A 72,089-nucleotide genomic window follows, 5' to 3' on the forward strand; every position below is an offset into this window, starting at 1 on the left:
GATTATGGAAAAGGAATGAAGGGATAGGATATAGAAACTTTAAACCTACTGACCACAATGACACATCATAAAGACAAAACCATCCTGGAGTAAAAAGCTCTTCCAGGGCTTCCCTGGTGTTTCAGTGGTTAAGGATCTACCTTGCAATGCAGGGGAAGCTGGTTTGATCCCTGGTCCAGGAAGATCCCACATACTGTAGGACAACTAAGCCCATGAGCCACAAGTACTGAAGCTCATGTGCCACAAGTACTGAGGCCTATGTACCAAAATGGGTGCCTCCTCCTAGGGCCTGGCAGAGTCCAGTTCTGAACAAAAGGCCTTTTGAGTGCTGGTAATGACCAAAGGGAAATGCAGAGATGGCAGAGTAGAAGGATGTGCACTCATCTTCTCCCATGAGAACTCCAATATTACAACTCACTGCTGAACAACCATCCACAGGAGAATGTTGGATCACACCAAAAGAAGATACCCCACACCCAAGAGCAAAGGAGAAGCCTGAGCAATATGATAGGAAAGGCAAAATAACATTTAGAATCAAACCCCATACCCGCCAGAGATGCTCAGAGGACTCAAGCAAACCTTGTGAAAACCAGAACCCAGAGACCCCACAAAGACTGAGCCAGAACTGTGTTTGAGTGTCTCCTGCAGAGGGATGGGGTATGCTGCAGGGGCAGGGGCTCTGGGTGCAGTAGATCTGGCTGTGGCATAAGCTCTCTTGGAGGAGGTTGCCATTAACCCCACTGTGGAGCCACCAGAACTTACACAGGACTGGGGAAACAGACTCTTGGAGGGCACAAACAAGAGACTGATGCAGACTTGCCCATGAGTGTCCAGGAGTCTCTGGCAGAGGTGTTGTTTGGCAGTGGCCTGCTGCAGAGCTGGGGGCACTGAGTGCAGCAGTGAGTGCATGGGACCTCAGGTCAAGTAACAGAAAATTGGGTTAAAGATTTACTGAGCATGGCGCCACCCATCAGAAGCAGACCCAGTTTGCCCCTCAGTCAGTCTCTCCCATCAGGAAGCTTCCATAAACCTCTTATGCTTCTCCATCAGAGGGCAGACAGACTGAAAACCACAATCACAGAAAACTGACCAATCTGATCACATGGACCACAACTTTGTCTAACTCAATGAAACTATGAGCCATGTCATGTAAGGCCACCCAAAACAGACTAGTCATGGTACAGAGTTCTGACAAAACATGGTCCACTGGAGAAGGGAATGGCAAACCACTTCAGAATTCTTGCCTTGAGAACCCTATGAACAGTATGAAAAGGCAAAAAGATAGGACACTGAAAGATGAACTCCCCACATCAATAGGTGCCCAATATGCTACTGGAGATCAGTGGAGAAATAACTCCAGAAAGAATGAAAAGACAGAGCTAAAGCAAAAACAACACCCAGTTGTGGATATGACTGGTGATGGAAGTGAAGTCTGATGCTGTAAAGAGCAATACTGCATAGGAACCTGGAATGTTAGGTTCATGAATTGAGGCAAATTGGACGTTGTTAAACAGGAGATGGCAAGAGCCAACATCAACATTTTAGGAATCAGTGAAATAAAATGGACAGGAATGGGTGAATTTAACTCAAATGACCATTATATCTACTACTGTGGGCAAGAATCCCTTAGAAGAAATGGAGTAGCCAACATGGTCAACAAAAGAGTCTGAAATGCTGTACTTGGGTGCAATCTCAAAAATGACAGAATGATCTCTGTTTGTTTCCAAAGCAAACCATTCAATATCACAGTACTCCAAGTCTATTACCCAACCAGTAATGCTGAAGAAGTTGAAGTTGAAAGGTTCTATGAAGACCTACAAGATCTTTTAGAACTAACACCCAAAAAAGATATCCTTTTCATTATAGGGGACTGGAATGCAAAAGTAGGAAGTAAAGAGATGCAGGAGTAACAGGAAAATTTGGCCTTGGAGTACAGAATGAAGCAAGTCAAAGGCTAACAGAGTTTTGCCAAGAGAATGCACTGGTCACAGCAAACATCCTTTTGAACAACAAAAGGGAAGACTCTACACATGAACATCACCAGATGGTCAATACCGAAATCAGATTGATTATATTCTTTGCAGCCAAAGATGGAGAAGCTCTACACACAAAGCAAAAACAGGATGAGGAGCTGACTGTATCTCAGATCATGAACTCCTTATTGCCAAATTCAGATTTATATTGAAGAAAGAGGGAAAACCACTAGACCATTCAGATATGACCTAAATCAAATCCCTTATGATTATACAGTAGAAATGACAGGTGGATTCAAGGGATTAGACTGGATAGACAGAGGACCTGAAAAACTATGGATGGAGGTTCATAACATTGTACAGGAGGCAGTGATCAAGACCATCCTCAAGAAAAAGAAATTCAAAAAGACAAAATGGTTGTCTGAGGAGACTTTACAAATAACTGAGAAAAGAAAAGATGCAAAAGGAAAAGAAAAGGAAAGTTATACCCATTTGAATGCAGAGTCCCAAAGAATAGCAAGGAGGGATAAGAAAGCCTTCCTCCATGATCAATGCAAAGAAATAGAAGTAAACAGTAAAATAGGAAAGACTAGAGATCTCTTCAAGAAAATTAGAGATACGGAGGGAATGTTTCATGCAAAGATGGGCACAATAAAGGACAGAAATGGTATGGACCTAACAGAAGAAGATGATATTAAAAAGAGGTGGCAAAATACATAGAAGAACTATACAAAAAAGATCTTCATGATCCAGATAACTACGATGTTGTGATCACTCACCTAGAGCCAGACATCCTGGAAAGAGAAGTCAAGTGGGCCTTGGGAAGTACCTCTATGAACAAAGTTAGTGGAGGTGATGGAATTCCAGTTGAGTTACCTCAAAACCTAAAAGATGATTCTGTGAAAGTACTGCACTCAATATGCCAGCAAATTTGGAAAACTCAGCAGTGGCCACAAGACTGGAAAAGGTCAATTTTCATTCCAATCCCAAAGAAAGGCAATGCCAGAGAATGCTCAAACTACAGCACAGTTGCACTCATCTCACACGCTAGTAAAGTAATGCTCAAAATTCTCCAAGCCTAACTTCAACTGTACGTGAACCATGAACTTCCAGATCGTCAAGCTGGATTTAGAAAAGGCAGAGGAACCAGAGGTCAAACTGCCAACATTCATTGGATCATAGAAAAAGCAAAAGAGTTCCAGAAAAACATCTACTTATGCTTTATTTACTATGCCAAAGTCTTTGACTGTGTGGATCACAACAAACTGTGAACAATTTTTCCAGAGATGGGAATATCAGACCACCTGACCTGCCTCTTGAGAAAACTGTATGCAGGTCAAGGGGCAACAGATAGAACTGGACCTGGAACAACAGACTGGTTCCAAATTGGGAAAGGAGTATGTCAAGGCTGAACATTGTCACCCTGCTTATTTAACTTACATGCAGGGTACATCATGAGAAATGCTGGGCTGAATGAAGCACAAGCTGGAATCAAGATTGCCAAGAGAAATATCAACAACCTCAAATAAGCAGATGACACCACCCTTTTTTTTTTCATTTATTTTTATTAGTTGGAGCCTAATTACTTTACAATATTGTAGTGATTTTTGCCATACATTGACATGAATCAGCCATGGATTTATAGGTGTTCCCCATCCCGATCCCCCCTCCTGCCTCCCTCCCCACGCCATCTGTCTGGGTCTTCCCAGTGCACCATCCCTGAGCACTTGTCTCATGCATCCAATCTGGGCTGGTGATCTGTTTCACGCTTGATAATATACATGTTTTGATGTTATTCTCTCAGAACATCCCACCCTCGCCTTCTCCCACAGAGTCCCAAAGTCTGTTCTGTACATCTGTGTCTCTTTTTCTGTTTTGCATATAGGGTTATCGTTACCATCTTTCTAAATTCCATATATATGCATTAGTATACTGTATTGGTCTTTATCTTTCTGGCTTACTTCACTCTGTATAATGGGCTCCAGTTTCATCCATCTCATTAGAACTGATTCAAATGAATTCTTTTTAACGGCTGAGTAATATTCCATAGTGTATATGTATCACAGCTTTCTTATCCCTTCATCTGCTGATGGGCATCTAGGTTGCTTCCATGTCCTGGCTATTATAAACAGTGCTGCGAAGAACATTGGGGTGCACGTGTCTCTTTCAGATCTGGTTTCTTTGGTGTGTACGCCCAGGAGTGGGATTGCTGGGTCATATGGCAGTTCTATTTCCAGTTTTTTAAGGAATCTCCACACTGTTCTCCATAGTGGCAGTACTAGTCTGCATTCCCACCAACAGTGTATGAGGGTTCCCTTTTCTCCACCACCCTTACAGCAGAAAGCGAAGAATTAAGAGCCTCTTAATGAAAATGAAAGAGGAACGTGAAAAAGTTGGCTTAAAACTCAACATTCAGAAAACTAAGATCATGGCATCCAGTCCCATCACATCATGACAAATAGATGGGGCAACAATAGAAAGAGTGAGAGACTTCATATTTCTGGGCTCCAAAATCATTCCAGATGGTGACAGCAGCCATGAAATTAAAAGATGCTTGCACCTTGGAAGAAAAGTTATAAGCAACCTAGGCAGCATATTAAAAAGCAGACATATTGCTTTGCCAACAAAGGTCCATCTAATCAAAGCTATGGTTTTTCCAGTAGTCATGTATGGATGTGATAGTTGGATTATAAAAAAAGCTGAGCTCCGAAGAGTTGATGCTTTTGAACTGTGGTGTTGGAGAAGACTCTTGAGAGTTCCTTGGACTGCAAGGAGATCCAAACAAGTCATCCTAAAGGAAATCTGTCCTGAATATTCATTAGAAGGACTGATGCTGAAGCTGAAACTCCAATACTTTGGCTACCTGATGCAAAGAATCGACTCATTGGAAAAGACCCTGATGCTGGGAAAGACAGAATGCAGGAGAATAGGGAGACAACACAGGATGAGATGGTTGAATGGCATCACTGACTCTATGGACATGAGTATGTGTAAGCTCCGGGAGTTGGTAATGGACAGGAAAGCCTGGCATGCTGCAGTCCAAGGTGTTGCAAAGAGTCAGACATGACTGAATGACTGAACTGAACTGATGTGCCCTTGAGCCTGGGCTCTGCAACAAGCGAAGCTACCACAATGAGAAACCCACACATCACTAGTGAGTAGCCCCCACTTGCAGTAACTAGAGGAAGCCCAGGCACAGCAACAAAGACCCAGCTCAGCCAAAAATAAATTAATTAATTAATTAATCCTTACCAAGGAGATGTTATTAACTTGTTCAGTCACTCAGTCATGTCTGACTATTTGCGACCCCATGGATTGCAGCACACCAGCCTTCTCTATTCTTCATTATCCCCTGGAGTTTACTCAAACTCTTGTCCATTGAGTCATTGATGCCATCCAACCATCTCATTCTCTGTCATCCCCTTCTCCTCCTGCCTTCAATCTTTCTCAGCATCAGAGTCTTTTCCAATGAGCCATTTCTTCACATCATGTGGCCAAAGTATTGGAGCTTCAGCTTCAGCATCTGTCCTTCCAATGAATATTCAGAGTTGATTTCCTTTAGGATTGACTGGTTTGATCTCCTTATTAACTAGGTCATGGCAAAAAAAGAATGCTGCCAGGCATGAGGAAGCTCAAATAGCTACTGAAGAAAGCAAGTAGCCGGTCAACTGCCCAGTATCTTAATAGACTTTAATGAAAGCAGGATCCACTGGTCAGAGATCAAACAGCAAGTTCCAGTAGCTTGACCGAGGGGAAAGAACCTCCACAATCAGCCATCAGCTGATTGTCTGTGCTTGACTCCAAAGACCCAGCTAGAGAACCGGTCTGAGGAAAGTTAAAAGGATACCTGATGTTCAACTCACCCAAAGTCAACATTTGGGGAAGAATTCTAGTCTTTCTCTTTTCTCTTGTGCTCCCCTTTCTTTCTAATACATCTGCTTCTTTTTTTTTTTTAATGCTTGTTCCAAACACTCCCATATACCACAGAGCAGACACACACACACACACTCTAAAAATAGCAAATACTTGCATATTGCTTACCACATGTTCAGCACAATTACAAGTGGTCTGTGACTATTAATTCATCTGGTTATCAGACCTTTGGAATAAGTACCATTTGTAGCCCTGTTTTTACCTAACAAAACTGAGGTACAGAGAGATTAATTAGCTTGCCTAAGATCACAGAGGTGATAAAATACAGTCACTACTTAAAGGTAGATGGTCTGACTCCAGAGTCTGTGATCTTAATATGACCACTCTGTTGGATGAAATACGAAGCAAATATTCATAACTCATTTAAAAAATATTCATTAAGGCCTGCAAAAGTTAGGTAAAAAACAGTCTTGAATCTCAAAATCTTAGAGTCTAATAAATATGATAACTGCATTCATAAATGACTTTTATTGCAAAGTCATAAGTGCTAAGTAATATGGAGTTTTGGGAAAGAGGAAATTGCTCCTGCTTCATGAAAAGGTCAAGATTTGAGTTGGGGATTGAGTTCAGTTCAGTCACTCAGTCGTGTCTGACTCTTTGTGACCCCATGGACCACAGCATGCCAGGCCTCCCTGTCCATCACCGACTCTCAGAGTTTACCCAAAATCATGTCCATTGAGTCAGGATGCCATCCAACCATCTCATCCTCTGTTGTCCCCTTCTCCACCTGCCTTCAATCTTTCCCAGCATCAGGGTATTTTCAAATGAGTCAGCTCTTCGCATCAGGTAGGCAAAGTATTGGAGTTTCAGCTTCAGCATCAGTCCTTCCAACGAACACTCAGGACTGATCTCCTTTAGGATGGACTGGTTGGATCTCCTTGCAGTCCCAGGGACTCTCAAAAGTCTTCTCCAACACCACAGTTCAAAAGCATCAATTCTTCAGTGCTCAGCTTTCTTTATATCCAACTCTCACATCCATACATGACTACTGGAAAAACCATTGCCTTGACTAGACGGACCTTTGTTGGCAAAGCAGTGTCTCTGCTTTTTAATATGCTGCCTAGGTTGGTCATGACTTCCCTGGTGGCTCAGACAGTAAAGCGTCTGCCTACAATACGGGAGACCCGGGTTCAATCCCTGGGTTGGGAAGATCTCCTGGAGAAGGAAATGGCAATCCACTCCAGTATTCTTGCCTGGAAAATCCTATGGATGGAGGAGCATGGTGGGCTACGGGTCTCAAAGAGTTGGACATGACTGAGCGACTTCACTTCACTTCTAGGTTGGTCATAACTTTCCTTCCAAGGAGTATGCGTCTTTTAATTTCATGACTGCAGTAACCATCTGCACTGATTTTGGAGCCCAAAAAGTAAAGTCAGTCACTGTTTCCACTGTTTCCCCATCTATTTGCCATGAAGGAATGGGACTGGATGCCATGATCTTAGTTTTCTGAATGTTGATCTTTAGGCCAACTTTTTCACTTTCCTCTTTCACTTTCATCAAGAGGCTCTTTAGTTCTTATTCATTTTCTGCCATAAGAGTGGTATCATCTGCATATCTGAGGTTACTGATATTTCTCTCAGCAATCTTGATTCCAGTTTGTCCTTCATCCGACCCAGAGTTTCTCATGATGTATTCTGCATATAAGTTAAATAAGCAAGGTGACAATATACAGCCTTGATGTACTTCTTTCCCAATTTGAAACCAGTCTGTTGTTCCATGTCCAGTTCTAACTATTGCTTCCTGACCTGCATACAGACTTCTCAAGAGGCAGGTCAGATTGTCTGGTGTTCCCATCTCTTGAAAAATTCTCCACAGTTTTTTGTAATCCACACAGTCAAAGACTTTGGCATAGTCAATAAAGCAGAAGTAGATGTTTTTCTGGAATTCTCTTGCTTTTTTGATGAGCCAACAAATGTTGGCAATTTGATCTCTGGCTCCTCCAGAGTTCTGACAAAATGTGGTCCACTGGAGAAGGAAATGGGGCTTGAAGTAATGGTCAAATTAAATACTGAGAGATATCATGAAAAGACAGTGTAACCATGTTATTTTTCTTCATAGCCAACATTAGAATCACCCAAGAATGTTTTTTTAAAGTATCAGTGCCTGAATTAATATTAATTAAAATACTTATGCCTGAAACAGTTCGTATCAGGGTGCCAAAATGTGAAAAAGATTCTACCAGCCATTGCTGGCTTTGAAGATGAAAGGAAGCCCAAATCAAGTCACGCAGGCAACCTCTAGAAGTCGAAAGGGCAAGGAAACATTCTTACCTAGCATCTCCTGACTAACATCTTGAGTTTAACCTGTGAGACCCATTTTGGACTTCTAGTCTCCAGGATTGTTGCAAATATTCCTGGGCATATTACTTATAATAACAAAATCACTGGAAACAGCTCAACTTTCTAACAACTGGTAAAAAGAGAATTAAAGTGTGACTTATCCCATACTATGGAATTCTACTCAGCAATAAAAAAGGTCAACATGAATGAGTCTCAAAAACATAAATATGTGATAAGTAGAAATGATCTCATCTCCATGAATATACACTCTATGATTCCACTTATGCGAAATTCTAGAAAAGACAAAAATTTAGTCACAGAAAGCAGATCAGTGTTTGCCTAGCATCAGGTATCAGGGGAGGGGACAAACCAGAAGAAGCACAAGGACACTTAGGAAGAGAGAACTGTTTTAAGTCTTGACTGTAGTGATGGTTACACCACTCTATATAGTTAACACACTTCATCAGGCTGTATAGTTAAATGGATGAATTTTATTGTACATAAATTACACTCCAATTAGCTGATATCACAACACAGACCAATTAAGTCAGAACCTCTGAAATTCAGGTCTGGGTGTTGGCATTTTCTTAAAGTTCCCAGGAAGTTATAGTATGCAATCATACTGAAAAGCTGCTGCTCTAAGAAAAAGCACCATTATGCTCAAATGTATGTACAAAAATAAACATTATTTTAAGTGTTTTTAGCTTTTAAAAAGAATAAAACTGGGTTTCTTTAGGGAACAAAGTAACTAATCACAGAGTCTACAAATGTGAATAGTGGAAGTTAGTCTATAAATATAACTTAGGGAAGATCATGGAAAGCCAAGTTTTTCATAGTGAAAGAGTGTTCCAGACTATCCATCTGAAGGCAATTTGTCCCTAAAAAGTTGTAGAGAAAATATTCTCAATTTTTAGAAGCAGAAATAGTAATATCCATACATCTGAAAATATCATTATTTTTATTGATAATATTTACTTGGACTATATACTGTGTTCATGTTAAGGATAACAGTCAAGAAGAGAACTGATTATTATACCATCTTTGATCTTGAGCAAATTTTTTATTTTTAACCTCAATAAACTTCTATTTGTATGCGTGCTCAGTCGTGTCTGACTTGTTGTGACCCCATGGACTATAACCCACAAGGATCCTCTGTCCATGGAATTTTCCAGGCAAGAATACTGCAGTGGGTTGCCATTTCCTATTCCAGGGGATCTTCCCAACTCAAGGATTGAACCTGTATCTCCTTTGTCTCCTGCATTGGCAGGGGGATATTTCACCTGGCAAGCCAGAAGCTAATCTGCAAAATCAAGCGTTAAACTAAAGGATTTCACAGCCTCCTTCCAACTCCATTTCTTCACATGCAAAGGAATTAAACCTAGGAAACAATGCCATATTTAAAATAATGAAGCAGGAGCTCAAGGGACCTAGATCTGGAAATCAGTCAAAACACATGACTCTTTTTCTTTCCTTCTTTTTTCTTTAGGGGCCATACAGTGGTGCCTGTCCTTCCATCTGCTTGCTTCTCTTCATTCTACACACTCATTTTTTCTACTAGCATATCTTGTATATGCTCAAATGGGCTTCCCAGGTGGCTCAGCTGGTAAAGAATCCGCCTGTAAACCTGGGTTCAATCCCTGGGTTGGAAAGATCCCCTGGAGGAGGGAACAGCTACCCACTCCAGCATTCTGGTCTGGAGAATTCCATGGGCTATCTAGTCCATGGGGTTGCAAAGAGTTGGACATATCAGCTTCAGCTCCTAGGTCTACAGGATCTTTCAGATTAGTTTCCAAAATTTGAGAAAGGATTTTATCTCTGTTTCCAACCTAAAGATGGCTCCTACTCCTTTGGGTCCAGTATCAATTCTGGATATACATTCATATCTGGTGGGGTTTGGTTACTGGGGGTGCAGTTGGGAAGCAGGGAAAGTTTAACATTTACAACTGCTCCTTTCTGTGCAAGGCAGCCACTGAAACTAGCTAGTGTCTTAGCAATCTAATCATTTATTTTTTACTTGACAGTAGTAAGCATGGATCCTGCTATCTTTCAAGAGTTCTCTACTTTTATTATTTGAATATAAGTTCTGGAGATTTGAGTGAGTATATTGGAGGGGGCGCTTCCCCGGTGGCTCAGCTGTAAAAAAAAAAAAAAAAAAAAAAAAAAATCTACCTGCAATGCAGGAAACGTAGAAGGCGTGAGTTTGATCCCTGAGTGGGGAAGATCCCCTGCAGGAGGGCATGGAACCCACTTCAGAATTCTTACCTGGAGAATTCCATGGACAGAGGAACCTGGTGGGCTACAGTCCACAGGGTCACAAAGAGTCAGACATGACTGAAGCAACTGAGCATGCGGGCATTCTGTGTGTGTTTCAGACAATATTCTTCTATTGTTAGAAGATAGTCAGTTATGAAATTACCAAACATTATAGATATATAAAATTTTCCCAAATATTATAAATGCATTTCCTCAATAAGGTATTATGTTGTATATAATTTAAACATTACATATATTTTATAATCTTATATTTATATTTTAAGCCGTTCAGTCATGTCCAGCTCTATGCTATCCCATAGACTGTAGCCTGCCAGGCTCCTCTATCCATGGAAGTCTCCAAGCAAGATGACTGGTGTGGATTGCCATTCCCTTTTCCAGGGGATCTTCCTAACCCAGGGATCGAACCGGGGTCTCCTGCATTGCCGGCAGATTTTTCACCATCAGAGCCACCAAGGAAGCCATTTTATATCTAACAAGAAAGAAATATTATTGCACCTGACTATCTGACTATCACAGCAAGGCTTTTATTTGTGTAGCAAAATACCAAGAAAGCAGTATATGTCTTAAATATAATTGATAAAGTTGGAGGTGACATCTGATACTTTGATACTTAAAATAGCCATAGCTTGAGAATACTGAGAAATCAAGACAGACTTTTCTAGGCAACAATTTGTTCCTTTTCAACCAAAAGCCAAAGCATCACTGAGAGAACAAACAACAAAATAACAAAGGAAAACCTTTCATTGCTGCAGCAAAAATACTTCCTAAAATCTAACCCAACAGATGTTTTGCAAGTCATGCACTGGATTAGATTTTCAACTCATGAAGCTCTTATAAATACACAGATTGATATAGTAGCAAATAGGAACAGAAAATTCTAGCACTATGGAATTGCAGTTGCCTAAGACTATAATCTTGATTCTGGACAGAGACTGAGTATTTCCTGAAACTAGTTATAACACATGAATGTGAATATAGAACAAGGACTAAGAGAGGAGAGAATACAGATGAGACAAAGAGGAGACACAGCTCTCTCATCATTTTAATTTACTCTACAGTGAATAAAGATTTGTAGTTTAAAAATCAGAACTTAGTCCTACTATGTGTGTGACATACAGTAATTACGTATGTATGTATTATGTATGTCCTACATACAGTAATCATGCATGCATGTATGCATATACACATAGCTACATGTGTACAGTTAAGGTCATTATAGAGTATATGCTTGGTGTATTAGCTAGCCCTCTCTGGTTGTCTTTATACAGCTAAAGAATCCCTTCTAGCACCAGGAAGAAAACTGAGTGTGCTACCTACTGTGGACACCTGTCCATCTGTGTCCACTTCTCTGTGTCTGTCTGTCTCCTGCTCTTTCGGCTTGTTTCAGAAGTAACTCAAAAATTCTCACTGGCATTTCCATGCTAAAGCAATTTTACATGGTGGCATTTAAGCTTTCCTTGAGGTTAGATTATGCTCCTATGTGAAACTCATATCAAACCTTTTGAGCCATTAACCCTCCTTCAGGCTATAACACAGCCCTGCCAGTATGAAATATAAAATTGCTCATTAGAAGCCAGCAGGGAAAAAAAATTCCCCCATAGACAGAATTAAAAGCCTAGCATCTCTAGACTGCATGCGTCATCACAGCACCAGCAGCTGCTTCCTTAGGCACTGGCAGAACAGTAAATCTGAGGGTGTAGCTATTCATCCCAGTATGGTTAGGAGGAAGCCAGAAAAGAACAGAGTGAAATAGGGTGAAAAACGGGTTGCTGATGGTCAGCTAAGGTTGCTGTTTAACTCTGCAGGTTATGGCCATATAATCATCCTCCACCACTCTACAGGGGAAACTCAGTATTGCCCTAATTACTTTGCTCTTGTTACTCTTTGAATTCCCAATCCAACAGTATATCCAATAAATGAAAGGACAGACCATTCACTTATTGTATACATAAATTTATATTATTTAAGATAGTGCATATACTTTGATCTTATAAAGAGGATTATGAGAATTGACACGGTTTTTCATCAAAGTCTTTAAAGTCCTGGCCCAGGACACAAGGTTGAGCCATGACTCTTAAAATCAGCTCTGTCTCTGACTACTCCAGTAGGGGCAAAAGACATGAATTTTCTAAACTATGCCCCCAAACCGTCACCCAGTGGAATGTTGATTCATCAGAGAAAGAACTGACTGACTTGACACTGAGGTGATACTTCTAGGAAGGACCCTTCATAAATCCCCAAAGTCTGACCTCCAGAGTTTTCCAACACTTTTTTTCCCCTCTTCTAGATTTATATCCATCCCTCATAAGGTCTCAAATGTTTTTGCTCATTTAGGTTTATAATAGTTGTCAGACTTAGGAAGTATGTTATTTCAATTAACAACAGTAATTATGTTTCGTTTTGGTTTGGCATGATGATAATGATAAGCAAAGTAAAAATGGCAGTCATGCCTTAAATCTGATGGAACTAGAAGGAAGTCACTACATCAGAGAAAGGTTGATGGATTAGAACTGGAACTCTGGTGATTCTCATTTCAAGAAGATAGCCCAATTCAGTATGCTTCTTCTGAAAAACATCATTTTATTTTATTCACTGATGAATACTGAGATAATCAAAATGAAACAAAAATCTCTGATAATTTCAGTAAAGAGGTAACATTAGTAATACTCTAGGATATCTTTCCAAATATATCTATAATATTATATATAATTATACCATACATACTGGGCTTCCTTGAAAGCTTAGTGGTAAAGAATCTGCCTACCAATGCAGGAGACAGCGGTGCAATCCCCGGGTCAGGAGAATCTGCTGGGTAGGAAATAACAACCCATCCTATATTCTTGCTGGCAAAGTGCACGGACAGAGGAGCCTGGTGGGCTACAGGCCATGGGGTCACAAAAGAGTTAAGACATGACAGCGACTAAATGACAACAACTATACATATTACTTGCTCTTTGTAGCTAGTTTAAGAATATTAATTAATATGTAGGTCTTGAATACATGCAAATAAATGAAGAACGTATCACCTTTTCCTTCTTTGCTGTTAACACCACAGTGGGCCAGGGCAAACCGTGAATATGACTTACTTCCCCCATGCAGCTTTCCCTGTTTGAAAAGTGTAGACAGATATTATCTGTAAAATATGGTAAGTTCATGGTTTAAAAAAACAGTGTGAATTCTCTCCCAGGCTTGGAAAGGCAATACCTTTTCTGGTAGAAGTCATCACTGTGGAAAAAGTAAAACAAAGAGCAAAACCAAAACAAAATAAAACCCAAAAAGATAGGCATAGGCTTAGGAGATAGTTTTCTTCATCTAAAACTATCAATCAAGATGTTAAGCACTCACAACACATTTCTATCAAACTCATGTGAAACCTGGCACTTCTGAGCCTTGCTCCTCACAATCATATGTTCCTGCTCCCTGTCAAATAGTTTTCATCTTCATGGGAGTGACATCTGTACCTCCAGATGTTCATGTTTTATCAGGCCCTTCTCAGCCATTTCGATCAGGATACATGTACACAAATTACACCATAAATCTTCTCACACTTCGTATACTAAATCAAATAAGAAAAACCACCAAATTTACACAGAGCTACATTAAACCTAGGAAAAATGTAACTTGAGATTTAACACACTATTTATAAGGATGTGCTATTATTCTTAATCCCTCAATTAATACCGGCTAGCACTACTGTACAGATTTATTATGGACCATATGCTCCTTAATTATCATCGCCTCCCAAAGTTACCACTTCACACATCTGCAACCGATGTGGGCTGCTGTTCCTCTGTTCTTTCCTCAGCAGAATCTGGTAAGCATTTTTCAGCTGGACACCTTGACAAAGAAGAGTCAACTCCAACAATGTCTCAGAAGAATGATTAAAATAAAAGGAAAGGGGAAATGGAAAGCACTGAAAATGGATTGGGGAGATGCCATGTACCTCATCTGTTCAGGTTCGTATTAACTGAAGTGTTTTTAAATTGTAGATTGTTAGTGTTCAGCCTCCAAAATCTGGATGTTGTTAGTGAAATTAAGGAGGAGTTTTCCTCTCTTGAAGCAAAGAAGAATGAATGCACAGAGTGTGTGCAAATACTAACGTTGTTCTCAGATCAAGATGTGTCTTGCTGATTTAAAATCTTCTGGACTGCATGATCGGGGGAGACATAACTCATGTGGACTTGGATTAAATTTTTAAAGATTTACACTACAATTTTCAATGAAGTTCTAGTTAATTAAGCATCTCTCTATATCACAGAGGAACACTTCCTATAAACTGTTTTCCCCTTTATTGGAGTTTAACATTCTTAAGGTCACACATCTCTTTCTTCCCGTAGATGCAAGACACATATGTAATGTCAAGGCAAAGGCTTCCTGAAACAGATTTGTTTGAAAGGTGGAAAACTTTAGCATAAAGATGACTGGCTGGTGAATTTGGAGGCAGATGTTGGGAAAGTCACTTAACTCCACAGTTTTTCATTTGTGTTACAAAGAGCCTAAGCTAGATGAAACTCAAGGTTACCCATCCCTAAATTAGTGACATGAATTCATTAGTACTGAATTCAAGAGATTTACAATCATTTGTATTTTGACCATCCAGAGAGTTGGATGACTATCTTTACTTCTGTTCTATGTTGACAGAAAAGATCTCATGAATCCATTCATTCACCAAATATATTTGCTTTGGAAATTTTCAAGTTAATTCCAAAATATTTCTTTAAAATTTTCAGAATTAAAGTTTTCAAATATTTATTTACAGAAATAAATAGAGCCTAGAATAGTTAAGAAAAAATGGCAACCCACTCCAGTATTCTTGCCTGGAGAATCCCATGGACAGAGCCACATGGCAGGCTACAGTCCATGTGTCGCAGGAGTCAGACACGACTTAGTGACTAAACCATCACCACCACCAGGGCTTCCCTCGTGGTCTAGTGGTTAAGAATCGGCCTGCCAATGCAGGGGACACAGGTTCAATCCTTGTTCTGGGATGATCCCACATGCCATAGGGCAACTAAGCTCATTTGCCACAACTACTGAAGCCCACACACCTAGAGCCTGTGCTCTGCAACAAGAGAAGATACTGCAATGAGAAACCCGGTGAGAAACCTGCACTTTGCAGCTAGAGAAGAGCCCCACCAATCCCGCCACCGCAACTAGAGATAGCCCATGTGCAACAATGGAGACCCAGCACAGCCAAAAGTAAAATAAATTAATTTAAAATATCTTTTTAGCCCCCAGAGCTGCAGGGCTTGCTACTAGAGTTCAAGGTTTATTATAAAGCAATTATGACTAAGACAGTGAGGTTTCAGCTCAAGCGTAGTTCAGTTCAGTCGCTCAGTCGTGTCTGACGCTTTGTGACCCGATGAACCGCAGCACGCCAGACCTCCCTTGTCCATCACCAACTCCCGGAGTTTACCCAAACTCATATCCATCGAGTCAGTGATGCCATCCAACCATCTCATCCTCTGTCATCCCCTTCTCCTCCAGCCCTCAAGTGTAGACAACTAACCAAAAAGACAAGATGGAGAGCCAAGAAAGAGACCCACCCAGAAGCAGTCACCTAATTATTATAAATAAAGGTATCACTTCAATCTAGTGGGAACAGGATAATCTTTTCAACAAATGAGAAAAAATGAAATTTGATCTCCACCTCACACCTTAAACAATAATTAGTTTGAGCAGAGACTTAAATGTAAAAGATACACCAGAAATTTTCTGAAAAAAAGAAAATAAAAATCAGGAGAGTATCTTCAAGATCTTGAGACAGGCAGATATTATTTAAACTAGAAAAGGAAGAGTTAGCCATAAGAAAAATGATAAATTGCTGTGCATGAAATTTAAAACTTTTGCTCTTTGAAAGGCACCATTTAAAAAAAAATGAAACAAGTCACAGACTGGAAAAAAATTGCTATACTTGTGTTCAAGAAATGACTCATTTAGAATATTTAAAGAACTGCGAATCAATAAGAAAAAGACAGATGACTCAAATTTATTTTAAATGAGGGAAAGACTTGATCAGGCACTTTACTAAAGTGAAGTATATTGCCAATAAACATAAAAAGCATCTCAATATTCTTGGTCAGCTGGAAAATGCAAATTAAAACCACAATGAAATACCACCACACACCATCCAAAATGGTGAAAAGTGAAAGGATCTACTCCTGTAATAACAAATTAAAACATGAGATTCTCGTACATGGTTGCCTGTATGCTCAGTCACTCAGTAACATGTGACTCTATGCTACTCCATGAACTGTAGCCCTCCAGGCTTCTCTGTCCATGGGATTTACCAGGTAAGAATACTGGAGTGGGTTGCCATGCCCTCCTCCAGAGGATCTTCCTGACTCGGGGATCAAACTTGTGTCTCCTGCGTCTCCTGCAATGATAGGCAGATTCTTTACCACTGAGCTACCAGGGAAGCCCCTGTATATGACAGCTGAAGTAGCCCATAGGGGAAACTTTTGGCAGGAGTGTTAAATCCAAACATGGGTTTGTCATGTGACCCAACAAATCCACTCCTGGTGCTATGTCCACCAAAAACATCTACAACCGTGCTTGTAGCAGCATTATTTATAATAGATAAAAACTGGAAACACAGATTTCCAACAGCAAAGAATGAATACGTAAATTGTAATATGGTCAAACAAAAAAAATAACCCACAGCAGTGAAAAAGAACAGATTGCTGCTTCCTATCAGAGCATGTCTAAAATCTCACTGAAAGTTGGACAGAAAAGAAGCATGACACGAGACAGCATATATTATTGAAGTTCAAAAATAGACAAAACTAATATATGGCCTTAGGGGGGGAAAAAGTTTACTTTCAGAATGGGGATGGGAGTAAGGGCTGTGGGCACTGGAAATCTCCTGGAAATCTGGGTGGTGTAATATGTAAAATTGTCTTCTGATTTGTAAACTTTATTGTTTATAAGTTATATCTCAATAGAAAAGAAAATGTAGGTGTGTGGCTCAGAAAAATAATATTCAAGGTCTATAGAAACAAAAATACTTACAAAGCTGTGATATATAAGAATATTACACTTTTTGCAATGTTTCTAAAAGGCATGAAAATCAACATATATGTAATCACTCTGTTATTGCCTATTTCACTTATGTTTTTATGTTTATGGTTTTCTTGTTGGAAGTTAGGCATTCTTTCTTAAGAAACTTATTCTATATCATAGTCAACAGGTGGAAATTATAAACAAATGTTTAAATATGACAATTCACTTCCTGACTAAACAAAATAACACCTATTTCCAAATAGAAACTATTTTAAATCAGCAAGAAACACTATGTAATGTATTTATTTATGCAGTGCAAGCTTGTTGACTTAGCCAAAGCTATGTGCCATTGAAACAAAAATAACTGCTCATGTAAACTGCTTTCTATCCATCTGAATTTTGCTTATTTCCCTCACTAAAACCTTTAAAATTAATTATAGAACTTCATGGACCTAATTAGCTCAGGAAGACACAATTTCCAGAATCTAAGACTTAAAATAGATTCAGAGATAACCTAAACCAATTCTCTTTTTTTTATATGTGGAAATATGAGGTTCAGAGAAGTGATATGGTCAAATTCACAGAGCTTCCACTCCTAAAGTCTTCTATTATGAGTACAATCTAACCAATCCAGTGTGTGCTAAGTAGCTTCAGTTGTGTCCAACTCTGTGAGACCCTATGAATTTGCAGCCCTCCAGGCTCCTCCCTCCATGGGATTCTCCAGGAAAGAATATTGGAGTGTGTTGCTATGTCCTCCTCCAGGGGATCTTCTCAACCCAGAGATAGAACCTGTACCTCTTATGTCTACCTGCTTTGGCAGGTGGGTTCTTTACCACTAGGGCCATTTGGGAAGCCTCAATCCAGAAATCATCCCTATTTGATTTTTGGCTCTCTAGACTGACCCTGATAAACATCTGCTTTAGAAAATAAAAGTTTAATGTTAGAAGTCAATGTTAAAATATATCAAATAGGTTCTTTCATACTCATATCATTTCCTTTATAAAACCAGTCTGAGCTCTAACAATATGGAAATTTCTGCTGACACTTTGAAGAAACTGGGAAACCAAAATGAAACCATCTCCACAATTCTAATATCTCAGAATGTCCACTAGATATTGTCAGAGAATCATGCCCACTTAATTCAGAATAAATAGCAGTGCCTGCATTTATGTCATTTGTGATGTCAAAGAGATCTGGCTGTGACTAAGGCTGACCACACTTACCACCTACCTGTGAGAACTTTAGCAGGTTACACAACTTCTCTGTCCCTCAGTTTCCTTTTCTGTTAAATGAAGATAATAATAACACCTGTTCCACAGGTTATCGTATTCATGTAAACACATATATGGCACATGGCATCCAGTCCCATCACTTCATAGAAAATAGATGGGAGAAAAGTGGAAGCAATGACAGATTCTAGTTTCTTGAAATCCAAAAACACGCGGTTGGTGATTGCAGTAAGGAAAAGTCACTTGCTCCTTGGAAGGAAAGCTATGACAAATCTAAACAGCATAATAAGAAGCAGAGACATCACAAAGGTCCATCTAGTCAAAGCTACGATTTTTCCAGTAGTCCTGCACAGATGTGAGAGTTGGATCATAAAGAAGGCTGAGCACTGAAGAGATGATGTTTTCAAATTGTGTCTTGGTGTGTTTCGCCTTGGGTTTATCCTGTTTGGGACTCTCTGGGTTTCTTGGACTTGGGTGGCTATTTCCTTCCCCATTTTAGGGAAGTTTTCAGCTATTATCTCCTTGAGTATTTTCTCATGGCCTTTCTTTTTGTCTTCTTCTTCTGGGACTCCTATGATTCGAATGTTGGGGCGTTTCACATTGTCCCAGAGGTCCCTGAGGTTGTCCTTATTTCTTTTGATCCTTTTTTCTTTTTTCCTCTCTGCTTCATTTATTTCCACCATTTTATCTTCCACCTCACTTATCCTATCTTCTGTCTCCGTTATTCTATTCTTGGTTCCCTCCAGAGTGTTTTTGATCTCATTCATTGCATTATTTATTTTTAATTGACTCTTTTTTATTTCTTCTAGGTCTTTATTAAACATTTCTTGCATCTTTTCAATCTTTGTCTCCAGTCTATTTATCTGTAACTCCATTTTGCTTTCAAGATTTTGGATCATTTTTATTATCATTATTCTAAATTCTTTTTCAGGTAGATTCCCTATCTCCTCCTCTTTTGTTTGACTTGGTGGGCTTTTTTCATGTTCCTTTACCTGTTGGGTATTTCTCTGCCTTTTCATCGTGTTTAGATTGCTGTGTCTGGAGTGGGCTTTCTGTATTCTGGAGGTCTGTGGTTCCTTTTTATTGTGGAGGTTTCACCCAGTGGGTGGGGTTAGACGATTGGCTTGTCAAGGTTTCCTGGTTAGGGAAGCTTGCGTCGGTGTTCTGGTGTGTGAAACTGGATTTCTTCTCTTTGGAGAGCAATGGAGTGCACGCTGCTATCCAAAAGTCTACAAGCAATAAATGCTGGAGAGGGTGTGGAGAAAAGGGAACCCTCTTACACTGTTGGTGGGAATGCAAACTAGTACAGCCACTATGGAGAACAGTGTGGAGATTTCTTTAAAAACTGGAAATAGAACTGCCATATGACCCAGCAATACCACTCCTGGGCATACACACCGAGGAAACCAGATCTGAAAGAGACACGTGCACCCCAATGTTCATCGCAGCACTGTTTATAATAGCCAGGACATGGAAGCAACCCAGATGCCCATCAGCAGATGAATGGATAAGGAAGCTGTGGTACATATACACCATGGACTATTACTCAGCCATTAAAAAGAATTCATTTGAATCAGTTCTAATGAGATGGATGAAACTGGAGCCCATTATACATAGTGAAGTAAGCCAGAAAGATAAAGACCAATACAGTATACTAACGCATATATATGGAATTTAGAAAGATGGTAACGATAACCCTATATGCAAAACAGAAAAAGAGACACAGAAGTACAGAACAGACTTTTGAACTCTGTGGGAGAAGGTGAGGGTGGGATGTTTCGAAAGAACAGCATGTATATTATCTATGGTGAAACAGATCACCAGCCCAGGTGGGATGCATGAGTCAAGTGCTCGGGCCTGGTGGGCTGGGAAGACCCAGAGGAATCGGGTGGAGAGGGAGGTGGGAGGGGGGATTGGAATGGGGAATACGTGTAACTCTATGGCTGATTCATATCAATGTATGACAAAACCCACTGAAAAATAAAAAAATTAAAAAATAAAAAAAACAAATTGTGGTGCTGGGGAAGACTCTTGAGAGACCCTTGGACTGCAAAGAGATAAAACCACTCAGTTCTAAAGGAAATCAACTCTGAATATTCATTGGAAGAATGGCTACTGAAACCTCAATACTTTGGCCACCTGTTGCAGAGAGTCGACTCATTGGAAAAGGCCCTGATGCTGGGAAAGATTGAAGGCAAAAGGAAAAGGGGATGGTAGAGGATAAAAAGGTTGGAAGGCATCACCGACTCAAGGAACATGAGTTTGAGCCAATTCCAGGATCCAGTGAAGAACAGAGAAGCCTGGCGTGCTGCAGTCCATGGGGTTGCAAAGACTGGGACAGGACTTAGTGACTGAACACCAAAACACGTGTAAACACATAGAACAGTGTCAGACATGTTCTATGGCTCTTATCATCCTCATTATGTTAATGATGACGTGTTATTGCACATGTAAAAAAGAACGTGAATTAAGACTGATTTAATTATCCTTAACTAGTCATTAATAAGTTAATTTCATTTAAAAATTTACCTCACAATTATTTGTAAAATTAACCATGTCTTATGTTCACGTAGGTATGCCATTTGCACTTAAACTCCAAGCCTTAGATATTAATATCTTTGTATACATGTTATAGTGCCTAGAAGCTTGCCTTATCCATATCACCTACTCAATAGGCATTTGTTGAATTAATGAATGGAGGCTGAAATAAACCAAGCTTAAAGGAAAAGGAGATTGCTGTCTCCCATCCCCCCCCCCCCACACACATATCAACCCTGCCCAATTTATTGGAAGGCACCCAAAGCGCTGATGAAACATTTGGCTCAAGTCTTCAAAATAGTACACAAATAGATAAATGGTCTTTTTTTTTTCTTATAGCTTTTAATATCCTGTTCTTTATAAATGACTTTCAGACTCATTTTATATTACCGTTATCTTCTGAAAATGTATTATACCCTAATAGCCAGGCTTCTTTCTCTACCTTCAATCCTAGTTTTTTGGTTTGGTGCTGATTTTTTACTTTGAGACATTAATTTAAGTATTCTGCTTGTCAGTGGATGAGTGAATGAATTATTCATTTTATTATGAAACATAAATTTTAAAGAACAGCATTATAACTTCTTTTTATATGCCAAAAATAATAGATCATTCCAGAAGCCATTATGGCCCCCGTGATCTAACACAGGGTGCACTTTTGAAAGCTGTGCCAAACTAATATGTTTTAGTATAACAACAACTCTGAAACCTTAAAAGAAGCCAGCTCAGTTTAGTATCTAAATAAAAATACAAGCTGTACATCAAGTCAGAAATTATATAATATTGGAATTCCTTGATTACTATTAGCATTAAACAGAACAAATGATCAAGGCAAAATCAATATGATAATCACTTCCTCCTCTCCATAATGATAACCCAAACTCTCACTTCTTTTATCAAAATGTTATCCTCATACATATGTGATAGATATAAAACAACAAACAAAATTTATATAAAAGAAATTAATCTCAACATGTGTTCCAATGTGTTCTAACTAAAGACACTACCATTCTCTAAATTTATGTATAAATATGCATATATTAATTAGACTGAATTTCACTAAATATTTATTAATAGAAAGTATTATTTCTTAAGTGTCTGATTTTGAAGATCACTGTAGACATTAATAAAGTTGTACTTCCATAGCCAAGCATTTTTAACACTCTATGTCTACTATTGTTTTTCCCTATATGCTATAGCCTCTGTTCAACATAATGACAAAAACAATTTTTTTAATGTGTCATTATAAACTCCTGTCTACATCTCTCCTTTCCCAAATGCATCTCATTTGTTGTAAGAACAATGAGGTTAGCTGACTGGCATCCTGGTGGACTCCATAGATAATATGCATATTACTTTTTGGCCCGTCTTTATTTTTAAAAATTAATAAAAACGAACATGAAAGATAATCATTACAGAGTAAGGAACAGTCATTACAGTGGAGGAGATAGATTTACTCAATGACAGAGAAGTGAATGAACCTAGGCAGTTAAGACTATTGAGGAGCATGAAAAGCCATATTGATTATTTTAATTTCCTAAACTCTTTAGTGTTCTGAAAGGCTCTTTAAAACTTCATATTCTTTCACATTTGTCTGTCGCTATTATCTTGTCCAAAGCTCTCTCTCACCTTCATGCTACTGAGAAAGACCGTTAGCATCAAACTGGCAAGATTTAATCAGAGTTTATTGCTTCAGATAAAAACACTGCCACATTTTTTATCTTTTTATTAAATTTACAAACTTGAGCATCCACATCAGGGAGCAAAAGGTGATTGCCTGTTCCCTCTACTGGAATGCAATGTTATACTTTTCATATAATAAGAAGCCCTTTCTTTTGATTTGCTAAAGAGAAACAAGGCTTTTTCTCACTGAAGCAGAAGAACTTTCCTTGAGATTATATTCAGGGATGATAATCTCTTTAACAAAAAAAATGATGAATCTAAACATCTGATCCTCACATATGGATATATTACAAGGGAAAACTGTATTCCTGAAGTACAACAATAATACTGCTGTTACAGAACTCAGACAGTAGGAGAATTTTAGGGTACCGCTGACTACACAACACATGATAAGAAAAACTAGAATTTTCCTTAACAAGGTTTAATTTTAGCTCCATTTTAGATCTCAAAGAAAAGTGTACTTTCCCCTAGAAAAATATTTTTTACTGTATAATGACTATCAACCTTCACTTTAGAAATTAGATGGCTATGTGTTCTGATTTGGGCCTCCCTAGTGGCTCAATGGTAAAGAAACTGCCTACAGTGCAGGAGACTCAGGTTCGATCCCTGGGTGGGGAAGATCCCCGGGAGAAGGGAATGGCAACCCACTCCAGTATTTCTTCCTGGAGAATCCCATGGACAGAGGAGCCTTGCAGGTTATAGTCCATGGGGTCGCAGAGAGTCTGACACAATTGAGCAACTAACTCTTTCACTTTTCTGATTTGGAAACGGGTTCCAAAACTACTGGGAGTATCCATTAACTGTCCACTAGCACCAAGGCAGGCATCGGTGTAAAGAAAGCAAGACATAATGTCATTAAAATTACATTTTGTTGTTGTTCAGTCGCCAAGTCATGTCTGACTCTTTGTGACCCCACGGACTGCAGCACGCCAGGCTTCCCTGTCCATCACTATCTCCCAGAGTCTGCTCAAACTCATGTCCTTCAAGTCGGTGATGCCATCTAAACATCTCATCCTCTGTCATCCCCTTCTCCTCCTGCCTTCAATCTTTCCCAGCATCAGGATCTTTTCCAATAAATCAGTTCTTCTCATCAGGTGGCCAAAGTATTGGAGCGTCAGCTTCAGCATCAGTCCTTTCAATGAATATTCAGGACTGATTTCCTTTAGGATTGACTGGTTTGATCTCTTTGCAGTCCAAGGACCTCTCAAGAGTCTTCTCCAACACTGCAATTCAAAAGCATCAATTCTTCAGTGCTCAGCTTTCTTTATGGTCCAACTCTCACATCCATACATGACTACTGGAAAAACACACACACACAAAATTTATATATTCAAGTTATTGCTGTTCTTCTACATGGTAATCTCAGAGGACTTTCATGTATATTCTTGTCTTGTATACCAAATGATTTGTAGAGCTCCTTTTTAAAAATTATCTTCAGAGATGATAAACCACAGTCCTGCTCTCCTCACTTTATGGTTATAATTGCTTTGGGACAGCAGCAACCTCATCCCTCCAAATATCATTACTCTGTCTTATTTAGTAGGCCTGAATTTTAAATATGTTTGGCTGACTGCAAGAAGAAAACCTATCCTCCACAAATGAAGAGATTCCACAGCTCAGAATATTCAAAAGAACATGTAATACATTTGAAAAGGTAATCCAAGACTGTACTCAGTGGAATAAGAGATTTTCTCAAGGTGTCTGCTTCCAAAGGAGCAAAAATGGGAGGTATATAGCGGCATTAAAAACATAATTTGTAAAAAATTACTTGCCTCATCTCATCATACCCTATGAAGAAGGAAATGGCCACCTGCTCCAGTATTCTTGCCTGGAGAATTCCATGGACAGAAGAGCCGGGCCGGCTACAGTCCATGGAGTCACAAGGAGTCAGATATAAATAAGCAACTAACACCACTACTGTGATACCCTAAAAGACTTTGGTTAATGAAATTTATGCAGTTCAAAATTATCTTCCAGGAAAGAAATCAGTAAGGATAAGAAATCATTCCAAAATTATTTTCAAGTTAGATATGAAAGGAGTTATCATTAATTTCTAGATATTCTACAATCATACTTATAGCTCTAATAAAGAAAAATCAGGAATTGTATAAACTTTGTGAGCCCTGATACTAGCTGGAGGAAGGGTGATCTGGCAGATGACAGGCATGGGAAAAGGCAGCCTATGATTAGACATTGTGGATAATCAGCAGTTAAACCTGAGGTTGAGAATGCAAACTTAACATCATCTGGACTGTCCTATTCTAATGAATTCCACTGACCCTCAGAGTGTGGTTATGACAAATTTAACTACCTAGGAAATTTAAAACCCCGTGCCTGGCTTTGAGCACTCGTGATCACCTTATTGCTCTGTATATTGTTCATAATTTTATACTTTGGCATACTATTTTCTAGAGCAGTAATGGCGAGACCCATGTTATGTGCTTCCATAGTACATTATATAGAGCCTCACACACTTTGAGAAATTATTTATTCAACGTCCTCAAAGGTTAAATCTATTTTTCATTCACAAGTGCAAAACCCAGATCTGACTGGCTTTCTATTACATCCCCAGTACCTAGCAAGGTGACAGCAAATAGCAGATGAATATTGGAAGGACTAAAGAAATGAAAGAAAGAACCGAGGGAGTTGAGTTAGTGATTTTGCTCTCTGTAGAGCAGACCTTGATACAGGGTACAAGTGAATGTCTTTAAACTGGCATGCTAACTTTTTTATCAGTAAGTATAGGTTGGAGAAGACTCTTGAGAATCCCTTGGACTGCAAGGAGATCCAACCAGTCCATCCTAAAGGAGATCAGTCCTGGGTGTTCATTGGAGGGACTGATGTTGAAGCTGAAACTCCAATACTTTGGCCACCTGATGCGGAGAGCTGACTCACTGGAAAAGACCCTGATGCTGGGAAAGATTGAGGGCAGGAGGAGAAGGGGACGACAGAGGATGAGATGGTTGGATGGCATCACCGACACAATAGGCATGGGTTTGGGTGGACTCCGGGAGTTGGTGATGGACAGGGAAGCCTGGCATGCTACAGTTCAAAAGGTCACAAGGAGTTGGACACGACTGAGCGACTGAACTGAACTGATATGATTAAGTTTTAAGTATTTTGCCAATTATTTATTAAATATACATTTACTACTTTCTTTTCTCTTACTCTTATTCCATCTCTTAATAATAACCCAAAAAGTCTTATAGTCCTTTTATTGATAAGAAACACACACACATTTTTAAGCAAAAGACTAAAAAAAGAAAAGTCTGAGAAAAATTTCATAAGCTCTGGGGAAATAACACACTTCAACAAATCTTTTCTCTTGGAAGATAATTACTTTGAAAGGGAAAGTTTGCCTTCATAAATAGATTTTAACACTAATGAGCCACAAGCTACAAGAAGACCTTAGAAATGATTATTCTTGAAAAAGATGAAGAAGAATATTGTCACATTGAGAAACCACACTAAGATCTTGTTAAAAGGATTGGCTTAAATGCTCTTTAAGCTCAAAAAAGTATTTACAGTATATCTTTCTGCTTCTTTACTTGCCTCGGTATTAGATAATACTGTGAAGCATTATAGCATAAAGGAATAGATAAAGCCACACTTCCTTCATATGAACGGGGCAGTCCTTACTCAGTTCCAGCTATGGTTGCTAGAAAATTTAGACTCACTCATGCCAACACATCCTATTTTTCAAGAGAAGCCAGAAATAAGATTGGTATGTAAATCTCTTAAGATTTTTAGTATTGGTAACTAATCTAAATTTTTTAGACATGATAAATGGTTTCTATTTCTGTTCAGGATATCAGATACTCACAAGACAACCTCATCCCTACTCTAATAACTGGAACAAGACGGCTATACTATAAACTCATAGGTTTGCTGTTGTTGTTAAACCATCAGGGAAAAACCCAAATGAGATGATGTGCCCTTCCTTCTTAGGGCAAAAGCTATTCTCATACTTGATAAAGCAGCAGGAAAAAGAAGCATCTGCTATAGACAGCCATGAGAAACCAGCCAAACTTCCACACATTTTTAACAGTTGTATGTGGGCTGGGATTGCAGATTAGACTTTTGAGGAGCTCCAGCCACAGAACAAGTCTGCATGCATTCCACCAGCTGTGTCTTCACCAAGTGTATCCAAGCAATATAATGAAGGCCAAGGGCGGAACTATAGAAATAATAGATGTCCACTGAGGTATGCAGGACCTCCCCTAGTACAAGGGGGCAAACCCTTGAGACTGCAGACAGGAGAGAAATGGTAAGAAGTACAAGTCCCTCCTAGGCCTTCACCCTTCAGTGGTACTTAGAAGCAGGCCTCCAAAGATGGGATCAGATCAGTAGGGGGTTGAGAGACTTCTCAAAGTTACAAAATCTGGGAATGGAAGGTGTGGGCAATACCACATGGCCTAACAAACATGTGCATAGAGAAAACATGGAGGCAAATAATGACATTGCCAGACAAACAGATAGACGAACCAAAACCCCACTGTAGATACCATCTAAACACTTACAGGCCAGTCATGACTATCAGTTTTCAGAACTTTCCTCTAAACCAGATAAAGGATTGTCCTTAAATCTCAAATTAGCTTACTGCTGATCCTACCTCTAGTTAGCAAGTAGCCAATGAGCTATTTAGCTCAAAGTTACTAGTCTCATCTTTAAACAACATTATCTGGAGACAAGATTACCTCAGGGTCCTTGTTTCTTCAGTCTTTAATTCCCCAGTTGCTGGTGCATAAAAGTTTCAAACAAATATATACTGATCAGAAGGATGTAGCAAATTTTTATGAGCATTCTAGAGTTCATAAATTAACAAAATACTGCTTTTATTAACTAGCTCATTGTTCTTGCCTTATTCATATTTTAATTTTTTATAACCTCTATCATATATACAGAAAACCACATACCAAGGACACAGTTACACTGGTTGCAAGGTCAATGGAACACAGGATCATTTCTTAATGATTTAACATCATCATAGTGGGTAAGCATGCATTGCTGTTTCATGGCTTTAGCGAGTTCAGACAAAACTTTGCTACGTTTAGTCTCTAGACAAGTGTTCAAAGATAATGTCTATTTGCAAACCTGGAGTTGGAAAAATAAAAAATGAGCAGAATGTATCACCCATCTCTAGCTGGAGGATCCAGACTACCCATGATGGATATACACGTGCCTGCTAAGTCGCTTCAGTTGTGTCCCACTCTGCATGGCCCTGTGGACTGCAGCCCACCAGGCTCCTCTCTCCATGGGATTCTCCAGGCAAGAATACTGGAGTGGGTTGCCATGCCCTCCTCCAGGGGATCACCCTGACTCAGGGATCGAACCTGTGTCTCACGTCTCCTGAATTGGCAGGAGACTCGCACCTTTAATACTCGCACCCCCAGACTGAACACAGAGGCGAGCATGCTTCATTGGAGGTCTCTGTAAAGCAGCTGCCATCCCATGATGCATTGCAGCCAAGTAGAGTATCGCACAGATGCATTGTGGGGTGATAAAACTCACCTTGAAGAAGCATGTGGTTAATTGGCAGCACCAACATAGCTGCAAATGCATAAATGAGAAGAAATTTCAGTGTCTCCTAACTACCAGATCCTACCTGTCAGAGTGAGTTTTAATTAACAGAATGATATACTATAAAGATTGCTCGAAACAGCTATAAAATATAAATAAATGGTGGTCTGTGTAAAACTTGGTGAAGAGATTATTTTGCCAATGTGGTAGAAAATCTAGCTTCATATTTAATGAAGTGTTAATGGCAACTATATCTGCTCTTCTGATTTAGCAAGAGATAAAATGAAAGTTCTAGGAACACTGTTGCAAAGAGGTTGTCATAAGTAAGTCAGGCCTTAAATATTTTTACACTAACTTTAAAAAAACAAAGGAATTAAATGAAGCAAAGAAAAATCAACCTACAATGTCATTGTGAATGCAGTGTTTGTTAATCCTCCTATAAAATGAATCTTTCATAATCCTCAGGGAATAGACTGTGCTAAAAATCAATGCCAAAACTTGTCACTACAGAATTTCCACAATTCTAAAACTCCTTCTAAGAGAAAAAAAATGGGGCATACATTTCTATTACATAGAGTGTTTGATAGAAAACAGATCAAAATAAATAAAGCTGAATGCTATTGACAACAGTGGAGGGAACAGACAGCACCACTGTAAAGTAAAAGTTAGGATTACAGAACATACCACAGAATTATACCTCTTGGAATCACAATAAACTATAAAACCTCTGCTCTACTGATGGCTCGAATAAGGCAGCAGAAGGAAAATTATGTCTGGCACCTAAAGATGACATTGGGAAATGACTGATTAGCATATTTCTATCTGAAGCTCAGGCTTCCATGATGGCTCAGTGGTAAAGAATCTGCCTGCTAATGCAGAAGACATGGGTTCCATCCCTGGGTTGGAAAGATCCCCTGGAGAAGGAAATGACAACCTCCTCCAGCATTCTTGCCTGGAGAATCCCATGAACAGAGGAGCCTGGCAGGCTATAGTTCTCTAGGTCACAAAAGAGTTGGATGCAACTTAGTGACTAAACAACAATCTGAACCACACAGAACTGGTTTTACCCGAGAACATGTTCTTTGAGCACAGTCATTCTTGGGGTTTGCTCTAGACCCTAATCTAGGATGATAGATGGGCTGTACTTTGGAGATTTATGCATCCATTGAAGAGTGGTGACAGGAAGCATTCAAGTGGGCTGTCCTGAGGGCTGTTCCTCTCTAGAGAGGATTCTGCCCTGAGAACACATGAAAGACACATTTGGCCCCAAAGCTAAGCTCACTGGGTAGGAAGACTTCCTCCAAGTATCATCCTAAAGTTATTTTAAAATATCCCAGGATTTTACAAAGATTTTGCTTTCCATTTACAGTTTTAACCTTGTCTGTTTTTATTTTTTAATTACTTTTTATTAGAGTATAGTTACTTAACAATTTGTGTTACTTTCTACTATACAGCAAAGTGAATCAGCTATTGTTGTTCAGTTGCAAAGATGTGTTCAACTCTGTGACCCCATGGATAGGAGCATGCCAGGCTTCTCTGTCCTTCACAGTCTCCCAGAGTTTGCTCAAATTTATATCCATAGAGTTAGTGATGCTACCCAACTATCTCATCCTCCCTCCTCCACCTGTCCTCAATCTTTCCCAGCATCAGGGTCTTGTCCAGTAAGTTGACTCTTTGCATCAGGTGGCCAAAGCATTGGGGCTTCAGCTTCAGCATCAGTCCTTCCAATGAATATTCAGCATTGATTTCCTTTAGGATTGGCTGGTTTAATCTCCTTGCAGTCCAAGGGACTCTCAAGAGTCTTCTTCAGCACCACAATTTGAAAGCATCAATTCTTTGGTGTTCAGCCTTCTTTATAGTCCAACTCTCACATCCGTACATGACTACTGGGAAAAATCACAGCTTTGGCTATATGGACCTTTGTTAGCAAAGTGATATCTCTGCTTTTTAATACACTGTCTATGTTTGTCATAACTTTTCTTCCAAAGAGCAAGTGTCTTTTAGTTTCATGGCTGTAATCAGCTATATGTATACATATATGCCCTCTTTTTTATATTTCCTTCCCATTTAGGTCACCACAGTGCAGTGAGTAGAGTTACTTGTGCTCTACAATAGCTTCTCACTGACTATCTATTATATATATAGTGTATATCTGTCAACTGCAATCCCTGAATCCATCCCACATCCCTTTACCCCCCTGGGTGTCCATAGGTTTGTTCTCTACACCTGCATCTCTATTTCTGTTTTGTGTTTAATTGAACCTAGGGCCAAATGCCAGGCTTGACCTTTATTTGCTGTGATTTTGGACAAGTATCTTAACTTCTCTATGTCTCAGTTTTCCCCACTATGAAGTGATTAAAATAGTGCTCATAGATTTCTTGTGAGAATTCATAGTGTCTGGTACATAAGACTCATGATACAAGCATTTGTTATTTTATCGGAAATGTCCAAATTACTCATTACATTAATTGACTCTGAGTCACGTGACAGAAATGAAGTAACTTATGAGGGGTATGAAAACAATTTCCAGGTAAAGATCTCTCTCTAAAAAATATTTTTTAGAGAGCAGACAGTAAGTGATAGGGGAATCCACTTGAGGAAAACTGCCCTTATAAGTTCAGTAGTATAAATTAAAACTTATATAACATGATTTCTAAAGACATCAAGAAGTTTTATTCTCCCTATTTTTACACCCTCCCAACCTCAAAACATACTTCTTCTTCAGGTTCACTTGTATTTGATATGTTAATAGTTCAGTCAGTTCAATTCAGTCGCTCAGTTGTGTCCGACTCTGTGACCCTGTGAATTACAGCACACAAGGCCTCCCTGTCCATAACCAACTCCTGGAGTTTACTCAAACTCATGTCCATCAAGTCAGTGATGCCATCCAGCCATCTCAACCTCTGTCGTCCCTTCTCCTCCTGCACCCAATCCCTCCCAGGGTTAGTTCCAACGAGTCAACTCTTCGCATGAGGTGGCCAAAGTATTGGAGTTTCAGCTTCAGCATCAGTCCTACCAATGAACACTCAGGACTGATCTCCTTTAGGATGGACTGGTTGGATCTCCTTGCAGTCCAGGGGACTCTCAAGAGTCTTCTCCAAAACCACAGTTCAAAAGCATCAATTCTTTGGCACTCAGCTTTCTTCACAGTCCAACTCTCACATGCATACATGACCACTGGAAAAACCATAGCCTTGACTACACAGACTTTTGTTGGCAAAGTAATGTCTCTGCTTTTTAAAATGCTTTCTAGATTGGTCATAACTTTTCTTCCAAGGAGTAAGCGTCTTTTAACTTCATGGCTGCAGTCACGATCTGCAGTGATTTTGGAGCCCAAAAAGATAAAATCTCTCACTGTTTCCATTGTTTCCTCATCTATTTGCCGTGAAGTGATGGGACCAGATGTCATAACCTTAGTTTTGTGAACGTTGAGCTTTAAGCCAATTTTTTCACTCTCCTCTTTCACTTTCATCAAAAGGTTTTTTAGTTCCTCTTCACTTTCTGCCATAAGGGTGGTGTTATCTGCATATCTGAGGTTATTGATATTTCTCCCGGCAATCTTGATTCCAGCTTTGCTTCCTCCAGCCCAGCGTTTCTCATGATGTACTCTACATATAAGTTCAATAAGCAAGGTGACAATATACAGCCTTGATATACTCCTTTTCCTATTTGGAACCAGTCTGTTGTTCCATATCCAGTTATCATTGTTGCTTCCTGATCTGCATACAGATTTCTCAAGAGACAGGTCAGGTGGTCTGGTATTCCCATCTCTTTCAGAATTTTCCAGTTTGTTGTGATCCACACAGTCAAAAGCTTTGTCATAGTCAATAAAGCAGAAATAGATGTTTTTCTGGAACTCTCTTGCTTTTTTGATGATCCAGAGGATGTTGGCAATTTGATCTCTGGTTCCTCTGCCTTTTCTAAAACCAGCTTGAATGTCTGAAAGTTCACAGTTCACGTATTGCTGAAGCCTGGCTTAGAGAATTTGGGGCATTATTTTGCTAGCCTGTGAGATGAGGGCAATTGTGCGGTAGTTTGAACATACTTTGCCATTGCCTTTCTTTGGGATTGGAATGAAAACTGACATTTTCCAGTCCTGTAGCCACTGCTGAGTTTTCCAAATTTGCTGGCATATTGAGTGCAGCACTTTCACAGCATCATCTTTAGGATTTGAAATAGCTCAACTGGAATTCCATCACCTCCACTAGCTTTGTTGGTAGTGATGCTTTCTAAGGCCCACTTGACTTCACATTCCAGGATGTCTGGCTCTAGGTGAGCAATCACACCATCGTGATTATCTGGATCATGAAGATCTTTTTTGTACAGTTCTGTGTATCCCTGCCACCTCTTGTTAATATCTTTTGCTTCTGTTAAGTCCATACCATTTCTGTCCTTTATCGAACCCATCTTTACATGAAATGTTCCCTTGGTATGTCTAATTTTCTTGAAGAGATCTCTTGTCTTTCCCATTCTGTTTTTTTCATCTATTTCTTTGCATTGATCACTGAGGAAGGCTTTCTTATCTCTTCTGTCTATTCTTTGGAACTCTGCATTCAAATAGGAATATCGTTCCTTTTCTCTTTGCTTTTCACTTCTCTTCTTTTCACAGCTATTTGTAAGGCCTCCTCAGACAACCATTTTGCCTTCCTGCATTTCTTTTCCATGGGGATGGTCTTGATCCCTGTCTCCTGGACAATGTCACGAACCTCTGTCCATAGTTCATCAGACACTCTATCAGATCTAGTCCCTTAAATCTATTTCTCACTTCCACTGTATAGTCATAAGAGATTTGATTTAGGTCATACCTGAATGGTCTAGTGGCTTTCCCTACTTTCTTCAATTTAAGTCTGAATTTGGCAATAAGGGGTTCATGATTTGAGCCACAGTCAGCTCCCGGTCTTGTTTTTGCTGACTGTATAGAGCTTCTCCATCTTTGGCTGCAAAGAATATAATCAATCTGATTTCGGTGTTGACCATCTGGTGATGCCCACGTGTAGAGTCTTCTCTTGTGTTGTTGGAAGAGGATGTTTGCTATGACCAGTGCGTTCTCTTGGCAAAACTCTATTAGCCTTTGCCCTGCTTCATTCTGTACTCCAAGGCCAAATTTGCCTTTGAGTTACTCCAGGCATCTCTTTACTTCCTACTTTTGCATTCCAGTCCCCTATAATGAAAGGACATTTTTTTGGGGTGTTAGTTCTAAAAGGTCTTGTAGATCTTCATAGAACCATTCAACATCAGCTTATTCAGTGTTACTGGTTGGGGCATAGGCTTGTATTACCGTGATATTGAATGGTTTGCCTTGGAAACGAACAGCGATCATTCTGTCGTATTTGAGATTACATCCAAGTACTGCATTTCAGACTCTTGTTGACCATGATGGCTACTCCATTTCTTCTAAGGGATTCCTGCCCAAAGTAGTAGATATAATGGTCATCTGAGTTAAATTCACCCATTCCAGTCCATTTTAGTTCGCTGATTCCTAGAATGTTGACATTCACTCTTGCCATCTCCTGTTTGACCACTTTCAATTTGCCTTGATTCATGGACCTAACATTCCAGGTTCCTATGCAATATTGCTCTTTACAGCATTGGACCTTGCTTCTATCACCAGTCACATCCACAACTGAGTATTGTTTTTGCTTTGGCTCCATCCCTTCATTCTTTCTGGAGTTATTTCTCCACTGATCTTCAGTAGCATATTGGGCACCTACCGACCTGGGGAGTTCCTCTTTCAGTATCCTATCATTTTGCCTTTTCATACTGTTCATGAGGTTCTCTAGGCAAGAATACTGAAGTGGTTTGCCATTCCCTTCTCCAGTGGACCACATTCTGTCAGACCTGTACACCATGACCCATCAGTCTTGGGTGGCCCCACACGGCATGGCTTAGTTTCATTGAGTTAGACAAGGCTGTGGTCCGTGTGATCTGATTGGCTAGTTTTCTGTGATTATGGTTTCAGTTTGTCTGCCCTCTGATGCCCTCTCGCAACACCTACCGTCTTACTTGGGTTTCTCTGACCCTGGATGTGGGGTATCTCTTTACGGCTGCTCCAGCAAAGCACAGCTGCTGCTCCTTACCTTGGAGGAGGGGTATCGCCTCACGGCCGCCCCTCCTGACCTTGAACCTGGAGTAGCTCCTCTCTGCCCTCCTGCACCTGCGCAGCCGCCGCTCCTTGGACGTGGGGTAGCTCCTCTCGTGGTACAATATTTTTATTTAAAAAAAAATGGCCATCATTCCTGAAGATGTTGGAGGGTAGGGTAGAGGTGGTTTCACTTCAAGCATTATTAGTATTTTATCCTTCAGAGTGAGTCTTGGCATTTCCTGAGAACCAATGCTGATAAAACAAAGCACTCTGAGAACAGTTCTGAGAAAGATCTAGTGGAGAAGTGTTAGTCATTCAGTCGCGTCTGACTCCTTATGATCCCATGAACTGTAGTTTGCCAAGCTTCTCTGTGCATGAAATTCTCCAGGCAAGAATACAGGAGTGGGTTGCCATTTCCTTCTCCAGAGGATCCTCCCAATCCAGGGGTTGAACCCAGGTCTCCTGCATTGAAGGTAGATTCTTTACCATTGGAACCACCAGAGAAAACCGAAAGTGCAGAAAGAGTAGATTAAAATATCCAAAGACAAACCAAACTTCATCTTCTTTACACTCTTGCCCTGGGCTAGCAAAGGCATCTTATAAATCCTGATGAATTATAAAATGTCATTCCATAGAAGACTTCTTGCCCTAACAAAAGTCATCACATTAACTGATGCCCTCTCCTCCCGTTGTAAAGGAGACTTTGAATGTAAAACAGGTCATGCTGATGGCTAGAGACTGGCAGGCTCCTCACTGTTACTTCAGCTTCCAGCAATTGCAGTGGATGTTTACAAAGGGCAATCAGGTTTGTTCCCAAACCTGTTTACTCCAGCTGCCCTTATTATAAATATGTAATACAAGTAAACATTTGGTAAAATAATATAAGGTGGCTCAGATGGTAAAGAATCTGCCTGCAATGCAGGAAGGGCCAGGTTCAATCCCTGGGTCAGGAAGATCCCCAGGAGAAGGGAATGGCAACCCACTCCAGTATTCTTACATGGAGAATTCCATGGACAGAGGAACCTGGCAGGCTACAGTCCATGAAGTTGCAAAGAGTCAGACACGACTGAGCAAAAACTAACACAAAATAATGTAAGGTTTTAAAAGAGAGGTTGTTTCCATATCTTCGTTTGACTTGCCTCCCAGAAAGTCAAGCCTAAGACCAGGAAGTTCATGTGATCCCAAGAGTGGAGAGCCTGAAAGAGCAGAGAGCCAAGACAACAGTGTGCTATTGTGTTATTGCTGTTAGCAACTGAGGCCAAATTCCCTGGAATCTTCTGAGAAGCATTGTAAAATGTATTTACAGGTTCCATCACCCATTGATCAAAGATTTCCCTTGGGGCATAACTCCCTGCACATGTGTCAGGTGGGGCGTTCCCTGAGACATACCGAAGGCATCTCATGCTATGGCATTTGAGAGCCCGGTAAACGGTACAGCTGAAACTGAATGCTGTCAGTTCATACCTGTGAATTGCTTGTGGCTGCAGTAACAGCTGAAATGAAAAGTGGACCAAGAGGATGTGAGGTGTCCAATACACATTTGAAAAATCAGGTGATTGCTTTACAAAACCATAAAGGCAAGTAGCTAATAAAATGTTGCTATCAAATTTAATGTGGGCAAAACCACTATAAGAATTTGGAAAAATAACTAAAACATTGTTTCACCAGGGTTTCTAATTTCTCACTCCACTTGGACAAAAATGAATTTGGAGATTATATAAATGCATGGTATCTGTGATGAATGCAAAAAAAAAGGACTACAGGTAGCTCTAATGAGAAGATCTGCACTCAATAAAAAGGCCTCTGGCTCTAGATTGAAAAGCTGGTAAATGAATGTGTACTTATATTTTTCTAATTAGTAATAGGCCACATAAAACATTTCAGATATATATATGCCATGCTTTAACCATACCTCACTTTATCCAACTTTTGTAATGGTTACTACTGTGTTCAGATAAATGAACTCTTACTGTATTTTCCTAAAATCCTTAATTTCATAATATTGCCAGGTAGCATAATATTGTCAAGCAGCATAATCCTTAATATTGTTGTGATAACAGCACTTCTCAGTTTATCTGAGACACATAGTACAAATTATTGCCACATAGTTATATGAACTACTTTAATTAATAGAAAATGTTAAATATTAAATATTAATATTCCAAAAATTGATTGAATAGCCACTGCATTGACTCAGGACACCAGCAAAAGCCTCCTACCTGGCTTCCCTATTTCCATCTTGAATCCATTCTCCTTGGTGCAAATACTTCTAAAGTGAAAACTTGATCTGCCATCCTGTGCTGGAAATTCACTGGCCTGGGATAAAATTCAAAATGTGTATTCTGGCTTCTGGGCCATTCATTCATTCATTATTAATAGAGCATTTTCTATATACCAGACCCTATTTAACTCTAGCATAATCATTTTCCACTACCTCCTCACAATTCAAACTCCAACAATTTGAATGTTGATCTTTCCTCTAGCTGTTAGCTTGGCGGTGAAATAAGCCTCTCAATTCTCTTAAGGCTCTGCTGAACTCTGTACTCATCTGAAGTGGCCAGGCATTCCCCCAGAATAATGCTTGATCAAATGGTCATGTCCCACTGGTTTTGACTCCATCTTCACGGAAGGTGTTCCTTACAACCTTCCAAAAAGCAACATGTTGCATTTTAGCTACCATGTCTCCTGTCCATTTCTCTCTCTACTCCAAACACTTCTCTGAAACACTTTCTGATGCCTGTGGAGGAAAGTATTCAGTATAGTTTAGGCAGGAGTATCACTTATTATTCCTCTTAACTGGTTGTTCCAAAGATTCTTCTACATCTTCCAATCCCACCTCTTTCTATAATGCCTCAACTTCACAATGTTGTTACATTTATTATTGAGCAAAATTTAAAATATGTCTCTGTTACATTAAAGCATCTCATAAAAATGAAAGCATAATAATAACAAAATAAATTATGAACAGTTGAAGACAAGTTGATGATATTCTTAACAATAGATCCCTTGATTTTTTTTTCAAGTGACTTATTTTAAACCAAATTGACATTACTTGTCATGTGAAGGAAGAACAATTTTAAGTTATTTTTTTAAAACATAGAGACTGAGCTATTTCTAAATTAAAGTTAAATCTAAATAATCAATATTTCATAACTTCATGTGAAGTGTAACATAAAAAATATCAAATCACTATGTGCTATACCTGAAACTAATAAATAGTCAATCATTTTTAATAAGTAAATAATAAAGAAATTAAGCTAAAGAAGCTTCATTTTCACCCTTTATCATAAGAATAAGGCTGGATTAATCACCAGAGCTAGTCTGGTGTCAGTTCAGTTCAGTCATTCAGCCATGTATTGTTCTTTGTGACCCCATGAACTGCAGCACACCAGGCTTCCTTGTCCATCACCAGCTCCCAGAGCTTGCTCAAACTCAGGTCCATTGAGTTGGTGATGCCATCTAACCATCTCATCTTCTGTCGTCCCCTTCTTCTCCTGCCTTCAATCTTTCCCAGCATTAGGGTCTTCTCCCATGAGTCAGTTCTTTGCATCAGGTGGCCAGGGTATGGGAGCTTCAACTTCAGCCTCAGTCCTTCCAATGAATATTCAGGACTGATCATCTTTAGGATTGAAAGTCAGGTGTAGGGATGTTTTATCTGTATATTACACATTGCTGTTGTTGAGTTGCTAAGTTGTATTCAACTCTTTTGCAACCCCCTGGACTGTAGTCCACCAGGCTCCTCTGACCATGGGATTTCCCAGTCAAGAATACTGAAGTGGGCTGCCATTTCCTTCTCCAGGGAATCTTCTCAACCCAGGGATAAAATCTGCATCTTCTGCATTGGCAGGTGGGCCCTTTACCACTGAGCCACCGGGAAAGCCCCATATATCACCCACAATTAATTTGAAATCACCTCTAACTAAATGTTTGGGGAAATAATGTCCATAATTCAATTTCAGATTCTAAAATTACTGAAAAAAAAGTTAAATAGTGTATTGGGTACTGCGTGCTATGGAAATAAATGTGGTACTGAGAAAAACAGTAGAGAAAACCCTTTGAGCTTTTCAATGACTTTGAGCAAGTCATTTATATTGGGGAGGTGGCTGTCAGGACTGCCTCATCTGTAAAATGAGGGAATGAGATGATTGTCTCAAAGGTTGTTTTTTAAACTCTGATTCAACACTAACTTGACTTGTTTTCATTCATCCTTTTCATGCTTGTTGAGCACATGTAGATGGAGATGTCTTTTTTTTTAAACACAGAATTCCACAATTGCATATTATCCACATTGGATTTTATCCTCTGCCACAGTCTTCCTTTTTTCCATTATAAAACATTTCTCCTACTCTCTGATGTGGGTGGTAACAAGCAACGATGCAGAGACGCCGCATGTCAGACCATGCTTATCAAGGCTGCTCACCATCACTGCCATCAACTGTGGCCTCCTTGGAAAGCTATAGGATCTCCCTTCAAAAGTCGGGGAAGACATAACACTCCTCCCAGTATCCAAGGCACCAAGAGAAGAGAGATAGAAGTTCTGCGCACTGCTGGAGAGAACTTCCAAGATCTGCTCTAGCAGCCTGTTATTGTTCAGCTGCTCAGTCAAGCCCAACTCTTTGCTACCCCGTGGACTGCAGCACGCAAGGCTTTCCTGTCCTTCCCTATCTCCCAGAGCTTGCTCATAATCATGTCCATTGAGTGACAATGCCACCCAACCATCTCATCCTCTGTCACCCACTTCTCCTCCTGCCCTCAGTCTTTCCCAGCATCAGGGTCTTTCCCAATGAGTCGGCTCTTTGCATCCGGTGGCCAAAGCATTGGAGTTTCAGCTTCAGCATCTCCTTCTGATGAGTATTCTAGGTTGATTTCCTTTAGGATGGACTGGTTTGATCTCCTGGCTAGCAGACTGACCTGCATGCATTTAGTAGAGTGACACAGAGCAAAGCTTGCTGCAAGTGGTGAATGCAAAGGAACAAGCATCAGTTGCTTTTAACATGGTAGGAGGTGTCCAATTCACTGGTACATGCTATTTTGTAGCTCTGAATAAACACTGGTGTGAATTTCAAAAAGTTTCAGACCATGGCCCTTCTCTTCAGTTGAAAGGGAAATTAAAAACATCTGACATTAAAAAGATCAATCCCCTCAGACCCTTGATACAGGAGATTTCAGAAACAACATGATCACCTCAATAGTTTAGCTATATTGCCCATTCATTTATTCATTCTACAAGAACTTTGAGGAATTTCTGCCTGGTGTCAGGTCCTATACTAAGCACTGGGGCTACAGAAACAGGTAATATCTGCCTTTAGGGGGTTCACAATCAAGTGGGAGCCAAGCAATTTAAAAGACAGGAGATGCAGAGGAACATACTCAAATAAATCTTGTCTATTAACTTGAAACTTGTCACTAGTTTTATGGGCTTACTAGTAAAAGGCCTCTGAACTGAAATGAACCAAGCAACAGTAAAAGATTATTACTGAATACACTGCTATGCTATTGATTAGCTCCTATTTGTCATACACATTAATGATGAAAAGCAACATGTAAGTGCAAAGTATGAGTATTTTCCCCATTCAGTTAATAACTTAATTGTGACATTTGGGTTATATGTCGAGCTTCAAGCAGCATTCAAACTATCAGTAAAATGCAACAACATGGTGTCATCAAATATAGCAATCCAAAGATGATAAAATTTTATGTATGTTTTTATGCATTGCTTATGTACAAGTCAGCAAATCTATAACAGTAATTTGTAATAGTCATAAATTGATATTCATATAATAGCTGTATTTTAACATAACTGTCCATTTTGCCACAAAATGTGTGATAATCATGAGATGCATAAAGTCTCCCTATGGGAACCATGGACCTGACTCAAGAGAGGCAGCCAACCCATGGGAATTCAGCAGGGATGGAGCTAGGATAAAAAATACTTTGACTTGACTCCTCTTCCTCCTTCCTATCTCCAGCCAGTATCCCGTGCACTCTGGGTGTGCTCAGTCATGTCCAAATCTTTGCAACCCCATGGACTTTAGCCTGCCAGCCTCCTCTGTCCATGGGATTTTCCAAGCAAGAATACTGGAGTGGGTTGCATTTCCTTCTCTAGGGGATCTTCCCAACCCAGAGATCAAACCTGCATCTCCTATGTCCCCTGCATTGCAGGTGGATTCTTTACCCACTGAGCCATTGGGAAAGCCCCAGCCAGTATCACATGGGTGAACCCAACTAGAAGTCAAAGAACTAAGGAGCCCATTAATGTGGTTCATTCAGGCCAACCTCCCAGTACACAAAATAGGGTGGATAAGGGTAAAGTGTGCAAGGACAGCTGGGAGAGATCCAGCACAGTGCCAGTACTAGTTAGTAAGAGTAGTAATAGTAACAATTGAAGTAAGAGGGGTACTAAGAAATGTGAACTGGATGCTAGGACAAGTATGTGTTTATTCAACCCCATGACCAAGGGTATGGGGCTTTCCCAGTGACTCAGATGGTAAAGAATCTGCCTGCAATGCAGGAGACCTGGGTTCAATCCCTGGGTCAGAAAGATCCCCTGGAGAAGGGAATGACTACCCACTCTAACAGTGTTGCCTGGAGAATTGAACAGAGGAACCTGACTGTCAATGGGGTAGCAAAAGTGTCAGACTTGACTGAGCGACTAACACTTCCACTTTCATGACCAAGGCTGTGAATTTCAGCATTGAAATAAAGACGGGTGTTGGTCCCCTGTGCGCCATCTTCTATTAGTGACTGAAGAACGTTAAGCTAGGAAGACATTTCATTATGCCCATGATGTCGTAAATATTCCAAAAGATGTTAATATATTGGGATGATAATCTGAAATCAACATAATAGCATCTATTTAGGGAAAATAAATGTTACATTTTACATGTTGCAAAAGAATCACAAAAAAGGATAGAAGTAAACTGACTGAGAGTCTTAATTAACCGAAAGTGAAATGTGAGACTATTGTACCCAGGCGATGAATGGAAATATAGAATCAAAAGAAGGAACTAGGTCTAGAGTCATAAGTCAGAAGATGGGGACTGATAAGCACGGTGAAGGTCTTAGAAAGAGACAGTTCTGCTCTGAGCCCTGTTGCAGGCTCTTATCTCACCAGACTCTGTGTTGGCTTTGTGTTCATTATATCAGAGTTTGTGGTCATTCTGCCTTTAGATATAGTTTGAATCATATTTTTATGTGACTTCAATTTGTCCCAGGTGAGAAATTTGAGACATTTCAGAGGACTGGCACTATCCCAGTAATTTTCCATTTAAATCATATGCATAAAAAATATCTGACATGACTCATCTGTCGTGAGACTTCTTTTCCTTTTCACTTTAAGATTTTTAAATGGAGCATTTTAAAGCAGGGACTGACATGAAAAAGGTTCTCACAGATTCTTTGAACATGTGGGGGTGCTGGGAAGAAGAGGAGAGAGCTAAGAAGCTTGGAGCATTTCTGTATCACTGTATTTAATCCACAAAACTGGCCTATAATGTTTATAGTAATTATTTCCATTTTAGTGATATGAAAAAATCTTAGTTTAAAGAGGCACATAACTTATCTGTAAATAGCAGGACTCAGACTGAGGGAAAATAATATCTTCTTTGTTTTGATCTGGGATATTTTAAACCTAATTTCCCTTTGTAATCCCATTATACTTTTGCTGTAATTAGTTTGCATGAACCATAATTGGGAGACAAAACACAAAAGATAATTCAGGAATGTTCAGCTGAGTAATGATCAATAGAGAATAGCAATGAAGTTCATAAGACCTTAGGCTGATCAAACTTCTCATCAAAGTAGCAAGGGTCAGTATCAAGTTCTTTCACTACTCTACATGTATATTTCCAATCCAGGCATTGTATAACTAGCTAGCATATCATACTATATGTCTTGTCAAATTACTTCACCTGTACACACATAATATTCTAAATTGCTAAGTTATTCCCAAGAAGAAAGTAGGATGATACTTATTGCAAGCGATATTAATCAGTTATCATTTACAATCACATGCAAGCCATGCTGGGCTTTCCAGGTGGCTCAGTGGTAAAGAATCTGCCTGCCAATGTAGGAGATGCAAGTTCAACCCCTTGGTTGGGGAGATCCCCTGGAGTAGGAAATGGCAACCCACCCCTGTATTCTTGCCTGAGAAATCCCATGGGCAGAGGAGCCTGCTGGGCTACAGTCACAAAGATTCGGACATGACTGAGCATACACAAGCACATAAGTCATGATGATTTTTTGGATCCCTAGTGAAAAATATTATTAGGCTCCATTAGAATAGCTCAGGTCTATTCTCAAAACACATTGCTTTTATTTTTTAAAGCATTTGGGTAACATCAAAAACAGTTGATAAATTCATTACACATTCCACACTTAAAAGAAATAAATTATGTAAGAGTCTCTAACACACATTGCTTGACCAACCAAATTCAAACACATAAGGAAGAAATACAGAGGCACTCTTAAAGGATGTAGTTCCACTGATTGCATTATTTCAGATGCTGTGTTTCAGCCTCTTGCAGACACACACTGACTTACTGAAGTCTGTTCGGATTTCTCTGAAGCTCTGGCCAGGGTATGAAAGCAGTCTTGCTGCGCAGAAGGCCAAATTCACTCCCCAAGGGCACTGAGAATTTTCCCCAAGGGCAGCACTTAGCCCTGGTCCAAATGGCCTGGCTACAATGCTTGTTTTCAGTCATCAAGATACAACATCTAGTTATGCTGTTGTCATGAACCTCTTGTGCCTTTGGAAGAGAATTAGAGTCTGCCTTCCAACCACATGATCTAGAGCTTCAGTCACAAAGCTGCTAATGTTGATCATATGACAAATAACTAAACCACCCTGTTAAATGCCTTAGAGCAGTCCGTTCAGATTCTAGAGCCAAAAAGAAGAGAGATGAGCGGTCAGTGAGACTCGCACTGACTTCTCCCCCTTGCCACTCACAGCTCCTGGCCGCATGCAGAAGGCAGCCCTCAGTCACTTAAGACTGTCTTGATGGGGGAGATACTCATGGTGTTTGACTTTATTACAGCCGAGCCAAATCAAATGCACAGGCACTGCTTCCTTGGATGTCTATATTTCACTTAAACTGGGATAAAGCAAAGAAACTGGAATATTGTCTCATCATGCATTCTAAATCAGCCAGGGTAGAATATAATGGGGAGTTAATCAGATCACTGAAACTCTAATTCACTTGGTATTGATCGGGCAGATTCCTAATGGGACGGCAGACCAATTTCAAATTACAGTAAGCTGACTTGTCCTGGAATACCAATGACCAGGCTGGCGGACGAGCCAGGAGGACCGTGAGCTCTGCTCTCCTGATGCTCCTGCCTAGCTGGCAGACATGAATGCATAATCTGAAGCGGCATTTAGCTAATTAATAGGGGATTGATGAAAGGTTCAGTTTTGAAAGCAGCCATCTCACTTGGATAAACGTGGGACAGAGCCCCATGGGGATGGGTAGTTGGGTCCTGGGAAGGAAGGTATACAATGAAAGCTAATGGAAAGTAATGCAATTAACTCAGACTTTTAATTATATTAATCAGTGACTTCATAAGAGCCCACGGCATACAGAATGTGCTCTTTAACTCTTGGCCAGCACCATGTTTGTGATTCACATCTGAACCTATCTCAAACAGCAATTTGAAGGAGTAGATGCAGGCATATTTATATCAGTTCATTTTCCCCAAGGTTTTTCTGGTATGGAAAATACCAGAACAGAGAGAGGAGAAAAAGGAAGGAAGAAAGGAAAAGGGGGAGGGAGGTAATGGGTGAGGCTGAGAATTTTCTAAAGAAGGAGTAAACTTGAAACTGGTTCTATTTAGATTCATTGTTAATTTATACTTTCTTTCATTTTGGATTATTTGCCCTGGGAATGTGAACAAATGACCAGGGTATTGACAGGTAGTGAGAGCAGCCTAAAGACCAAATTGATTAAATTTTACATTTTAGAAACAACCTGCTGAAATATTCAGTGACACACTCAAATGGATGAGTTTATTCTCACTAACATAACTTCTTGGCTTAGTTCCCTACTCTAATCATCTTTCCCTTTTCTGTGTGGGTCTGTGTGTAGGGTGTGTGTATTTGTGTGTGGGTATGTGTGTGGGTACCTGTCTATCAGGCTTCCTTTTTCTATGTAGAGTCAGAGAAGTTACAGCTCCAGGCAGACATCAGACAGAAGGGGCCAATGGTGAAAAGCTTTCAGTGAGCCCACACCCCAAGCTTGACACTGATAGGTAGACCCCAGACTCCTTGCAAAGAAAGCTTATATTTTCCCCATGGGGCTCTTTGCCTAATTTTCAACTTCCCACCATATCCCTCAGGTAACTTGCTTTAGAAAGTGAAACTTGACTTTTAAAAACTAGAGTTTTATTGCTTAACCAGAGCTAACACTCACTATTTTATGAATTTTTCCACGTTTTAACTGAATGCATTATTATTTCCATTTTACAGAAGAGAAAACAGATTCATTAACTTGCCCAAGTTCATATATCTCACAGGCTAAGGAGCCAGTCCTCAAACCTACTCCAATACCCAGATCTGTAACCACTTTAACAGTCTTGAGTCCCCCAAGCCAGAGTCCAGAATGTTGCAGAGAGTGAATGGAAAAAAAGGGGAGCATGAAGTATTATTCATGATAGTAGCTGGGTTCTGACCTATTTTAAGTGGAGCATTACAGTCATATGGAGCATTACAGGCATACATTCCCCATGGTAACATCACATTAGTCAAATTCAGTTCTCAGTTCTAAATAACATGGCTGTCATGTATGCACACATGTCTAAAACTAATACAGTTCCCCATGAAATTCAAAGAGTAAATCATGGCATATTAATACTATATAACATTGTTCACTATTTAAGTGAAAAATTATGGTCTATGTGATCATATGAAAATAACAAAAGATCCAAGAAAGCCAGGATTTCTTTCTCTGTCCTCAGAAGATAGTCTGGCTCGTGGGAGGCATCAATTAAACATCTACTGAATGAAGATGGTGAGTTAATTTAATATTTATATGAAATCATATCAAATGAAAAAATAAAATAAAAAATTATGCAGACCATTTGATTACAACTCTGAGTTTTTTTAACAGGTCAGTTTTATCTTACCCTGCAACTTTCTAGGATCTCTTTCGCAAATTATGATAAAATATTGAAAATTAGTTTTGGGGAGTTTTGGGTTGTTTTCCTGGTTTTGTTGTTGCTTGCTGTAGCTAGCATTCCTCCTGCAAGCTCCTATCCCCCTGCATCAGATGCCTGCTGCCCTGCCCCATCTCCCCACCCCTCCACCTGTTAAACACTGTAGAAGATTTTTACCTGCTTTTCACAACACAGGCCCTAATAGCTTCCTTATTTTTCTCTTTTTATACAAATTGTAGATTGATTAACAAAAAACAAACTCTTGCCTTGACTTTGAGGAAGAAGCTCCTGGTTCACCCAGTCACTACACAACTCTGTCTCATGCCTGACTATGCTACACTTAAGATCCATACAACTTTATACTAATTTATAAATGTTTACAACTAGTTAAGCAGATTAATGGGTAGTATGTAATATTAGTAGCATGATATTTAAGCACCAAGAGAGAAACTCTAACTCAGTGATTGTTTTAAATGTGTTTTGTGGGGCCCTTGAGTGTAACCCTTTGAATAGGGATCAACATCAAAAGAATGAGTTAAAGAGCCCTAGAGGTCTATCACCTCAAATGCATCCCAATTCCTTATTTCAAAATCCTTCATGAGACTTATTTAAGAGCAGAAATAGACCCACAGACATAGAAAACAAACTTATGATTACCAAAGGGAAAGTGGTGGTGGTGGTTTAGTCACTAAGTTGTGTGCGACTCTTGCGACCCCATGGGGTGTAGTCTGCCAGGCGCCTCTGTCCATGGGGATTCTCCAGGCAAGAATACTGGAGTAGGTTGCCATTTCCTTCTCCAGAGGATCCTCCCAACCCAGGAATCGAACCCCGATTCTTTATCAACTGAGCTATGAGGGAAGCCCAAAGGGAAAGTGAAGAGGGATAACATATACACAGTGCATGCATGCATGCTAAATTGCTTCAGTCATGTCCAACTCTTTGCAACCCTATGGACTATAGCCCACCAGGCTCCTCTGTCCATGGTATTCTCCAGGCAAGAATACTGGAGTGGGTTACCATGCCCTCCTCCAGGGGATCCTCCCAACCCAGGGATCGAACCTGAATCTCTTACATTTCCTGGATTGGCAGGTGACTTCTTTACCACTAGTATCACCTGGGAAGCTCCAACATGTACACAGTACTATATATAAAACAGATAACCAACAAGGACCTACTGTATAGCACAAGGAACTATACTCAATATTTTGTAATAACCTATAAGGTTATAAGGGTTATCTGTGTGTATATACATATGTGAGTGTGTATATGTGTGTGTGTGTGTGTGTTTGTGTGTGTGTATATATATATATCAGTAAAGAGTCTGCCTGCAATGCAGGTGACCAGAGTTGAATCTCTGGGTTGGGAAGACCCCCTAGAGAAGGAAATGGCAACTCACTCCAGTATTCTTGCTTGGAGAATCCCATGGACAGAGGAGCCCAGTGGGCTACAGTCCTTGGAGTCACAAAGAGTCAGACATGACAGAGTGACTAACACTTTCACTTTTCACTTTATTCATATTTATTTATATATATATATATATATATACACATAACTGAATCACTTTGCTTTACACTTGAAACTAACACAGCATTGTTTTAATAAATCAACCGTACTTCAATAAAAAAATTTTTGAAAATTAAAAATCTTGATTGAGAAGGAAGAAAGTAGAAACAAATACATATATATTGGAATACCCTGTAACTGATACAGGTGAGGGTAGAAAGGAAAATCACTGCTTCTCTTCCTGTCTTGTAGTCAATCTCCTGTTTGAGACAATGACTTCAACTTTCCTAGCAAGATGAGGCTTTAATTGCCACAAATTAAATTGCCATTTAATTGCCTTAAATACTGTTTAGTGTCTCAACCCAAATGGAAAGAGATTCATTCAGTGGAAAAGAAAAACACTGCTTCATCCATGGCTGATTCATGTCAATGTATCGCAAAAACCACTACAATATTGTAAAGTAATTAGCCTCCAACTAATAAAAATAAATAAAAAAATAAAACTGAAAAAGAAAAAAAGAAAAACACTGCTTCCCCTCCATCTCCTTTCCTGCTCCTCTTTGTGAGACAAAAACAGACTGATAATTGTCACATAGTCTGTTTCTTTATCAAGAGTTTGAACCTACAAAACTGTCTTTTTATGTATTAGAAAAGTACTTTTCTCCACCTGGTTGCCTCTCACTGTACCCACTGTCATTTTTCTATTTCAGGAAATCTCACTATATATTTGTTCCTGTCCCTCTGATCAATATATTCTTTTACACAGTTTACTTTGAGCTACTACTACTGGAAACTTGCTAAAATGGCTTTTCAGTTATATTCCCAAAAGGCCAGTGCCCCTTCAAAATAAATTATTTTAAAACATTTGAATATTTACTAACAGTAATGAAGATTGTGAGCAATACTAAAGAGAATTCACCAGCTGATGCACTTAGTAAAAGATGAGGCCATTATATCAACTGGGCCTAGAATTTCTTTCTTTAATGAGATACTGGACCTTATCTATTAAGGATTTGATGTAAAATTGTTAAAGGTAGCACCATACTGATGGAGGTAAGATTCATGGAAATCGCAGACAGCAAGAAAAGGACAAACAAGCAGGTTTCAACTTGAATCCTAGGTCAGTTGATAAAGTCTGCTCTGCTTTATATCGCCTGTTATTAAGGAAGCACTAAGCTCGTAGTTAGGGTGTTAAAAGTACTAAGCTCGTAGTTATAGGTGACTCAGTGGTAAAGAATTCAGCTGCCAATGCAGGAGACACAGGACATGCCGGTTCAATCCCTGGCTTGGGAAGATCCCCTGGAGGAGGAAATGGCAACCCACTCCAGTGTTCTTGCCTGAACAATTCCATGGACCGAGGAGTCTGGCAGGTTGCAGTCCATGGGGTCACAAAGAGACAGACACAACTAAGCAAGCACACACAGCTCACAGTTACATATTTTAACCTGGAGGTCAAGGATCTCGGATGATTTCTGTCTCTGAAGGTATCAATATCTCAGAACATCCAGATGGTAAGGACATGTAAGAATGACTACTTGAGGTTATTGCTGCCCAGTCTCATCTCACATGTGGATTACCAGGTGGAGGGCCATCACCTAAATTCCTCTTTGATCAATAGTGCCTACAAGTAGTATGTTTGTCAAAATCTAGACTCTCCAGTGAGATAACCCGTGATTATTAAACTCTGGATTCTGAAATCATGGCAAAATATATTTAGTCAGTGCAGGTTATGTAATATTGCAGTAACAATTTAATCCCTAAATTTCAATACATTAAGACAACAAAATTCATCTTTTGTTTACGCTATATGTCCAATGCAGTTTGATAAAAGGGTTCCATCCCAAGCAGTTGCACAATGTTTTTGACTCTACTTTCTTGCAAAACTGCCACCTTAGAGTGTGGCTTTCAGTGTTGCTAAGGCAGAAAATGAGGGACCTAGTGGGTCATGTAGAGGCTTCTTCCTGTGTACATGTCAAGTCCAGTAACATTCTATTGATCTGAACCAGTTACAAGGCCTCAGACAACTGGAAAGAGGCTGGGAAGGATAGCCTTCTCTATACTCACAGAGGGCTAATAATTCTGCCATCCATGTACAGTGTCAGTTTCACCCAAATAATATTTCATCAGAAAAGCTCTCATCTAGTTATAGACTTGAAAAATACCCTGTATGGTAATGTATTTTTAAGACCTTAATTTTTGAAAGTCTTTATTCTTTAACACATTCTAGATATTGGAAATTCTGAATTGCAATTCAAATGCTATGAATTTTACGTTAACTTTTTAATTAAGATATTAGCATAAAATAAAATCATTCCCGTTAAGTGTACAGTTTGATGAGTGTTGGTATTTGTGCATAACTGTGTAACCACTGTACCAGTCAAGACACAGAACAGTTTCCTTACCCTTAGGCCACCCTTTTGCAATCAATCCCAACTCCCATCCCACCTTTGACACCTGGTAACCATAAATCCATTTTCAGTCAATATAATTTTGAATGCTTTGAATTTAATTTGTAGAATTTGTTTCATTATCCAAAAGAGAAAATTAGGAGTCTTTTGTTACCTTTAGAAATTGAGATTAGGGTAGTTGATAAATATGTAGTACTACTCAACATTCACAGTTTCTTCATTATTTAATAGTCTTTTGCATTCAAATAACAAAAGATATACAGTCCAAATGGAGAGAGTAAAGAATCTGCCTGCAACATGGGAGACCTGGGTTCGATCCCTGGATAGGGAAGATCTCGTAGAGAAGGGAATGGCTACCCACTCCAGTATTCTTGCCTAGAGAATTCCATGGACAGAGGAGCCTGGGGTCTCAAAGAGTTGGACACAACTGAGCAACGGACATTAACACAAACAGTCCAAAACACTTTTGAAAGGCAACATCCTGGTGATGTATTTATTTAGAATATGCCCATTGGTTTCCCCACTGTTATTTAATGTTGAATAGAAGTGTTCCTCCCTCTTTGTGACTACAAAACACTCAAAATTGAACTGAGAGAAATAAATAGAGGAAAGTAAAGAAGGTCTTTCAAGTTTGTTTTGGGATTTATAGAATTACTGCTCTGAGGGGCTTCCCTGGTGGTCTAGTGGTTAAGAACCCACCTACCAATGCAGAAGACATGGGTTCAATCCCTGGTCTAGGAAGATTCCATATGCTGAGGTAATTAAGCTCACGCACTGCAATTACTGACCAAAGTGCTCTAGAGCCTATGACCTGCAACAAAAGAAGCCCCTACAATGAGAAGCCTGCACACCACCACTAGAGGAGCCTCTGCTGACCTTGACTCAAGAAAGCCCTCATGCAGCAGTGAAGACTCAGGGCAACCAAAAAGGAGCAAAAAAGAATAACTGCTCTATATATTGATGACAATAGACAGGGCTATGTATCAACATGTATGTGTATGTATGTGTGTTAGCGGGTCACTACAGGGAGCTACTACACGTATTTAATGGCACTGATGAAAATTCCCTTACCTCCTCTGTCATCACAAAGCTCTGACAAGGGCTCACAGTAAATCCAGAGTTCGGAAATGAGCTATGTCGGCCATCCAGAGAGTGGACGCTGCAACAAGATGCTGTCAAAGCCCCAGGGACAAGGGAAGTTACCCATCGCTTTCAAACCCAATTATAATTTGCTCTTCTCATCTTGAGGGAAGACAAAAGGTTGTCAGGAAAGGATTTACCACAGAGCTCTGGGCATGCACAGTAGTGGCTGGTGGCTTTGTGTTAGGACACTGTAATGGCAGTCGAAAAGGAAATTCTTGAATCAACACAAGTGCAAAGGACACAGGTAACATAATGTCAATCTATGCTTCCTTGAAAGAGAGAGAAGACACCTATTTGTGTTCTTAGGGAACTAATGAGTTGGAGCAGAGTGCAGATGCTGCTAATGAAAGAGCATGCTGCATGAAAAACAGATGCCCCCGTGCGCTAAGTGAAGATCAGTATACGGATATTTGCTAACATATTTGCACTGTCCTCCAGAAATCTTCATGGAAATCATACCTTTCTGTCAACATTACAGTCTCAATGACATTCTCTTCTGACTGAAATATTCATCTTTTCCTTTAATGCCTCAACAAATATTTTGTGAGTACTTGCTCTCTGCAAGGCAGAACATCGGGGCCAAGAGAGGAGAGCCATACTGAGGGTTGAGTTGCCCCAGGCAGCACTATGATATTTTAAGTGCATTGCTTCACCGTCACCTGATCCTTCAGGGTCTTGCTATATTATTCCCAGGCCTTTCTCCCACTTTCATCTTTCCTGAGAATCCCCACTGTAGCTCCTACACAGGATGGGTTCTAGACCAGCACTGTCCAAAAGGACGTTGTGCAAGGATGGAAATGTTCTATTTCTGCCTTGTCTAGTAGAGTAGATGTTGCTATCAAGCATTTGAAACATAGCTAGTGAGACTGAGAATATTTTTTATTTTAATTCATTCAAATTGAAATAGCCACAGGTGGCTAGTGGCTACTGCATTGAACCTCACTGTTCTAGACATTTTCTGGTTCCCTGTCTTAACCTCCCTCCCCATTCTAACCTTTTTATTTTCTTCTAAGTAACAACAAGTTCTTACATTAACTTGTTGCATTAAGGAGCATTTCAGTGGAGGGCCACAGTACCCTCTTAGGTGCTGTACTGAATCAGACAGCCTCCCCTCAATTCACGCCCTTCCCAGAATCTCAGATTGTGATCTTATTTTGGAAATAAAGTCACTGAAGACATAATAGTTAAGATGATGTCATACTGGGCTAGGACGAACCCTTAATTCAACATGACTGGTGTCCTTATAAGAAGAGAAGACAGGTAGAGTCAGACAGAACACCAGGAAATGACAGGCTGAGAGCAGAGTGACGTGTCAATAAGGTAAAGTACACTCAGGATTCCCAGCAACACCAGAAGCTGAGAGGAAGACACCGAACACTTTCTTCTCTCTTCCTGAGAGAGCATGGACTGCCGACACCTTGACTCAGACTCCTCCAGACTGTAAGAGAATGCATTTTTTTGCTTAGGCCACCCGGTCTGTGGTCATTTCCTATGGCCGCCCTAGGAAATTAATACAGGTACTTAGGTTGGCTTCACCTATGTCTTCACCATTATGTCATTTCATAAAGGTTTTATGGTCTCAAATGTGACACCAAAATTATTAATGGCGAAAAGTGTAAGACTCACAGTAGAGTTGCCAGCAATAAGGATGTTTAAGGCTGGTAGTGGACAGACGGTGCCTTGATAAAGTGAGACCTTCGTCTTTCTTCCCATCTAGATGTTTCTCCCTAACCAGACTTTACCTCAGAAGCCTGCTTTGCATAGTCTGACACATCTTTTTGAATCAAAGATGTGAATTAAGTCTTAGAAGGAAGTCTGGCTTCTGTCTGCAGCCCATTGCGGACGTAAGGTTGAGATGATCACATTAAGAAAATAAAACATTATTCATCCAGAGAAAAAGCATGACAAGTAATGATGTTTTATTCCTAAAATGTAACATTCCTAAAACATCTTTCCTAAAACTAATGGAAACACATACACACATGCTTGTGGATGATATGTGTACCTTTATAAACAAAAGGGTGCCTATACCTGTGGACATGTGAGAGTGTATGTTGTATGTTTACATCATGGAAATGAAATCTAATTTTTCCTAAATGTGAGTGCTTTTTCAGGGAAGCTGGAATCCCATCAATATCTTCCCAAGAGTGAGTTACAGACCTGCCTCTCAAAGAGACAGCCTTTAATAAGCTTAGTATACACTGAAGTTAACCTTGAGGACAACATCAAGAATCCCCCAGAAGGAGGCTCAGAGGCCCCAAGAGACACAGTTCTGTACCCCACCCCCATCCCTGTAGAAGAGGCCAAAAATTTAAAGCAAATTCAAATCCAACACTCCACAGTCTACTCCTCTCCTGTGGATCCTTGGATCACTTCAGTTAGATAGTGTTCAATCAGATGCCCATTTAACAACCTTAAGTTTCACCTGAACAAACAGACCCAGTGAAGGTTACGACAGGAATTTAAGAGTCAGACACAACTGAAGTGACTTAGCAACAGATAGGTTGATGAAGCCACAGGAGACATCTCTCAGGGGGCCAACACTTGGGAGAGAGAAACAACTGTTTTTTATTAATACAGGTACACATGAGAGGCAGTGATGGAATGAAAGCCTTTTCTATTGCAGGAAAGACCTTATTAAACCATAATGGATGGGATCCAAGAAAGGTTGCAGAGAATGCCACTGCATCACAGAGGGGCTCACGGCGTTCCCATAAATTTCACTGATGACATTGATCCCAGTCCTGGAAAAACCCTTTGTGGGGGCTGCATTGTTAGGCTTCAGTGGATTCTTACTCTTTTCCAGAAAGCTATATATCAGCTATAAATTGTTATTGATAAATGTTGGAACCCAATTCGTGTGTTTTCAGAGCTTCTGCAGCCTGAAAACACCCATGTGTGGAGGAGAGACTGAAAAAAAGACACAGATAGCTGGACAGGTCTCTTCACATCTACTGGGACCTTGACAACCAGTGTGAGCATTTCAGGACTGCACAAGAAGGCAAGCATCCACATAGCTGATACACATTTGCTCCAGGCAGCTCTTTTATTTCAACCCTCTCTGAGAGCCATCGGCACACTCTGCCAGGGAGCTTAGACTATTAATTGCCAGCTTTGGGTGAGTTTCAGAGGTTTGGGGGTTTGCTCTTATCAGAGTCCTACTGCTGATCTGCCCTGACCTGAAAAGAGATTTGCAAGAAAGCAATTACACCACAGGCTGAGAAACACCTACAGTTTACAGTTGACGCTGGTGGAAAGATATGATGAAGATGAAGAAAGATATGGCGGAAGTATATACTGGGTACAAAATTTTATTTCCTAGAATTCCCTCATTTTTATTCAGAAGACATTGCCTATTGATTCTGAATAAAGTCAGAGTAACTTTTCTTTTATTGTGTGTGGCTAAGAAACATAAGGCTTTCTTAGTGCATGTTTTAAAACTATGATTGCCCAGTTCAAATGAGAACCGACATACTACCCCAGTAGGTGGTACTCAATGCCAAGCAGAAGGTGGCGGAAGATCTACCCCTGTGTGATGTGTTTATTTAGCAGGACTATAGTAAGCATTCTGCTTTAGCTTTCTTTACATATTGGACTTCCCTGGTGGCTCAGATGGTAAAGAATCTGCCTGCAAAGCAGGAGACCCAGGTTCGATCCCTAGATGGGGAATATCCCCCAGAGAAGGGAATGGCAACCTACCTACTCCAGTATCCTTGCCTGGAGAATCCCACGGACAGAGGAGCCTGGCGGGCTACAGTCCATAAGGTCGCAAAGAGCCAGATGATCACAACTAACACTTACCTATGGAGGCTTCAGGCATGAAGTGGGTATTTGGTCTATAAGGTTCTATTTTCCAACAAATACACCTGCCTCTTATATCCACATGAGGGGCACATTATCAAAAGTCAGTAAATTCAGAAGTTCCCAATTTTCATTACTAAGATTTGTATATCACTCTTCCCTAAAATCTTTTAACTTCTCTCACTGAAAATCTAAATCACAGATTAGAAAATGATGAGATCATGTAACATATTCACTACTGAGCCATGTTAGTGCTTAAAGTGGGATAAGTTTGTGCAATCAATATAGTCCAGTGTGCATTAAAATGTATTTGTTTTTTAAAATATATCTTTCTATGGACTAGAATCTTATACATATGAATATAAATAACAAGAGAAGGAATTTGTAATTTCCTATTTGCTGGGGAAAATATTAATAATCATCATTTTGTTCCTTAAAATATGCAACTGTTTTGAATTTAATACTTGACTTTCATAATGTTTTAATATATTGTATAGCATTCTATGACTCTTACCTTGACATTTCAAAAAGTTGTAGAATACTCAAGATCTTTTTAATAAGCATCTCAGTTATTATTTATTAACACTAAAGGAGATGTAGGCACAACTTGAGAACAATATTATAATTACTATTATATCCAAATTTATGTGCTTGTTGCTCAGTCATGTGCGATTCTTCTCAACCCTATGGATGGTAGCCTGCCAGGCTCCTCTGGCCATGGGGATTCTACAGGCAAGAATACTGGAGTGGGTTGCCATGCCCTCCTCCAGGAGATCTTCCCAACCCAGGGATAGAACCCAGGTCTCCCATATTTCATGCAGATTCTTTACCATCTGAGCCACCAGGGAAGCCCATCTAAATCTATGATTGCTCCTAATTTGAAGGCAGAATTATCACAAATGAAGGAACACAACTTAAAATTGTAGGAACTAATATATTAACAGTTGATCATACAAATAATTAGGGAAGAGTATAAATGTGAAGACCAAGGACTTAGACACCAAAGATACACAGATTCAAACTCCTGTTCTGCCACCTCATTGACTGTTGTGAACTAGATTTTTAGTTTTCTACTCCATAAAACGAGGCTAATACTTCCCATAGGTTGTTTTGAGTGTATGAGAATCAAGTAACATAACCCACATAATGACTAATTGCAACTAAGCCACAACACCAAATGTAGTTTTCACGGAGTGTGTTTGCTGTGCTTAGTCATTCAGTCATGTCTGACTCTTTGCAACCTTTTGGACTGCAGCCCACCAGGCTCTTCTGACCATGGGAATTTTCAGGCAAGAACACTGGACTGGGTTGCCATTTCCTCCTCTAGGGGATCTTCCCGACCCAGGGATTGAACAGTATCTCCTGTGTCTCCTGCATTGACAGGCAGACACTTCACCTGCTGAGGCATTGGGGAAGCCCCTATTAGAGTCTATATCAGTTCAGTTCAGTCGCTCAGTCATGTCTGACTCTTTGCGACCCCATGGACTGCAGCACACCAGGCCTCCCTGTCCATCACCAATTCCCAGAGTTTCTCAAATGCATGTCCACTGAGTTGGTGATGCCATCCAACCATCTCTACCTCTGTTATCCCCTTCTCCTCCCGTCTTCAACCTTTCCAAGCATCAGGGTCTTTTCCAATGAGTCAGTTCTTTGCATCAGGTGGCCAAAGTATGGGAGTTTCAGCTTCAGCATCAGTCCTTCCAATGAATATTCAGGACTGATCTCCTTTAGGATGGACTGGTTGGATTTCCTTGCTGTCCAAGGGACTCTAAAGAGTCTTCTCCAACACCACAGTTCAAAAGCATAAATTCTTCTGTGCTCAGATTTTTATATAGTCCAAATCTCACACCCATACATGACTACTGGAAAAACCATAGCTTTAACTAGGCGGAGCTTTGTTGGCAAAGTAATGTCTCTGCTTTTTAATAAGCGATCTAGGTTGGTCATAACTTTTCTCCCAAGGAGCAAGTGTCTTATAATTCCATGGCTGCAATCACCAACTGCAGTGATTTTGGAGCCCCCCAAAATAAAGTCTGACACTGTTTCCACTGTTTCCCCATCTATTTACCACGAAGTAATGGGGCCAGATGCCATGATCTTAGTTTTCTGAATATTGAGTTTTAAGCCAACTTTTTCATTCTCCTCTTTCACTTTCATCAAGAGGCGCTTTAGTTCTCCACTTTCTGCCATAAAGGTAATGTCATCTGCATATCTGAGGTTATTGATATTTCTCCTGACAATCTTGATTCCAGCTTGTGCTTCATCCAGTCCAGCATTTCTCATGATGTACTCTGCATATAAGTTAAATAAGCAGGGTGACAATATATAGCCTTGACATATTCCTTTCCCGATTTGGAACCAGTCTGTTGTTCCATGTCCTATTCTAACTGTTGCTTCTTGACCTATATACAGGTTTCTCAGGAGGCAGGTAAGGTGGTCTGGTATTCCCATATCTTTCAGAATTTTCCACAGTTTGTTGTGATCCACAAAGTCAAAGGCTTTGGCATACTCAATAAAGCAGAAGTAGGTATTTTTCTGGAACTCTCTTGCTTTTTCAATGATCCAGCAGATGTTGGCAATTTGATCTCTGGTTCCTCTGCCTTTTCTAAAACTAACTTGGAAGTTCATGGCTCACATACTGTTGAAGCCTGGCTTGGAGAATTTTGAGCATTACTTTACTAGCATGTGAGATGAGTGCAATTGTGTGGTAGTTTGAGCATTCTTTGGCATTGCCTTTCTTTGGGATTGGAATGAAAACTGACCTTTTCCAGTCCTGTGGCCACTGCTGACTTTTCCAAATTTGCTGGCATATTGAGTGCAGCACTTTCACAGCATCATCTTTCAGGATTTGAAATAGCTCAGCTGGACTTCCATCACCTCCACTAACTTTGTTTGTAGTGATGCTTTCTAAGGCCCACCTGACTTCACATTCCAGGATGTCTGGCTCTAGGTGAGTGATCACACCATCGTGATTATCTTAGTCATGAAGATCTTTTTTGTGTGGTTCTTCTGGGTATTCTTGCCACCTCTTCTTAATATCCTCTGTTTCTGTTAGGCTATACCAATTCTGTCCTTTATTGTGCCCATCTTTGCATGAAACATTCCTTGGTATGTCTAATTTTCTTGAAGAGATCTCTAATCTTTCCAGCTCTATTGTTTTCCTCTACTTCTTTGCTGATCACTGAGGAAGGCTTTCATATCTCTCTTTGCTATTCTTTGGAACTCTGCATTCAAATTGGTGTATCTTTCCTTTTCTCCTTTGCCTTTTACTTCTCTTCTTTTCATAGCTGGTTGTAACACCTCCTCAGACAGCCATTTTGCCTTTTTGCATTTCTTTTTCTTGGGGATGGTCTTTGTCACTGTCTTCTGTACAAAGTCACAAACCTCTGTCCATAGTTCTTCAGGCACTCTGTCTCTCAGATCTAATCCCTTGAATTTATTTTTCACTTCCACTGTATAGTCATAAGGGATTTGATTTAGATCATACCTGAATGGTCTCGTGGTTTTCCCTACTTCAATTTAAGTCTGAATTTGGCATTTAAGGAGTTCATGATCCAAGCCACAGTCAGCTCCTCCTCTTGTTTTTGCCCATTGTATAAAGCTTCTCCAACTTTGGCTGCAAAGAATATAATCAATCTGATTTTGGTATTGACCAAATGATGATGTCTATGTGTAGAGTCTTCTTTTGTGTTGTTGGAAGAGGGTGTTTGCTATGACCAGTGCATTCTCTTGGCAAAATTTTGTTAGCCTTTGTCCTGCTTTATTCTGTACTCCAAGGCCAAATTTGCCTGTTATTCCAGGCATCTCTTTACTTCCTACTTTTGCATTCCAGTCCCCTATAATGAAAAGGACATCTTTTTTGGGTGTTAGTTCTACAAGGTCTTGTAGGTCTTCATAGAACCATTCAACTTCAGCTTCTTTAGCATTATTAGTCAGGGCATAGACTTGAATTACTGTGATACTGATTGATTTGCCTTGGAAACCAACAGTGATCGTTCTGTCATTTTTGAGATTGCATCCAAGTACTGCATTTCAGACACTTTTGTTGACTATGATGGCTACTCCATTTCTTCTAAGGGATTCTTGCCCACAGTAGTAGATATAATGGTCATCTGAGTTAAATTCACCCATTCCAGTCCATTTTAATTTGCTGATTCCTAAAATGTTGATGTTGACTCTTGCCAACTCCTGTTAGACCACTTCCAATTTGCCTTGATTCATGGACCTAACATTCCAGGTTCCTATGCAATATTGCTCTTTACAGCATCAGACTTTACTTCCATCACCAGTCATATCCACAACTAGGTGTCATTTTTGCTTTGGCTCTCTCTCTTCATTCTTTCTGGAGTTAGTTCTCCACTGATCTCCAGTAGCATATTGGGCACCTACTGACGTGGGGAGTTCATCTTTCAGTGTCCTATCTTGTTCCCTTTTCGTACTGTTCATGGTATTCTCAAGGCAAGAGTATTGAAGTGGTTTGCCATTCCCTTCTCCAGTGGACCACGTTTTGTCAGAACTCTCCACAGTATATATAGCACAGAGCAAATACTTAGTATTTTGTAGCTATCATTTTTTATTTGTTTGTTTTTAAGCTTTTTATTTTGTATTTGGGTATAGCTGATTAACAGTGTTTTGATAGTCTCAGGTGGACAGCAAAGGGACTCAGTCATACATATATATGTATGTCCATTCTCCCCCAAACTCCCCTCCCATCTAGGTTGTAGTTACCATTTTTAAAATAATGTTCATGATGAAAACATGACATAGAAAGAATGTCTCCATACATACAAATTAAACTTCAAGAGTTAGTGGTGATAAAACAACTTATCCTGAATTAGTGGAAGCTACAGAAGTAAGGAATGACTGACCTCAAGGAGTGAGTATAAATCCAACTTGTGGAGGGTCAGGATAAACAGATGAACAGTCCATAGAGAACCACACTCAGGCTCCAAATTTTAGCTCCTCAAGCCACTTTGATTTTAATGGGCAAGCAAGCATTTTTAAAATTCAGTGGAAGTGTTTGTTACAATTGCCAAAATAGAGCATAGCAGTGTTTCTTATTCAATTCTTTTCCTCACTCTTACAGGGAAGAGTGACTCCACTGCACCTCCCCCAAAATGCACTGAACTTTGGTGAATGTCAAAAAAAAAAATTGGATAAGAAATATTTGCTTAAAATGTTGACTAATTTTCAAACAGGAGTCATGTTGATAAAGAAAGTTCCAAACAACCTTCAAGTCATCACCTAGCATTAAGAAACTGTTTATACAAAATCACTTTGACTTATACCTATATACTGGCAAGTCCTGAATATGTAATTATTTTTCCTAAACTCCAAATTCATATTCCTAGCTTTCTCTGGACCTCTACATCTAGCACACTGGCACTGAGTAGAAAAAAATATATACTCCTGTCATTGTTAATGATGAGCTTATTATCCAGCATATTGGATAACGCTGGAATTAGAAATTCTCATATGGAATTATCATACTTTCAGGAAAGAGGATCAACGCCATAGTCCTAACAATCAGCTATTAGTGAGGCAAGTCTCTCAGACAAGAAACCAGAACTCCAGAGGGAAAGTTCATTTGAAATCTTCCCTTCTCTTTGAACCAGGTGGGGTCGGGGGAGGGGGTAGGGCGGAGGCTGGTGGTGGTGGGAAGGAGGCATTATCAAGAACCAGCTCTGAAGTGGTATAAATCACGATGGGGTCCACCAGGTAAAAATAACTTAGAACTGGAAGGCAAGATGTCAGGAAAAACTTCAGTGAGGGTCCATGAATGTTTCCCAAGTGGTGCTAGTGGTAAAGAACGCTTCTGCCAGTGCAGGAAACATACGAGACCCCCTGGGTTGGGAAGATGCCCTGGAGCAGGGCATGGCAGCCCACTCCTGTATGGAGAATCTCATGGATAGAGGAGCCCAGCAGGCTACAGTCCATAGTGTGGCCAACAGTCAGACACAACTGAAGCAACTTAGCAAGCATGTACTATGACTGCAAGTGCCTGTCTTAGATTGCAAGTATATCTTGAAAAATCTACAACTTTGGAAAAGTTAGTTAGGATGGGGTCAAACCCCACTGTTTTTATTATCAACTTCTTAAATTCTCTTTATTTTCTGTTAGCCTTTAGTGACCCTAATGTTGAAAATCAAGACTTTCTCTCTTGGTTAGAAGTAACCAAGTATACAGATGTGTTCATGCTTGTTTGGTAGATTTTATAGGGGCAGAGGTGGCAGAGGGGTTCAGCATGAGAAAATTTCATGAGAAGGTGAAGTCAGACCCATGAGAAAGTCAACTTCATGAGAAGGTAAAACAGGGTCAAGTCAGGGCCAGTTGGTCAGGAGCCCTCTTTACCTGAAACTCTCCTTTTAGTTCTCGTATCAGCTGAAGACACAGAGGGTTCTGGGTTTGAGTGTCATTAAGGAGTCTGTTCCTTTATATCTAACATTCAACAAATATTAAAGGGAACTTACTTATTTCTGCTGGTTATCAAGTTCCAGCCCCCAACTCTGTTTTATGTCTCTCTTCATACTGTTATGTGACTTTTCTATATTTGTATCCTATCTCGTGAACTTGCAAAGCCAATATATAACCAACCTGCTTCTCAGGATTTGCCCTATACAGGTTAGGCCTTGATCTATGCTCTTTTAACCATGTCACTTCAGTGTTTTCAAGAACAATAATCTGGTTCAAATATATATTATTCATTAGGTTTTTAATGGTCCCTAAGAGTATTCTAGCTCTATCAACTCTCTTCCACAATTATGTAATATTCAACAGTCATTATTTTCATTCTCTTTGCATGTATTCAGTTCTGTGTTTCTAATAATCATAAATTTTTTAAACAGAAAAATACACTGTTGCTTTTAAATACAGTTTTCTGTTTACACAGTCTTGACAAATTCATGTGATGGACTCTCTCCTTGTCTTTTTTAAAGGTCAAGTGCTTAATTATAAAGTATTTTTAAAGGGATCCATCTCACCTTTTATACATCACCAACCATTTTCTAATTCACTCAAAATAAATTTAAAAATTTCATACAGCTCTGTATTTGTGTCTTCACCTTTCACAGAGACCTAAGCTATACCTTCCCTCTCTAATAAATTACTGAGAGGAAATTAGCTAGGATAACTGAGAAAAATCATGGGCTCTAGAGAAGGGGGGAGAGTCTATAAATTTAAATACTACAAAGCATTACTTTTATTTTCTTGGGCTCCAAATTACTGTGTACAGTGACTACAGTCATGATATTAAAAGACATTTGCTCCTTGGAAGGAAAACCAAGACAAACCTAGATAGCATACTAAAAAGCAGAGACATCACTTTGCAGACAAAGGTCCGTCTAGTCAAAGCCATGGTTTTTCCAGTCGTCATATACAGATGTGACAGTTGGAATATAAAGTTGAACACCAAAGAACTGATGATGAGAATCCCTTGGACTACAAGGAGATCACACCTGTCAATCCTAAAGGAAATCAGTCCTGAATATTCATTGGAAGGACTGATGCTAAAGCTGAAGCTCCAATACTTTGGCCACCTGATGCAAAGAGCAGATTCATTGAAAAGACCCTGGTGCTAGGAAAGATTGAAGGCAGGAGAAGAAGGGGGCAGCAGAGGATGAGATGATTAGATGTACATGAATCTGAGCAAACTCTGGGAGATAGTGAAAGGCAGGGAAGCCTGGTGTTTTTCAGTCCATGGATTGCAAAGAATCAGACATGACTTAGTAACTGAACAACAAATTATTTTGTTGTGATTATGGCTAATTTAGCCTTTGCATCTCTGCTCAAAAATTTCTTGTAAAACATATAAAGAAGGAAAAGCAACAATCTTCCATGAACACACAATATAATTCACTTGTTAAAAGAGTTCAGAGCAAGTAGAAGTTTGCTTATCCTTTCAGAGCCTTTTAACCTGCACTGTGCCCAGAATACTCAGATACACACACACACACACACACACACACACACACACACACACACACACAGAGTATCGATTTCCAGAATTGTCTCCATGGAATGCCAAAAATAATAAACAAAAAATAAATCAAAAGCAACAGCCTTCTTCCATTATGTATTAAATATCTTCCCCATGAAGTTAGGACAAATAGAGATGTATATAGAGAGCAATGGAAACATAAATCTAGTGTCGTAGTCATCGATTTCTGCCTTGTTCCTTTATTTCTAGTAAATAATGATCTTCAGATCTTTCATGGTGGCACTATAGAAAAAGTCAGCTCCAAGATCCCTGCAAGTGCTTCATCTTTGATAAAACCACTGAGGTTGCTTTCTCTCCAAAATCATTACACTCACTCATTTCTTGTTGTAGAGTAGAAACAACATTTAGTAGAATGAAATTAAAAAGAATATTCACTTTAAGAGCTTTCTGTCAAGTCATGCAAATGGTTAACAAAACATTTTATATTACTCTATGTAAAACCAAACTAGAAAATGTGGTCCCTGCATATTACCATTAAACTACTAAAAATAAAACATTGATATTTATTACTAGAAAAACAATGAAAAGCCTTAAATATTAAGTAGACCTGGTTAAACTTGAGGCTCAGCCAAGCTGAAAAGTCTCAGCTAATGAGATAAAAAAGAAAAAATAATTTAATCAAGCTTATATATGTGAAATCAGTAAGCAAAGATCACTACTGTAATTTTATACAGACCTCTATGTTCTTTCCCATTGCTCATTTCTTAACAAAATTCATAAGGTGATGCATGATCAAGTCAGATCATTAGATTTTAGAACACATGGGAAGATGTCAATGTATTTGTAAGATAAACAATTGAGATTGAATTTCTAAACCTGGCACTTAGTTATCTCTATGTCTTAAAAAATCATGTAAACTTTTTATATAATGAGGTAGTATAGAGATACAGATAGCAAGTAATAGATATCCATCAAGCATCTATTCAGAGAAGGCAATGGCAACCCACTCCAGTACTCTTGCCTGGAAAAACCCATGGACGGAGGAGCCTAGTGGGCTACTATCTATGGGACCGCACAGAGTCAGACATGACTGAAGGGACTTAACAGCAGCAGCAAGCATCTATTTAAAGCATGCGTGCTTGTGTTTCTTAGTTTGAAACCAAGATGCTGTCTGGGGTGAAGGAGAAGGGATTTCAAGAAGGACAGATAGAATGTAACATGGGGCCAATAATAAGAACTGATCCCGAGTCAAGTTTGACAGGGTAAAAACAAGTCCTGTAGTCTGAGCCTTATTATCTCTTTTAGTAGTCGTAGTTGTAGCAGAAGTAGGTGGTGGTGAGGGTTGTGGTAGTATTGGTGTTACCTCCAAAGGCAAAACTCACACGAGGTTAGCACTCATGTTCTCAGTAGCCGTGTCACTAAAGTTCACATGTATCTTAATAAGCCAAATACTTCAGTGAGTTGATCGAAGCAAGAGTTGTGCTTTTTTCCAGCACCTCACTTCAGGATATATACCTTTTTATAAACGGCCATGTTTCTCTGACACAGAGATGTAGGAACTGAGTTTTTGTTGGACCTTGTAGGTGGATGTCAAACATAAAATAAATGCTGAATGAATCTTACAGAGAAATCAATTGTGTCAACCACAGATTTTCTGGGTCAGTAGGTTGGATGTAATAGAAGTAGTGATAGATGCCCAGGATGATGACTCTTGTAGTCACCAATCAGGCCAGTCAGAAATACCATGTTTAAAAAGAAACAGATACCCTACAACCAAAGAGGTTAGAAGAAAAGTTGTGTTTTTTGCAATAAATTCAATCTGTGATGCCAGTAATGAAGAGCCCTCACATTCTCCTAATATTCCTCCCCCTGCAAAGTTATATGCATTACATTTGTGTAATTGTGCCATGAGATCAAGGAAAGCCTATGGACTCAATGATATACTAATATGACTTTACAGTTTTTAGGGTGAGGATTTTTTTCTTTTAATGAAGTCTTGATATCAATGCCCCACAGCTCCACCTAAACCCAATGGTCATCACATGAAAGAGGTGCTACCAGTGACAATTCAATTTGCTTTTTCAAGAATTTGCAAATGTAGGCAAAGTCAACTGGAAATGATGCATTCTTTACACAACTTTTACATTAAGAAGCAGTGCGCTCAATTGGATTACCATCTTAAGGGCAAGAACAGTAAAAACTAAAAATGACATGTTACCTAATCATTACTTTGACAATAATTGTCACGAACAGAATTTCTTTATAGATTTTGGATGTAGCCTTTGAAGCAAAAAAAAAAAAAGACTCAGATGCTGTGTCGGCCTGAGCTAAAAGGATTTTAAAAATTTAATCTCTAAGAGAAGCTCCTGAGATACAGGCTAAAAGAGTTTATAAAGGTCATAAAAAAATTAACTTATCTTGCTGACTGAAGCTTTTTTAATGCACTCTAAGTTACAAAGGAATCGCATCTGGAACCTTTAGGCCAACGGCCTACTATATTTTTCTCTCATTAGTAAGGACAGCAAAAATCTGCATTGGGATTTTTACCACTGCAATCATCTCAGATTCATTAGTCTTCGTGATTGAATATGAGGAGAGCATGGAGCCAGTGGTGTAGGAATATTTTGTACTTATCTCATTTGCTCACACGGCAGTTCAGGAGGCGGCAGAATCATGGGTGGAAATGGGCCTGCTATTGAGGTTAAACCTAGTTAAGAGTCAGATTGACTTCCATCAGGCCTATCTGAAAGAAATAAATATAATAAAAAGGTCTTTAAGGCAAGGACTATTACTTACACAAAGGAAAGTTCATACCACTCCTGATAAGTAGCATCAAAAACAATGCAAGAGGCCTCTGCAGATGTCATTGGCGTGGATTGGAACTCATTCCTGAGAATTAGATCCAGGAGACAAAAGGGAAAGGAGCTTCACCTTGTGAATTTCAGTCCCTCAGTGAATATTAAGGATAATCAACTGACGCTGCCTACCTCATAAGAAACTGGAAGCCAATACACCTGAAAGCATTTTATTATGATTTGCCCCATATAAATATGGGCATTATCAGCATACTGACCAAGAAGACCATGATTATGCCTAAGAGATAGATAAATACAGTTATACCTTTAAATTAACTCAGTAGACACACAAGGGATTTTCTATAGTTTTCTCTTCTAAGAAGAGGTGGCAACAATATACAGAAGAACTATACAAAAAAGATCTTAACAATCTGGATAAACACAATGGTGTGATAACTCACCTAGAGCCAAACATCCTGGAGTGTGAAGTCAAGTGGGCCTTAGGAAGCATCACTATGAACAAAGCTAGTGAAGGTGATGCAATCCCAGTTGAGCTATTTCAAATCCTAAAAGATGATGCTGTGAAAATGCTGCACTCAATATGCCAGCAAATTTGGAAAACTCAGCAGTGGCCACAGGACTGGAAAAGGTCAGTTTTCATTCCAATCCCAAAGAACAGCAATGCCAAAGAAAGTTCAAACTACTGCACAATTGCACTTATTGAAAGTAATGCTCAAAATCCTTCAAGCTCGGTTTCAACAGTATGTGAACCATGAAATTCCAGATGTTCAAGCTGGATTTAGAAAAGGTTGAGGAACCAGAGATCAAATTGCCAACATCTGTTGACCTGAATATTCATTGGAAGGACTGATACTGAAGCTGAAGCTCCAATACTTTGGCCACCTGATGCAAAGAACTGACTCAATAGAAAAGACCCTGATGCTGGGAAAGATTGAAGGCAGGATAGGGGGACGACAGAGAAAAAGTTGGCTGGATGGTATCACCGACTCGACAGACATGAGTTTAAGCAAGTGCTGGGAGTTGATGATGGACAGGGAAGCCTGGTGTGCTGTAGTCCATGGGATTGCAAGAGTCAGACATGACTTAGGGACTGAACTGAACTGTTGGATCATAGAAAAAGAAAGAGAATTCCAGAAAAACATCTACTTTTGCTTCATTAACTATCCCAAAGCCTTTGACTGTGTGAATCACAACAAACTGTGGAAAATTCTAAAAGAGATGGAAATACCAGACCACCTTACCTGCCTCCTGAGAAACCTGTATGCAGGTCAAAAAGCAACAGTTAGAACTGGACATGGAACAGCAGACTGGGTCAAAATTGGGAAAGGAGTATGTCAAGGCTGCATATTGCCACCCTGTTTATTTAACTTATATGCAGAGTTCATCATGAGAAACACTAGCCTGGATGAAACACAAGCTGGAATCAAGATTGCTGGGAGAGATATCAATAACCTCAGATATGCAGATGACACCACCTTTATGGCAGAAAGCAGAGAGGAACTAAAGAGCCTCTTGAAGAAAGTGAAAGAGGAGAGTGAAAAAGCTGGCTTAAACTCAATATTCAGAGAACAAAAATCATGGCATCTGGTCCCATCACTTCATGGCAAATAGATGGGAAACGATGGAAACAGGGACAGACTTTATTTTCTTGGGTTCCAGAGTCACTATGGACAGTGACTGCAGTCATGAAATTAAAAGACGCTTGCTCCTTGGAAGAAAACAATGACAATCAGTATTAAAAAGCAGAGACATCACTTTGCCAACCAAGGTCTGTCTAGTCAAAGCTATGATTTTTCTAGTAGTCATGTAGAGATGTGAGAGTTGAACCAAAAAGAAGGCTGAGTGCCAAAACATTGATGCCTTTGAACTGTGGTATTTGAGAAGACTCTTGAGAATCCCTTGGACTGCAAGGAGATCAAATCAGTCAATCCTAAAGGAAATCAACCCTGAATATTCATCAGAAGGACTGATGCTGGAGCTGAAACTCCAATACTTTGGCCACCTGATGCAAAGAACCAACTCATTGGAAAAGACCCTGATGCTGGGAAAGACAGAGGCAGGAGGAGAAGGTTTCAACATAGGATGAGATTGTTGGATGGCAGCACTGACTAAATGGACATGAGTTTGAGCAAACTCCCAGAGATGGTGAAGGACAGGGAAGAGTCAGACACAACTGAGCAACTGAACAACAAAAGGTCTTCTCATCCTCAACAGAACTAGGCACATAGCAGACACTTAATAGTTTTTAAATGAATGGATGACAATCATTTTATAAACAGAACAACTTTAGAAATCTCTTAAGTAAAAAAAAAAAAAGAAAGTCTCTTCCAAAAATTAAAGCAAGATTCAGTTTTTAAAAATCTATCCATAGGATTTACATTTAGGGAGTTAGAGCAGAACAGATCAGAGAACAGAATGAAAGTCAGACTGCCTGAGTTTGAGGCTCAAATCACCATATTAAAACCAGCGCAAGTCACTTAACCTTTTTCCTCTCTTGAAATACAGAGGAAATAAAGGAGTATCAACCTCCACTGGTGAGGTTAGGAGTAGAGAGATCACCCATGCAAAGTGTACACACAGTGCCTGGGGCATGGGATGTTATTAAAAACGTTGGGACTGATGCTGTTTTAACTGCAGTTTATGGTCCTTCTTGTTGTTGTTGCCATTGCTATATGATTCATCATTGTTTAAAAATAGGTTTCAACAAAGGAAGAGTCTCTCAGACAATTCAGTGACTAAGTCAGCCAGCCTGGACACTTGACATCACACTGACGTTCTCTGAAGCTCCTAAGATGAGAGGCCGGCACTTACTGCTGCCACTTGGCTCCTGAAGACGGACAGGGAAAGAAGTAATGAATACTCGCCAGGTCTGTTAAAAAAAAGATACTCATGAGATGTTGTAACTCAGCTGCACCCACTGGTTTAGGCATTACTTCTCATCCTGAAGTCTTCTGTTGGCTGGAATTTTGATTGGACTGCCTCCCTCAACTTAAATTATTTTTCAAATTAAAAAACTTCCAATAAGCCAACCTTTAACAAGGAGGTCATGTGGGGTGCTTCTCTGAAGTAAATTGCATTCTTCTCATTTGTATTCATAACAAGATCCACTAACAACTGAGGATATTATATAGCCAGACAACAGGAAGTAATCTTTGTTAATGAGAAAATCTAGCATCATTTGCTTAGCAACTTTTTTGGTTAAAGATCTTGCTAGAATTTTTATTCACTTTGGTTAAACTCTGTGATTGGACTAGAGGTCCCTGGCATCTTTATTATTTACTACAACCTGCTCCACACAGGGGTCACTCTTTTCTACCCTTTTTAATCATGATAATGACAGTTGAGAATTGACAGTGTGCGCTATTGTGTACTGTCAAATGCATAACAAATACCTCAATCAGACTTAAATGGCTCAAGAACCACAGCTATTTATTGCAGGTCAGAGAAAAATTTCTGGAAAAGGCAACTGGAGATGTGACAACACTGATTTCAACATGCACCCCCACCATGATATCACCTAATTTGATCAAACAGTTGCTTCATTTTATACGAAGCCATGTCTCTTTTACAGTAGCAAAAACCTAGATCACATAATCTAGGCAGAGGCATCAACTGGAGTTAGTAACCAGACTATACTAGCTGTTTTATTGGTTTAATAAAGTTACAAAATCAGAAACTTGACAGAAAAATTAAATGTAGCTCATTCCCTTAATTGGAGAAGGAAATGGCAACCCACTCCAGTATTCTTACATGGAGAATCCCATGGACAGAGGAGCCTGGTGGGCTACAGTCCATGGGGTTGCACAGAGTCAGACACAACTGAGTGACTGACACTTCACTTTCATTCCCTTAATAGGCTGAGGAATCTTCAGAGAAAGCAAGGGCCTTTCAGCATTTGTTTAGTGATAAATAAATCTACAATTGCGTCATCTATTTTCTTCTTTGATTTCTAAGAGCAGAGAAGAAATTTTCAAAATGGAGTACCTTCATTCCTTCTGTAGTCACTCCAAGGCTTATATGACTTTTCCCAGACTGAAGCAACATTCTTTAAAAGGTGGTACACTGTGCAAGGAGATCCAACCAGTCAATCCTAAAGAAAATCAGTCCTGAACATTCATTGGAAGGACTGATACTGAAGCTGAAACTCTAGTACTTTGGCCACCTGATGCCAAGAACCAACTCACTTGAAAAGACCCTGATGCTGGAGAAGATTGAAGGCAGGAGGAGAAGGGGATGACAGAGGATGAGATGGTTGGATGGCATCACTGACGCAATGGACAAGAGTTTAAGTAGGCTCCGGGAGTTAGTGATGGACAGGGAGGCCTGGCATGCTGCAGTCCACGCGGTCACGGGGAGTTGGATACGACTGAATAACTGAACTGAACACTCTTTAAAGGGGTTTCCAAGGTAGTGGTAATGGTAAAGATCCCACCTGCCAAAGCAGGAGACATAAGAGACACGGGTTTAACCCCTGGGTCGGGAAGATCCCCTGGAGGAGGGCATGGCAATCCACTCCAATATTCTCGCTTGGAGAATCTCCATGAACAGAGAAGTCAGGCGGGCTACAGTCCATAGGGTCTCAGAGTAGGACACGACTGAAGCGATTTAGCACAGCACAATCTTTAAAAAGGTGGGACATGTCAAATTTTAGAAAACAAGATGGCAATGATCACTAAAGAATCACCTTCTGTTTCCCATTAAAGGAGATATATTTCAAAAGCAGAGGGCAGTGGTAATAGGCAGTCATTCCCCACTGCCTGCCAGGTAGGATTAACTAAAAAGAGTACTTGTTGCTCCTTAACACTTTCAAGGCAAATTCTTTGTGTCGGCTCTGAGCATGCCAGGGTGGGAGGGCCTTTATTTCCACAGCAGGAGGCCTATGGCAGCTCTCCATCACTAGGATTCTGTATTTATTATGCTAAATGAGCGATGCACAGTTAATCACTGGGCCTGCGAGATGACTTGGGGTTGGGGGAGGCACTGGTTTTCTCTATATGAGTATCGACAGGCTGGCTTAGAGATCAGCCCGCCTGCTGTTTCAGTCAATTAGAAAACACCTGATCCATGAAGTAGACTGACTGTACTTTCAAAATAAACTTGGATTGGACTAGATGCTGTTCTATTCCAATACAAATCTTTAAGTCATGATCAACAAGGTCAATGTATTTGCAAGTATTCGTTTGTTCTATTTGGGACATGCTAAATTTTGGCTCTATGTGACTATTTCTAAAAATATTAGTGGAATAATTGGCATGATAAATGCCAACAAATTTTACCCTGATTTTATAACCATAGCAACCATTTAGAAACATTTTATTCCTCCACTTTCTCCCAACTTAGAATAATTCCCTCAACTTTTCCCAAATGACAATGTGAAATGGGTATCATTGGAAAAGACTCTGATGCTGGGAAAGATTGAGGGTGAAAGGAGAAGGGGGCGGCAGAGGATAAAGATAATTAGATAGCATCATTGACTCAATCAATGGACATGAATTTGAGCAAATTCCAGGAGAGAGTGAAGGACAGGGAAGCCTGGAATGCTGCAGTCTGTGGGGTCACAAAGAGTCAGACACAGCTTAGCAACTGAACACACACACACACACAAGACAAGTTGTCTATGGACTACATTTTGAGCTCAGGTAAAAGACAGCAGCTAACCACATGGCATTCTGTTTTAGAAAAGCATCCAGCTTTTCAAGATAAAGTAAAAAACTTAAAAGATGTTTGCATTTTTATTGTTAAGTCTATGATTTTTCTATCCACCTAATCAAAACCTCAGAAAGTTTTCCTTGACCCTCATAGGGTCCACTAGAGGGGTCTGAAAAGAAAACTTGACAAAGACAGATTAACAGAAGAAAAGCATACAATTTTTTAAAATTAACTTTTATTGCAGCATCCCGTGAACCAGTGATTCAGGTAACCAGTCGTGTCTGACTCTTTGCGACTCCATGGACTATATAGTCCATGGAATTCTCCAGGCCAGAATACTGGAAGGAAAGCTATGACAAATCTACACAGTGTATTAAAAAGTACACATCATTTTGCCTACAAACATCTGTATAGTCAAAGCTATGGTTTTTCCAGTAGTCATATACAGATGTGAGAGTTGGACTATAAAGAACACTGAGTGCCCAGGAACTGATACTTTTGAACTGTGGTGCTGAAGAAGACTCTTTGGATCCTTTGGACTGCAAGGAGATCAAAAAGGAAATCAACTCTCAATATTCATTGAAAGGACTGAGGCTGAAGCTGAAGCTCTAGTATTTTGGCCACCTGATGCAAAGAGCTAACTCACTGAAAAAGACCTTGATGCTGGGAAAGATTGAGAGCAGGAGGAGGAGGGGACGACAGAGTATGAAATGGTTGGAATGGCATCACTGACTCAATGGACATGATTATGAGCAAGCTCTCAGAGTTGGTGATGGACAGGGAAGCCTGGTGTGCTCCAGTCCATGGGGTCACAAAGAGTCAGACATGACTTAGGAACTGAAGAACAGCTTCTCATACTGCATAGAAGTGTACCTGTATATCTTATGACACTTTTACTTCGTATAATAGTTCTGTATATCTTATATGTCTTTATACATGTATGTGTATGTGTTTAAATTTCTTGAAAGTAGAATTGAGGTCTAATTAACTTTTACATTCCTCTTTTTGTATTCAAATTTCTGTTTTAAATGAGCTTCTCTGGTGACTCAGTGGTAAAGAATCCACCTGCAATATAGGAGACGTGGGTTCGAACCCTGAGTCAGGAAGATCCCCTGGAGAAGGAAATGGCAACCCACTCCAGTATTCTTGCCTGGGAAATCCCATGGACAGAGGAG

Source organism: Muntiacus reevesi, chromosome 22, assembly GCF_963930625.1.
Source record: "Muntiacus reevesi chromosome 22, mMunRee1.1, whole genome shotgun sequence".
Classification (NCBI taxonomy): Eukaryota; Metazoa; Chordata; class Mammalia; order Artiodactyla; family Cervidae; genus Muntiacus; species Muntiacus reevesi.